Source organism: Elephantulus edwardii, unplaced genomic scaffold (assembly GCF_000299155.1).
Source record: "Elephantulus edwardii isolate Elephantulus edwardi_28Jun2011 unplaced genomic scaffold, EleEdw1.0 scaffold00003, whole genome shotgun sequence".
Classification (NCBI taxonomy): Eukaryota; Metazoa; Chordata; class Mammalia; order Macroscelidea; family Macroscelididae; genus Elephantulus; species Elephantulus edwardii.
Window position 1 is genome coordinate 17,657,941 of NW_006399753.1, and position 71,547 is coordinate 17,729,487.

Below are 71,547 nucleotides of genomic sequence, written 5' to 3' on the forward strand. Positions count from 1 at the left end.
AATTTACAAATCATACGGGTTTTCATTCAATCATTCATCTCTATTTTGTTTATAACATTTATCACAATACCCACAATGCCTGGCCATCCTCTCCTTGGATATTGCCTTTCTCTTCATCCATCTTAATTAGTGTCTGTTACTTATTGATTCACTTTGACTCCCTCTTCCTCCTTTCTCCATCAGTCTCCTGGGTCTGTAAGTCCTTATAGGAGTAGACTGCGCATCTTTCTCCCAAGAAGCACCTGGTGGATTCAAACTACCAACCTTTAGGTTAGCAGCACAGCACTTAACAGACTATGCTTCCAGAGCTCCAAGAGGTGCCTCTAAGTGGACTCAAACTTCCAGCTTTTCAGTGAGTAGCTGAGTGTTTATCTTTTCACACCATTCCTATTAAGCATAGAGTGGTGGTGTTGTTGTTATTCTGTACCATTGAGTCAGGACAGACCCATAGCTGACCCAGCAGGTTTTCAGAGGGAAAAAAAAATCACACCGGAAGAGATTGTTCATCCTTCTCTCAAAGAGCAACGGGTGGGTTCGAACAGTGTGCCTTCAAGTTGCCAGTACAGCTCCCTTAAACATACAGCAATGAGGTGAATGCTTTTATCATTTTCCTTTTTGTGAAAAACGAATAATTAAAACAGGCAGATACAACACAAATCATCCAAGAAGATAAAGATAAGATCATGTTTCTCTACTGTTGTTGCTGTAATCACTGTAAATAATCATCCTTCAATCAATGATGTAAAACATGTGTTAGTCACCTCCACAGCAGATGTGCGTGCAAACTGGAAAACAGAACAAGGAACAGGTCAAATGACTTCTCCAGGACAGGGCAAATCAGAGGCTGACTCATACAAGGAAACACACTTAAGGCGACTCACGAAACACCTCTCCAGTCGTCACCAGGCCAGGTGAGTGCTGACAAGTCAAGACACGCTGCGTTGAGGACAGTTCGTCAAAAACATAACAGCCAGCAGGTCAGCGCTTAACCTGAGGGTCAGAGGAGATTTATAAGCCCACCACGACCTACTGCCACACGGTCAATTCCAGCTGATAACGAATCTCGCAGACAGAGTGGAACTGCTCCTAGGGCTTCTGAGACTGAATCATTATGGAAGCCGTTCCATCTTTCTTGCCTGGAACAGCTGATAGTTCAAAAGGCTGACACTCCATGGGGAGCTCTGGTGGCCTAGTGGCAAGAAGCTGCACTGCAATCCCAGAGGCGCACGGTTCAAATCCACCAGATGCTGTGCCGGGGAAGGAGGGACAATCCCCTCCTGTACCAGTCAGATCTGATTTGACGGTACACTCAAATAATAAAATTTAAAAAAAAAAAAAAAAGTCTGACACTCCATTAGCAGCTAAGCACTTCAGCCACTGCACCACTAGGGCTTCTTACGGGACTAAGAGGCATCTGATTTTCCAGTGTGCTCTTTCTCCAGGATCTGGGCTGCCGTTAAAGGCGTGCCCTCTTGAGTAGCTCAAACACTTGTCACGGTTTATCTTGCACCCTGTGGACCCAGCGCATCGACACATTCCATCACTGAAATGTGTTCATTCAGAGGACTCAGACTTTATTTTACATTTACATTTCTCAGAATCGCTGGTCCTTACAGCATGATTAGACGGACTCTTGCATCACATTACTTTGGTCTTAAGGTGACATTAAAAGAAATAAAAATTCAAGTTTGTTGCCATCAAATCATAACAGACTCATGAATGACCCTCAAGCAGGTTCTTAGAGGTTGTAAACCACACAAGAGAAGATTGTCCATCTTTTGCTTTCAGAGACACTGGTGGATTTGAACTGCCTGCCTTTGAGTCGGCAGCACAACTCCTTACCCACTAGGCTGAGAGCATCTCATTCTTAGGACTATTTTTACATCCCTCAATGAGTCTCTCTTCTTTTTTTTTAAATATTTTTTCCCCTTTGTATACAGTCAAATCAGATCCAACTGGCACAAGAGATTCTTTCCTCCTCCAGGGGAGCATCTGGTGGATTTGAACTGTGCGCCTTCGGATTGCAACACAGCTTCTCACAACTATGCCACCAGTGCTCTGAGTCTCTTCTATGGCATTCTCCTTCTCATGTGTACAATGACGGCATCAGACTAGGTCATCTCTAAGGTTTGTTCTAAATTTCCAGCAGACTTTTAAATTATCGTTGTTTTTGTTGTTGTTGTTAAGTGCCGTCAAATTGTAGACGACTCATAACGACCCAATGAACAAAAGTCTTGAACCCATATAACTTTCATCTTTTCTCTAAGTTCATTGAGTTTCCGGAGGCAAGCTCTTTCAAAAGTGGATGCTACTCCTGCTTCCAAGACTTTTAATTAAGTTGCTAATACATCTGAGCTTCAGTCTTTTTGTCTGTAAAAGGGGAAGAACTTGGAGATACCTGCCTGGCAAGATTGTGTAAACATTTGTGATAATACGTAAGTAAACTGCTAGATACAACATCTAGGTGAATTTTACTTCAAAGCATCTTTGCACATGTGAAATCTTAGTACCACAATTCTCTACCCCACTGTTCCCATCTGAAGGAGTATAGAGAGGACAACCATAATCAATTCAGGCACTGATATGCCACTTACAGTTTTGCATACATAACAAATTTAACGCCCTCATATTTTAAATGTTACTGACCTTGTTGTCACTGTTGAGGATATACACCATACAACATTCACCAATTCCATCATCTGCACTGTACAATTCAGTGGCATTAATTACATTCTTCAATTTGTGCAAACAGGCTCATTCTCCTTGTCCGAGTTGTGCCCCCCTCCGCTGACATAAATTCACTGCCCCTCCAAGTGCTTATCTAATCTTTCAAACTGCTATTATCCACTTAATTTCATGTAGACTAGTTTTAAAAGATTGTAATATGTTTAGTGTTATAGTTCTTCTGCTAATTTTATTGCTAAGTGTTTTAAAAGCTTGCAAGCAGTCATTTAAGGTGCAGCAATGGGTCATTATTTGCCTAAAACAACAGAAGGAAAGTTAGGAATAGGAGAGAATGGGTGTGTGGTTAATTACTCCCAAGAACAGCAGCCTCCTTTTCCATAAAGCCAAAGGCACTGGATGGTGCCCAGCCACCATTTCTGATCATTTTAATCAAAGATCCTATAGAAGAATCCTGATTAAAAGGGGGAGAAATGCAGAACAGACTTTCAGTCCTCCTAGACTTCCTGCAGCAGCAAGCCTGGTGCTCAAAAAACTATCACTACTCTTAACTATTGACAATCTCTGAATGTTAACCCAAAAATACCATCTTAAAGCCAAACTACTCAAGTCAATTTAAACTCACAGGGACCCTGTTACAACAGAATGAGCCACTACCCACTTCCTGTGTCCTCTTCAATCCCTGCTGACCTGGAGCCCACAGTTGCAGCCATCATGCCCATCCAGCCCCTTGACAGTCTTCCTCTTTTTCAGTGACCCCCTATCTTACCAAGCAGGATGTCCCTCTCCAGGGAATGCCCCACCTAATAACATATTCAAAGTACTTGAAGTCTCACTTCTTTTTTTGTATTCATTTTAATGAAAGTTTACAGAGACTTAGGGTTTCCAGTCATTCATTGTTGCACTTTTCTCCCTGCCCACCCATTCTCCCCTCCATTCACTCTTCTCCTTGAAAAGTAAAACTCTTTCCCTCCCCCCACAGTTCGCTCCTTCATAGATCCCTTTTAAAGAGTTCTTCCCTCATCTGTTTCAGTGCAGTATACATCATTCCTCCCCTCCTTCTCTGTCTTCCCTCAATCCTGATGTCAGTCCCATTTTATAACAGTGGCCCTGTGCAATATCTGTCCTTTTGTGACTGAGATATTTCACTCAGCATAATGTCCTCCAGGGTCATCCATTTTGCATAATATTTCATTAGTTCCTTGTTCTTCAATGCTGCATAGTATTCCATTGTGTGAATATATCAGAGTTTCTCTATCCATTCATTTGTTGACGGGAGCTTGGGTTGTTTCTAGCTCTTTGCTATTGCGAACAAAGCTGCAATAAACTTGGGTGTGCATCTATCTGCTTGTGTGGTGGTTATGGTTTCTTTAGGGTATATTCCCAGTAAAGGAATTGCTGAGTCAAATGGCATTTCTATTTGCAACTTATGGGGAAAGCACCATACAGCCTTCCACAGTGGTTACACCATTTTACACTCCCACCAACAGTGAATAAGGGTTCCAGATTCTTCACAACCTCACCAGCATTTGTTGCTTGCTGCTCTGTTAAATTCTGCTGTTCTGACTGGGGTGAGATGATAGATCGAAGTCTCACTTCTAAGGAGCTTTCTGACTTTCTTCCAATCATTTAACTAAATCAGTAAAAATTGTCTACCGTGAGCATTAGCATTCTCCTTTTTAAACCTATGGGGTTTGGTTTGTTTTTTTTAAAACCTATGGTTTTTAAAGGCACTAAAAGTATGAGCTGTTATTTAAATAATGTGGTTTCATTTCTTTCTCCATAGACATGCCAGGTAGAAGTCTTGCATCTAATGTCCTTTCTGCTGCTCCTTGAGACAGGAGAAGAACTTTCATTCCATCCAAGCAATTGCACTAAGAAAGAAGGAGCATTCTAGCAACATGCCCTTGACCTTCTCTGGAAGATGGGAACAGGCCCACATTTGAGGAATGCCAAATGAGTCTCATTAAAGGAATGAGCATATTTGCAGTGACATGTGTCCGACCAACTTTAATTTAGTTGGCAGGACTCGTGGCAGCCTGCGGCCCAAAAATAACCCACAGCTGGCCATTCCTGCTCAAACACACCTCACAGACGAATGTCACACTGTTTTGTGGGTGCCCCACCCTAGACCAACAGGGTGGAAGGTCATATGCAAATTGTGGTGACATTCGACATACCTTCCTGGTGACTTGACCAACAGGTTGAATTTGATCTGCTGAGTTCCTCTAGGGCTTTCTTGGGAAAAATAAGCTCTACTTTGAACTGGTTAAACCGACAGATTGGGTTGATTCCTACCCCAGCCTCGCCCCACACGCTATTTTTAGCTTACAACCAAGACTGATAAGCATTTTTCATAATAAAACACCCTTTCAGAAAGAGAAAACAAAACAGTATTGCATTTCAGTGAGAAGTAGTCAGTCCCTGGGCCAAAGCTATAAAAGAATGCCATTTGAATTTTTTTAGCAGCAATGGAGTGCTTCATTCTAAACCAACTTTTCCATGGTTCCTTCTATAAACAATTTCTCTAAACAGTCGTAGGAGGCCGTGAGTCAGCTAAACGTATGTCAGGTCTACCTTTGAAAAGAGAATCTTCATGAACAGAATAAAGACAGTGCCCATGCATAGCTCAAGTGTAAAGCTGTTGTTGCTGTTGAGTCCACTTCATATAACTGCCCCATGGGGTTTCCTGAGTTATTAAGGAAATTATATCCTGAGTTATATCAGGAAATTGTTGTTGTTAGGTGTTGTTGAGTCAACTAAGACTCCTGTTGGCCCTATGAAAATAGACCAGAACTTGGACCTGCCTGCGCCATCCTCATGACCTCTGGCATGCTGGAGCCCACTGTTAACTGACACTGTATGAGTTCATTCCCGTCAGGCCAGTCCTTTCTCTCACTGATCCTCTGTCTTTGCCAACTTGATGTCTTTTTCCAAGTCCTGACCCCTGCTGACGACATACCCAAAGCATGAGACAAAGTTGCACCATCCTTGCCTCTAAGAAGCATCCCTAGTTGCACTTTCTCCAACACAGATTGGGCTGTTTTGTCGGCAGTCTGTGGTATATCCCGTACTCTCTGCCAACACCACAGTTCAAAGGCTTCCATTCTTCTTTGTTCTTCCTTAACCATTGTCCAACTTTCACATCCCTGTGAAGTTTTTGAAAATACTTGAGTCAGGCTCACCTTAGTCTTTAAACTAACACCCTTGCTCATTAGCACATTAAAGATGTCCTTGACAGAAGATTTGACCAGTACAACACGTCTTTTGATTTCTTGACTGCTGCTACCATCAATGTTGGTTGTGGAGCCAGAAAAAAATGATATCATTGACAAGCTCAACATTTTCTCCATCTATCACAATGTTGTTGCCTATTTTTCCAGTCATGAGAAATTCTGTTTTCCCAATAGTAAGATGTAATTCAATAAATTGTTGTTTAGTGCCATCAAATCAGAACCAACCCATAGCTGAACCATCAGTAGGTTTTTCAGAAGCAGTAAATCTCACAGGAAGAGGATGTCTATCCTTCTCCCATGGAGCAGCTGGTGGATTAGAACAGCTTGCCTTTGGGATTCCAGTGCAGCTTCTTACCACTAGGCCAGCAAACTATCATTTCATCATGGATTTACTTGTTATCAACATTTTTTTTTTTTCATTTCTGGAAACTACAAGAGTGAGCCTTGGTCTTTGCCCTCAGGACATATAATTTAATGGGAAAGATGTAGATGTACTCAACCAAGTAAAAGATAGAAATGCAACTTGTGCGTAGTTATAATAATAATAATCAGCATTGACATTGGCCTTGTACATGCTACACTGTAAATCTGCAAAACACACGCTTCGAGATTGGTTCTGTCATTATTTTACTTTGCCAATGAAGAAAATGTGGCACAGAGAGAGTGAGTAACTTGCCAACTTCACTGAGCTAGTTAACAAGGGAACGTTGATAGGAGCCCAGACAATATGGCTTCAACTGGGGCTAGCAATAGATCCAAGTATCAACCCAGATTTTCTCACTCTCTTGCTGGGCAGACTTAGGCAGGGTGTTTAACTTCACTGAGTCTTAGTGTCTTCATCTCAGAAACAGAAACGACACTGCCTAGCTCCTAAGTGTTAGGAGCACTCTGGTGGTTTGGTTTAAAGGGAGCTGCACTGCTAAGTCAAAGGCCATGCCTCTCTGATGCTTCAAGTTAATCAGCATTTCTGATTTGAAAGATGAGTAATCTTCTCCCATGAGATTTACATCCTTGAGAACCAGCTGGAGGGTCAGCCCAAGATGAGTTGAGTGTATGTATTTAGGTGGTGTATTAAACAGAATTACGTGTGCAAAGTGTTTTCTATAATATCTTCAAATGTTGGCTTTTCCCCCTAGCTACTTCACTAACTGGTAAGACACTGGTACTAGAGATGGGGTTAAATAGAGTGAAGAATAGGGTGCCAACCTCCCACAAATGCACGCACAAACACACAAACACGTCCAAATGTATCCTGTTGTTGTTATGTGCCATCGAGTTGCCTGTGACTCATAGTGACCTTATGTACAATAGCTTTGAACCCTGCGCTGTCCTGAGCCAGCCTCACTGACTATGACACACCTAATCCCATTGCCCCAGTCCCTGTGTCAATCTATTTAATCTGGGGTCTTCCTTTTCTGCACTGTCCCTCCACCCTTCCAAACATGATGTCCTTCTGCAGGGACTAATCCCTCCTGGCCACATACCCAAAGTATATAAGATGGAGCTTCAAAATTCTTACCTCCAAGGAGAAATTTGGTTCCACCCTCTCCAAAAGAGATCTATTTGTTCTCCTGGTGGTCCATAGTACGTTTAATACTGTTCTCCAGCACCACAACTTGAAGGCATCTATTCCTCTTCTGTCATTCTTAGTCATTGGCCAGTTCTCTATGTTTCTCTGAAACATGGCAAGTAACTGTGAAGACCATGGCCTGGATCAGATAAACAACAGACTTCTCCAATGCAATTCATCTTTTGATTTCCTGACACTGGTATCAATAGTGTTGACTGTGGAGCTGAGCAAGCTCAAATTGTTAACAACCTCAGTCTCTTCTCCATCTATCATGGTGCTGCCAATTGGCCCAGTGGTGAGAATCTTTGTATTTTTTATGTTGAGCTTCAATTCATATTGTCAGTAGATGAAGACACGGAAACAACATTCCAAGTCATTCAATAGATACTTTCTGAGCTGCTCATTGAGTAGCTGTCAAATACTATACTCTGGTGGCTCTGTGGGTAAAGTATTAAGTTGCTAACCAAAAGGTCAACATTTTGAACCCATGAGCTGCTCCATGGGAGAAAGAGGTGGCAGTCTGCTTTTGTAAAGATCTCAGCCCTGCAAGTCTATAAAGCCTTCTCCTCTGTCCTTCAGGTCACTGTGCACAATACGGTGGTACATGTGGGTTTTGTTGTGGTCTTTGTTTGGTTTTCCCATGTTGTGTGCTAGGCATTGTGCTAATTAAACTGATCAAAGAGTACCTTAGTGGCATCAGTAATCCAAGTAATGTATCAAGTACTTCGTGAACATAATCCCATCTAACACAAAATCCCATTTAATGTGTAAATCTGTGCACTAGGGATTTTTATTCCCATTTTACAGATGCAGAAACTGAAACTTAGAGGAAGAATGATATTATTTCCAGTGACATATGTCTGACCAGGTTTAATTTCATTGGCAGGACTCTTGGCAGCCAGCAAAGGAGCCCATACCTACCATCAAGGAGCTCACAGCCCCACAAGGGAAATGCACATGTAAAAACATCAAACACCCCCCAACCCTCACCTCCTTGTATCCCCATTATGTTTTTCCCAATAAAATTAAAAAAAAAAACAAAAAACAAACACAGAAACACATCAAACGCCCAATGTGCCATCTGGCAGACAAGTTGCTGGGAGAAGCAGTGGCCATGTGTCCACAAGAACTCATAACCATGGTGTTCACACTAGGTGCACGACTCGAATCACTGGGCTACACTGGACACAAACCAGTCTGAGCCTTGGCGTAGTCTCCGGTTGCTGTGTCATTAGCCTGAAGCTGTCACAGTGATGTTCTGCTTTGGTGATCCTTAAATATACACTCATGATAAGGCCCCCAGTCATGGAGCCTTTGCAATGTCAGGCCAACATCTGATGTGAAAATAAGTACTCTAGACAGAGCGTCGCACATTCTTTATCTGGAGGGGCTGAGCATTCCAAGATTTCACAGTCAAAACCACGTGCTTGAAGAAGTGTCAAGTTCAATTATTAATGGGTGGGAGATATAAAAGCAGCCACTCACACTGCAGGAGACTCTGAACTAAGACGGGAGACACACATTATTTTGTTTTCCTCCGCTGTTTCAAAAGATGAGGTGAAAGACAACAGACACTGACACGTCCCCAAGATTAGCTCTTAGTCAACAAACACCACAACGAAATATCATTCCCTACTGTGTTTGAATTTTACAGCTTACAAAGAATTTTCATAAACTTTCAGTCATTCAACAATGTATAGCAGTAATCAGCTAGTGACAATAATACTGTGTAACAAGTGACCACAAAGAACTCAGTGACATGGTCAGTATTTGGTCTTCGTTAGCGCTTCTGTGACCCAACTGGGCGTCTACTCCACACATCCCACTCAGAGTCCAGGGCTGGAGGGCCAGTGGCTACCCAGAGTGTGTTTTCCCCTGACTTTGGTAGAAACACAAGAGGGTGACCAGGAAAGCATACACACACCACACACACTGCACAAGTCGCCTTCACCAACATCTCACTGACCAAACCCAACATTAAAGATGATGGAAGATAAACATCACCTGCTGGGAAACCAAGGTGAGGATATGAGTATGTAACACTAGCAAAGAAGAATGTTAGGGGAGCTCATGCAGCCTAAAGGTAAGGAGTTGCACTGCCAACTCAAAGGCACGGGTTCAAATCCACCAGCTGCTCTGGCAATCACCCCCTGTGCCATTTACAGCCTCTGAAACCCTGGTGGAGGGTCAGCTATACGTCAGTTCCAACTTTGCAGCACACAACAAGAAGAGAGGGATGAAGAATTGATAGCAGTAACTGTTACATCACACTTTCTAGCAACCCTGAAAAGTAGACATGATTGATTCCATTTTAAAATTTTTTCAGCTGAGAAAACTGAGCCTCAGGAGTTACTGTTGCCTGTTCAAGGCAACACTGGCAGTCTGTTGTTCTGGCAAAATCATAACTCAGCACTCTGGTCTGCTGTGGTTTCTTCAAGGACTTCATTTACTGACATGTAACTAACAGGCATCTTTAGTCATCCCTTCCCTTAGAGATAACAGTTCTCTCCAAGAAAGGCCAGCCCCAGCACTGTCTCACCCTTGCATGATCTCAGTGTTTAACATTTGCTGAGGACTTTCTGCAGTGTCTTTACAAGCCCTCTTTTACTGCCACCACACTAATGAATTATTTATGGTGGGAAATCTGAATCAGAAAAGCCCTGGCTACTTGAAAACAGACATTATCAGCAACATCCCTTTCCCCCTGCACTGAGAAACCTCAGAAAGCCACAGCCACAGCCATGGAGTCTATTCTAACTCACAGCGACCCTGCAGGACAGAGCAGTAAAGACCATAGTGTTCCCAAGGCTGTAAATCTAGACCAACGCAGGCCTCATCTCCTTCCCACTGAGAGACAGGGTGGTGGCTTGGGGCTGCCAACCTTTGGGTTACTGGCCCCGCACAGACAATGCTTTGCCCGCTCTGAGCCTTGAAGATTGCACAAGAGCTGGTAGAATAAAACAACTGGAGGCTTCAGAGGAAAGACTATGGAAGACATGAATTAGATGATAATTCTTTGAGAGGCTGTGCGATCCTTCACTCAGAGTCAGCAAAACCTTCATTCCTACAACAAATAACGATTACAGGCTGGCACTCAGAAGTGAGGGATGGAGGGGGCTACACGTTAAACACTCATGGGATGCATTCTGATGTAAAGACAGCCTATTGTTAACACAGAAACTCGAAACTAACTCCAGAGTTTGTTGTTGTTGTTAGGTGCTGTCTAGGCCACTGTGATTCATGGCGACACTATGAACAGATCTGAACCTTGCCCTCAATGAGCCATCCTCTTGTCTCTGATGGACTCCAACCTACTCTTCTGTACTCACGGTGCCAATCCACCTCACTGATAGTCTTCCTCTCTTTTCCTCCACATTTCCCAGGGGAACATCTTTTTCCAAGGGCTGGGAAAAGAGAACTGTTCAGTATGGTCTTCCTATGTGTAATGTTCATGGAAGTCTATCACCAGGCCTTTTTCTTTTTTTCCACAAAAAACCTTGGCGGTCATTGACATTAATAAAAAAATTAAATTAAATAATTTTTTTTTAAAAAAACCTTGGTGGTTTCCAACTACCAATCTGAGTAGTCTGAGGGATTCACCTTGAAAAGACCGACCACTATACAAAGAGTTAACATTCTGCAGGGAGGGGTAGCTGCTTGGGGGGCAGGGGTGTGAAGGAATGAAAAAGTCAAAGCAAACAGTAGTTTAGCATCCTAAGGATTGTGATGAAACTGGCCTTGAGACCTTTGGTGACTTCATAGCTCACCATTTCTCCAAGCCCAGGGCCCTTTCATCTGGAAAACCGCGTAACCATGCACAGAGCCAGTTAGGGTTAGGGTCATAAACCCAGGTGCACCTCTCTAAGCTGTCCCTTAAGTTTCTTTAATCACCAGCAGTGAGGGAGGCGTGAGGGGGAGCTGCTGTTGGGAGAAGGGTCTCTCCCTTCAAGCTCTTTAAAACTCCTGAGCTGGTCATACTAGAGAGGTTTCTGACAGAGGCGCACGGCTTCTCAAAATAAAAGCCCAACTCCATGAACAGGGGTGATTTGGGCCAAGAGAGGGATAGAGACCTCTGGCCTGCCCCCTGACCTTGTGGACACTGGACTCCCGCAGCGCACTCTCACGATGGGAAAAGGAGACTGTCCCTGCTCTCCAGTGACCCTTGGGGTGGTGGGGGGAGGTGGGGAGAGATGTTCTCCAGTCTCCAGGTTCCCATCCCTTTTCCAGCAGGGGAAGCAGGCCAGAGTGCGGGCTCGCTGAGTGACAGTTCCGTGCATGAGCTTTGCCCCAAACTTCTTCCTGGCTGCGCTGGGTCCTCCTTGCTGACACCTTGCTGGGCTGATGTGACTGCGGGGGTGAGACGGTGACAGCTCAGGGAAAGGGGGGCGGTGCTGTCCTGGTCCCCAGACATCGCTGGGCCTCCTCCACCTCCTCCTCCAGGCCCTCCAGCCTGGTCATCAGGCCTGGTCATCAGGCCGCGGCAGCTGCGCCCCAGGGCGGGGAGGGCGCGCGGAGGTGCCAGGGGCGCCGGGCGCCGGGAGACGGGCTGGCAGCGTGGCTTCAAGTTTCCACTGTGCGCGGTTGTGCAACCGCGAGGAGCAGGAGCCGCGGGCGGCGCGGAAAACAAGCCCATAAACAAAGCCACGTGGCCCCGGGCTGGGGGCCGGGCCAAGAGCAGGCAGCTCTTCCGGCAACAAAGAGCCCGGGCCGGGGCGCCCCATAAATAGCACGGCCGCGCTCGCCGCGCAGCACTGCACAGAGCCGCCTGCGCCCCTCTGGTCCGCGCCTCTCCCGGCCACCGCAGGGGACCCGGCTCTGCACCTCCAAACCACAGCCGCTGCCGGCATCCACTCCCCGCGCGCACCCCCTCGCCGGTCCCCAGCACGCCGAGCTCCCGCCCGGGGCAGCGCGTCTCCGAGACTACCGGGCCCCGTCCACTGGTCAGTCCCATCCGTGAGTCAGTGCGTCCGCTCTCGGGAGCCATGCCGTTCCTCGGACAGGACTGGCGGTCCCCGGGCCAGAGCTGGGTGAAGACTGCGGACGGCTGGAAGCGCTTCCTGGATGAGAAGAGTGGCAGCTTCGTGAGCGACCTGGGCAGGTGAGGGGACCCGGCCCGCCAGGGCTCGTAGAACTGCTGGACCGGGGCACAGAGGGCTGGGACGAGGTGGGAACGGGGGCGCTGGCTGGAGATTGGGGGTGAGTTGTCTGGACTGTTGGCGGGGTGGCCAGAGCGCCAGAGACTGACTGCGACCTCAGTTTCTCTTACTGTTCAAGGTCACACTGTCCACAAGTGGGCGCGACTCCCAGGTGCCTGAGCCGCTCTGAAACATTGACGACCTCAGATTTATTCCCAAACACGCAAACTTAAGTTCATCACTTTACAGGGTCCTCCGCGTCAGGCCCAGCGGGACTGTCATCCAGTTTGCGCGTTGGGGTGCGGGCGAGTGTGTGACACACTTTTCACTGCCAGGGTGCTAGGGGCCTGAGCGCTGGAGACAGGATGGGGACGGTCAGGAGATGGCTTGGGACGCAGGTCGCGCGCCTGGAGCGCCGCCAGCACCTTCCCACGCACAGGCGACCGCAAGGTGGGCAGGAGGATGAGTAATCGGGAAGCGGCGGCGAGGGGACAGGCCAGATGGTCCCTGGGCAGCGGCCGAGCTCGCGCAACCGCGCGGGGGCTGCAGGGGAGCGGAGGCAGCGGCCTCCCACCAGCTCCATGGAGCCCACGCGCCCTCTGCTCCCTGGAGGCTGACGCATTTGCACCTGTTTCTCGGTGGCCCTGCCGCTAGCCTTCTTTCTCTGCAGAACCAGTGCACACTCATTCCAGGTGGTGTCTGTCCACCCTCCTGCCTCCTGTGAGCTCTGGACTCCCGTCTCACCTGGGCTCTGCCAGGCGCCAAGCCAAGGATTCAACTCGTGAAGGTTTAGAAAACAAAATATCAACTAGATGCCATCAAGTCAGAACCGATTCAAAGTTCACCCTCGGGTGGGATTGCTAAGGTTGTCAATCTCACAGGAGGAGATTGCCTTTCTTTTCTCTCGCTGGTAAATTGGAACCGCCAAAAAGATGGGGTCTTTGGTTTAGTGGCACTGCCACTTCGACTAAGCTACAACGCTCTGCCCAATCAAACAAGTGAAGGCTAATAATTCAGGGGGTTTGGAATCTAGCAAAGGCTGACTTTCAGATTTTCACCTATGATCTCCGGAAAGAGAGCGATGAGTGTGGGGTCACACAAGGAGAGGTGCTTCCTGGTCACCCCTGGGTGCCTGCCTATTCCCGTGCATTTATTTGATTACAGTTACTGGCCCTCCCCCCTCCCCGTTCCAGTGGGTAGCCTTATAAAGGAACCTGCTTCGCTTTAACTAAGATTCAGTAGTGGTGGTTTGGATGAACTCTTGACCCTAAATTTTAAGAGAATTATCAAGAAAATGTGGTTATTTTGACAGCTTGACCTCCAGGTCCACCCTCTCCTGTTTGTAATCTGTAAAACATCACACTCCCTTTGTGTCCATTTGAAAAGAAACAGGTGGTTTCATCTTGAGGTGCATGGGGAGAGATATATGGATACTGACCTTTACTGCAGGGACACTTTGAAGGGGTCTCTTGGAGTTTGGGGAGCACCGAAAGTAAATCTGCTCCTGAAAAATCTAATAAGTAATTCAAAAAAGGGGGTGTTTGGGAGGAGCTTAACTGATGTCACCACAGTGTAATCTTCTAAGAACCCAAGCTCCCAATTATGCCAAATAATGCTCTCTCATCACTGTACAGTAGGAACCAACTCAGCTGACCCTCCAGTGGGTTTTCGGAGGCTGTAAATCCCATCAGAGATTCCCATCTTTCTCTTTCAGAGCAGCTGGTAGATTAGAACTACCTACCTTTGGGTTGGCAGCACAACTCCCCCAGAGCTCCTTTATGCCTCAGTTAAATAGGAAAGGATTAATAATAAAAAAAAAAGGAAGAAGCTTCCCTCTCTCCAACTCCACTAAGCAATAGATGCCCTAGCATTTGCATTTTGGTTCTTTAATTTTTGTTAGTTGCTGCCATGTCAAGTCACTTCTGTTTGTGGTGACCATGCATGCGGAGCTGTTCCTACCTGTGAGTTTTTGAGGCTGTAGCTCTCAGAAGCAACTCGGGCCTGCTTGCTTCTCTTTGGTGCCTTTTGTTCCTATCTAACTTCTAGTAAGAACTGAACCACAGCTGAGCCTCCAGCAGGCTTTCAGAGACAGTAAATCTGTCGGGAGGAGACTATTCGTCCTTCTCCTGAGGAGCAGCTTGTAGATTCGAACCGTGTGCCTTCGGGATTGCAGTGGAGTCAGATTGCCAACCTTCCAGCTAGCACTGCAGTGCTCAGCCATTTGTATCACACAGGAGCTCTTTGAGACTTTATATAAAACTTGCAATTTCTTTAGAGAGGTGCAGCAATGGGCTTGCCCTCAACTGTGATTGTGGGGTGCTCCTCTGTGGGGAGCAGCAGACTGTTGGTTACTGGAGGAGAAGAGTTCAAAGGCAGCTTTTCTGGCTGGTATGAATATTGGACTCACAGAGTTCTGGCCCCAGGAGATAAGCTGGTATGACTCTCCTTAGAAGTAAACAGTTGTGTCTCTCTCTTCAGCAGTGAAAGGCCTGGTTTTAACTTACCCTAGAAGTTAAGACTAGACCAGGATCAAGTGGCTCCACACCCCTTTGTCCAGGACAGACCTTCTTTTCTACTCTGTCATCCCATGCCCTTGAGCAGGGGCTGTGACTTGCACTGTTGTTATGGTGACCCATCCACCTGTGGTCATTATTTGATGAGTCAGAGTTGAACAGTCACTGGTTCAGCCAGTCAGCTGGCTGTTTGCATGGTTTTTTAATTGTGTTGATTTGGTTTATCCTCGCTCCCCCCCTCCCCAGCCTAGCAATTGTAAACAATCCCTCTCTACATAACAGGAGAAGTGGGCCAACTTCTTAACAGCACTTGGCCTTCTGAGGCCTGGGTTTGTCGTCTCAAATATCCCCACTGTTTTCGTGGAGTGATGTTGCCCTGTGACGTCAGGTTTGGGCTGAGTGCCTGGCTGCAGGTATGCTGAATACCTCTCCTGTTTGAGAAGACAAAAAGCATGGAGCAGCAGAGGACAGAGGGAGGGCGCCCTGGGGAAAAAAGAACTCCAGAGGCCCGGCATTGTCTATAATCCCAATTCCTGGAAGAAGGTGCATTGGGTGGTTTCCACTCTAAGACTAGTGGTGAGTTTTGCCACACCTTTGTGGACCCCATGGTCACTGTCTCCATGGGCCAGGCCCCTGTCCTCCTTCAATAGTACAGTAGTACAGAGCCCATCACAGCTAAGTGCCCAGAACTGAAATAACACCGAGTTTGAGATACGCTTTGAGCAGGCCTCCTTTTCTCAAAAGGTTAAAAACCCATCACGTAGAAGAGGAATTTGTTTTACCAATTGCTAATGAGTCAACCTCAATTTATGGTGACCCAGCTCATAATCCCAGCTCCTGGTGACACCAGGCGTGTCGGAGTAGAGGGGTGCTCCGCAAGCTTTGCAGTGACTGGGTAGATGCACTGGGCTGAACCACCAGATCCCCAGTTTTCTTTGAGGAGTCTCTGGGGAGACTTGAACTAACAACCTGTTGGGGGGCATCACCCAGGAACTCCAAAAGGGGAATAGTCAGTGTTAACTTTGGTGAGGCAGGTTAAAAATTGAAGAGAAAGAGCCCAGCATGGGGCGGTCCGAGGATGCCTCAAGGAAGTGGTGAGTGAGGCCCCACCACCACTACCCAGGCACCTCATATGCCCTCAGCCTGGCTCCCATCCCACCCCCAAGATGAATAATCGGTGATATTTGACTCACTCTCCTCCAGCATCTCATGGCTGCAGTTGAAAATTTGATGTTGATTTACTGTCAAGCTAAAGGCTGAACCAGGAAGCAAAATGTTGCCCTTGGGGCCCTGGATGAATCGTGTGTATGAAATAAAAATAAGAGTTAAATTACAGTTTCAACAAATTTAAAAGGGAAGACCCTCTATGAGGTGCATTGATTCAGTGACTGGGGTAATCGGGATGGGTGTGTCGGAGACAGTGCGATTGGCACAGGACAGAGCAGAGTTTAGGGCTGTTGTACATGGGGTCGCTACTGGACGGCACATAAGAACAACAACAAAAAAATAAAAATAAAAATAAGGTTTTATTAAGTGCTTACTATATGCCAAGCACTGTTCTAAGAGCTTTAGACACCAGTTTGATTTTGTCACCAGAGAAACCCAGGGACTAGTCGTGTGAGTGTGGCAATGTGGGCAAGAAGTGGAGCAAGTGAGCCCAGGAATCTCACTGGCCTTGACTGAGGCTCAGTAAGCGCAGAGGTGCCAGTAAGCACAGGGCTTGGGAGGATGCCACAGATCAGGCGGGTCGTGTTATGCTGTGTGTCGAGGCACTGTGACTCAGAGCTGACTCAGTGCACCAAACAATAACAACAGAAAGTTTTCTGGTGGAGCAACCATTAAGCACTTGCCTGCTAGCTGAAAAGTCAATAGTTCGAACTCACCCAGCTGCTCCAAGGGAGAAAGACTTGTAGCTCTCCCATAACGATTCACTCACCCTCCTGATTAAGTTAAACCAACTCATAGCTGACCCTCCCTTGGGTTGCCAAGGCTATAAATATGAGGAGATTGCTGGGGGGTGGGGCTGCTGATAGATTCTAACTGGCAGAGGGGACTGGCCTTTGGGTTAACAGCCGGACTCTTCAAGGATTAAGTCACCAGCTCGCTCTCTCTCTGGTAGAGAGTACAGCCTAGAAAACCCAACGAGGCAGTTCTGCCTGGGCACAGGGGATGAGCCAAAATCAGCTTGATGGCATCTACCAACTACCCCCTTTGGGGCAGACCGCAGCTTTCTAAATGGCCCATGATTGTTGCAAGTGAAATGACAAATAGGACTCTTTCCTTCTTTTCTCTCTCTCCATTGCCAAAATGGCCTTATTTTGAAAATCTTATAACCTTTTTTTTACAAGTGTCTTACAGTAGCCTGTAGTAGAAGAGAGAGAGAGAGTGTGTGAATGTGTGTGAGAGAGAGAGAGTGTGTGTGTGTGTGTGTGTGTGTGTGTGTGTAGTATAGGATGGAGAGGTCTTCTTATTCCAGATTTGTGACTATAAAAACTAGGATTAGTAAGAATTGACTACAACAACGTAGCAAGTTGCTGGCTATTATTGAATTTCACGGGGCTGAGGGTAGAAAGCCTCTTTATGATGGCTATGCTGGCTTCTTATTTTAAAAAGTAAATAAATAACAGCCGTGGTTTCTAAACGATGGTGGCTTTTCTTAAGATTTTCAGTAGTAATTTTCCATGGGCTTTGCATTTCCTTGAATTGGACATAATTGAATCCTCCAAAGAGCCTCACACCGACTATGTTAGTGCTTAAAAGAAAACATATAAGCAGGCAACACAAATAAACCCCGCAGCCCTGCCTCTGCAGTCCAAAACCCAACACGGAGCTGAAAGTTCAGGGCTGCTCTTTGGTGAAAAGTTATCCATTCTACAGAGGGGGGGCATCATCAGTTATGGAAAGCTATTCTTAAAGTGGCTTTGGAAATGAGTCACTGCGGCTTTAAGCAGGTTATTGTCGTCTCCTGTGAGGCAAGGGAGTGCTCAAATTCCTGGGAGGAATGTTTCCAATTAGAAAAGAATAAGAGGGAATATAAATATTTAAAGCATCTAAGACACGGACACAATCTATGGTGCAGACTCTAACTTCGCTGAACCTTAGATGCTTGCTGGAGAAGGAGACAGCTTCATTGTAAGCTTTTCTGGCTGAGGGGTATCTACTGTAGGGCCGTGTTGCTCAAGGTGGTGTTGTTTTTATTAAAAGGAGCTCTGGAGTGGTGTTTTTGCAGGCAGAATGTCCCAGCTTTGCCTCTGAAAGCTGCTCTCAGCTTTGGTACATCGTGGACCTTCCATCTTGTCTCCCTTGTTCTCAACTTGGATTGCAGTTTCTCGAGTTAGACTCTGGGACTAAGCATTCTGTCCATATTTTCCTGCTGACCTTGGAGCAGCCAGTGGACTGGTCAGTGTTTGGGTACCATATGGTTATGCAAGCAGGCCAGCACACACTCATGTGTGATACCAGGCCTGGCCCCAGACTTTCACCTCTGGCTGCTGAGAGATGAAAACTTCTGCGGTAATCCATCTGAAACCTAAAAATACCCTCTGCTTCCCTGAATGAAAAAGAGAAGGCTAAGGACGTTAGGAAATACAATCAAAGCTCCCAAGCATACTCTTACGTGGGAAGATTAACTAGTTGGTTGATTACCCATCAAGCCTTCTGGATACAGAAATGCAATGATAAGTGTATTTTTGGTGATATCATGTGTAAGCTGTATACCACTGTATTGTTGAACTAATTGGCAAGTAACTTAAGAGACTATTGTAAATAAGGATGCTGAAAATTAGCTCAGGCTCGCTTTACTTTGCACCATTACACAATGCCAGTGGAATGGAGAGGTACAAGTATACCTCCTTTTAGCCAACAGATGGGAGGGTGAGAAAGATAGACATCAGATGACATTTTTAATTCAGCAGGGAAACTCAGAAAATCAAACGTTGGAGGTTGCTGTGAGTCAGAGCTGCCTCAACAGCACTTAACAACAATGACAGTATGCTGTTGTATAACACAAACCCTAGTATAAATTTTACTAGTTGACATTCTAAGTCTTGCTTTGAACGTACATATCCCATGAGATTGGGAAGCTGAGAAGCTATCTTTTTATCACACCCCAGTATTCCTCCTGCATCCTTTCTGTGGAATCTGTTCAAATGTTGACCTTGGCGTTACATAGTCTAGTGGATAGAGCTCTGTCATCCCCCATAAGTAATAGCTCTTCCAGCTGAGGGGAATATGGACTTGACCCAAGTCAAGCTTGCCCATCCTTCAGTGATCTGTGAACTTAGTGGCATACTCTATGCTTTGTGTCTAAATGATGACTTTAAGTTGCTTTAGTTAGGACGCAGGTTCGAGCCTCCAAACACATGGTACTTCATGTTAGTCAAGGAGTAACATGAAGCTGAAACAAGTTGCACCACACACAAACTAACTCTTGGAAATGACCTTCACCGGTAGAATTTTGTAAATGGGACCATGTATTAAAGACCCGATAAGAACACATTAGTTAAATGTGGCTTGGGTCCAGTGGGTAAACTGGATAGCCTGTAAATTATATCTCTATAAAGCTATTACAAAGACAAAAGAGAAAGCTTGAGGTGGAGCGAAAGGCCTCACTGTACAGTCCGACAAGGCCAGCAGCCACCCTTCCCCACGAGGTCATTTTTACTTAAAGTGACATTGTAGTAGGTTGCCTGGCTCCTAATTAAAGAGTGCAGTGCTGTGTGTGGAATACAATGGCAGGCACTGTTGGGGAATTCAAAAGAAATGGAAGCCCCCATCCCTGCCTTCCACACAGATGTGATGATACTCCGTCCCAGAGAAGTCTATGGTGTATGGATCTACTGAGTGATCCTTTTATTGTTTTATTTTGTTTGAGAATGCGGGGCGGGGGTGGGGGGTGTATATGCTTATAACACATTTGAGTTAGTTATAGAAATTGTGTTCCTTTGCCCTCGGGTGGATTCCAGCTCATAGTAACCCTGTAGGCAGAGTGTACCTGCCCCCACAGAGTTCCCAAGCCTGTAATTTTTATGGAAGGGGACTGCCACAACTTCCTCCCGCAGAGTGGCAGATAGGTTCGAACCACTGACCTTTTGGTTACCCCCACCAGAGCTCCTTATTTCTAGAGACCACTCATAATGAAGTATAGCTCTTCTACTTATCATCTCTTCTTTGCTGTCCTTTGTAGTTACTGCAACAAGGAGGTCTACAATAAGGAGAATCTTTTCAACAGCCTCAACTATGACGTCGCAGCCAAGAAGAGGAAGAAGGACATAATGAACTGTAAAACCAAGACTCACTGTAAGCCCTTTGGTGGGAACTTAAAAAAGCTGTGTGAAGATCTCTGTGGCTGGGGGGAGCAGGGGATTCGGCTCACAGCTCGTGTGTTAAACGTCTTAGTGTTTAATGTTTATGGCGCCCGTGACAGAGGTGACCGGGATCTTTGCACCGAAACCTGGCAGCATGTTTTTCCACGGAGATTAATGCCCTCTTTATAGTCTTGTTTACAAGTTATTTGCCAGGTGGCTTCTCCTTCCTGCTTGTCACTGGTATTTGATAGAGTTCTTTCCCGGTGATCTGGTTAGATGAATCATTTCTACCCAAAGGCTTTTATTTTGAATGGTGTTTTGAGGCTTTGAGCAAAAGATTTTGTTTCTCCGCTCTCCTTGTATAAACATGATTAGCATTTCTAGAAGCTGTGTGTCGGTATGAGTGGAGAATATATAAGCATGAATCACAGCTGTCCCGTTCCATCCATCTGAATGCACCGTTTCTTCAAGTTATCTGGGCCTTTTTTCAACTTTTTTATGGTCTCCTGTAAGTTGTAGGTTCGGTGCTTACATTGAACTCTACCCTTCTTCTTTTTTTTTTTTTTCCTTTCCTCCTGCTGTTTTTTTAGTTCACTGCTTTGGTACACTAAATCTGGCTCTCAAAGATTTGGAGGGCTTCAGACAAAGTCCCTTCTCGCTCCAGTACTGATCCTGTGCTTCAGAAAGTCAGTGTTTGAGGCTTTCTGGATTGTCAGCAAAGGCTTTGCCTTGTTTGTTAAAACTTTAAAAACTTTAGAGGAAATGAAAAAGAAGTGGTTTAAATTTGAGGCCATAATAAAAGCCTTGTCTTTTTCTTTTTTTCCTTCCTCTTGCTCTGCTTAGATTTCCACCAAGAAAAATGGATCTATGTTCACAAAGGAAGCACAAAAGAGGTAAGCCTTCACCATCACCCATCGTCAGAGTGAGCCTCAGTAGAATACTGCTCACGGCAGGGCAGGGGCCGGTGAGGAACAGCTTGATTGCAAAGCATCTTCCCACTGCTGCCTTCTTGGGTGTGGGCAGTAGTGGCTAGCAGTCCAGTACCTAGCCAGCCATCAGAGTTCAGTGAGAGAAAAAGACAGAGAAAATCAGCAGGAAACCACAGGGACCCCCTCAGCACTCAGTCAACTAATGTGTATAGAAGTGCTTTCTAAGGATGAAGGCGCCCTCCTCAAATGTGTTCCCGTAAAGCCCTGGGCCTTGTCTCCGTTTTGCTCTAAGATTACCTCAGACTTCAACCCGGTTAAGTTTTAACCCTGGAAAGGCCGCTCTCTAAATAGAGCAGGTTCCCACTGTCAGTTCAGTGTGAGGCTCAGATACAGGGCAGACAGCCGTCCAGTGACTCCGTTTGTATTTGTGTGACACTTCATAAAAGCCCCCTGTGACCCTCTCTTTGCACCTGGCACAGCCATTTGCTCAGATAACTGAGACACTAGGCATGGGGATAGAATGACAGAATTTCTATCAACGACAGAGACCAGGGGAGCATCTCCTTCCCTCACTGATCTGAGGCCCAGAGAAGGTCAATAGTACACCCGAGATTTCCAGATACTCGAGCAGAGCTGGCCGTGTTTGCCAGGCCTCTGCTCTCTCAATTCCCTGTGCATTCGTAGAGTAGAGGTCAGAACGGTGTTTGCTTCCTCACGAAGCCTCATGAGTATGGAGACTGCCAAGTGCTAGGCACCGAGTTGATGCAGGTCTGTCTAATTCTCCTCCTGGGGGAATGTTATGGTCACTAGTCATCTGTAGACTGATGTAAATTGTAAACCCAATTCCCAGCCTTTCCTTGATAAGCAACTCCTTAAGATTCTTCCAGGCCAATGCGTGCAGAGAGCAAGACCACAAATGGACAAGTCATGAAAATGGGCAGTGAGTCACTGGCCAAGGCAACCATCAGTTGCATTAGCCATCTTTGTGGCTCATGGGGATTCCCAGAAAAATGGTACGGTGGAGGAAGCAAATAGCACTAGGTCTACTAAGCAAGCTTGTCCAGTATAGGTCTGATACGATGGATAAGCCCTCAGCTGCTAACCAAAAGGTTGACAGTTCAAGTCAAACCAGAAGCACCACCGAAAAGAGAACTGACCCTGTGCTTCAGAAAACCCAGGGTGGGGCAGTTCTATTCTGTAAGTGAAAAGTCGACTTGGTAGCACCTAGCAACAATAGCAGGTTACTGTGGAGAATGAGTTCTGTCACCAGACTGACCTTCGGTTTTCTTGTTCAGCGCCATGGATATTGCACTTTGGGGGAAGCTTTCAACCGGCTGGATTTCTCCACGGCCATCCTGGATTCCAGAAGATTCAACTACGTAGTTCGGGTAAGTCTCAGGATCCCAAAGGCTCTTTGGGTTGTCTTGAACTCCTTTTCCTTGGAATAACCTTTTACAGGATCCGGGGAACATTGTGGAAAGGGGAAAGTAACATATTCTCAGGGCTTGTTGTTGCTATTGTTACTGTTACTGTTACCGTTATTGTTAGGTGCCGTTGAGTCCACTCTGACTTAGTGACTCTGTGTACAACAGAGCAAAGCTCTGCCCCAGCCTGTGCAACCCTCATAAAGTGTACATACTTTATCATTCTTGTGGGGATCCTGTAAGATATGCCAGCTGTTGGCTCCAACAGGCAAAGGACACCATTATCGCTCTTTAAGTCTTTCCCAGTGAAATTTCCTTGGGTTAAGGATCCTTGCTAGCATAGTGGTTAAGTGCTCATGAGCTAACTGCAAGGTTGGTGGTTCAAACTGACCTGCGACTCCAGGAGATTTTTGTTTCTGTAGAGATTACAGCCTTGGAAACTCAGTGGGGTAGTTCTGCCATGTCCTAACCAAAAGGTTGGTGGTTCAGACTCACCCAGAAGCTCTGAGGAAGAAAGGCCTGTCAGTCTGTTTCCATAGATTACAGACTAGAAAACCCATTTGGGCAGTTCTGCTGTGTCACATTGGGTCCATATGAATTGAAAATTGACCCTACAGCAACCAGGAACAGCAGGTTGTTGTGGGGAATGAGCTCTGTCCCAGGACTGAGCTTTGGTTTTCACATGCCATCGCCCATGACTCAGAATTGACTCGCAGCAGTGGGTTTTTTCTTTTGTTGGGGTCCCTCCTCGAGCTGACTCTGGAGAAATGGGAACGTGGTGCCGACACAGGCTGTGGCAAGAAGGAATTCAGCAGCCAGGAAGCCATATAGCACTCTGGCGTGTTTAAACCTCATGCACCTGGGGTTCTTCTCACTGTCCATCCCCTTGTCTTGCTTCAGCTGGCTCCAGACATGGCCCACAAAGCTGTGTGATTGGCAAGCTCTGGTGGCCTAGTGGCAGGAAACTGTACTGCAATCCCAGAGGTACACAGTTCAAATCCACCAGATTCTCTGCTGAAGGAAGAACAATAGCAATCAAGCAATAAAAATTATTTTTTAAAAAAGCTGTGAGTGCAGAGGTAGCCAGCTCCTCTCTCCCCCAGTTCCCGTCCCCAGCCCCTTGCACCTCTCTCCCATATAACAACAGCACTCAGACCAGGTTTGCTTAGAGCTTTAGGCCAGCTATCTCTTTGGGTCAGCTTCTTTCCCTTTTAAATCATACTTGCGGGGGCGGGGGGGGGGAATTTCTAATTTTAAATGAGCTTTTGCAAAGTGTTCGTGATAAAGGCAGGCCAGCAAATCACCTTAAGCATGACTTTCAACCTGGCGATTTTTTTTAAAAGTGGCTTCTTGTTGTTTTTTTCCTGCTGTAAGCTGTCTCGTGCATTTCTGTCCAGAGCTGGGTCTAAGAGCAGCCCCTGTTGGGGGTCTGAGTTCTGAAGTCGGAAGGGATTTCCCCCTCTAAGTGTGGCTCTGGGTCTGGGTTGTGTTGTGTCTGAATACCTTGTCATCAAGTCACATGATGCCAGAGGCCGAGCCAGAGGATGACATTCAGACCCCCCGAGTCTGGGAAGGCTTCCTATCACCTGGGTACTGCAAGAACTTTCTTATCTCCATTTAAAGAATTGAGGCCTAAATGACTTGTCCAAGGTTGGGACGCTTCACCAGTGAAGAAATAGACTTGGAAGTTGTTGATAGGGTCTCTATGAGTCATACACAAATGAAGAGCACTTAACAACAACACAGTTCACACTTTCTCCGTGACAGGAAGGTCTATGTAGACAGAGGTGGTTTTTTTCTTTTCATTTTTGAGTGAAAGTTTATAAATCATACTGGTTTTCATTTATTCATAAATATTTTGTTTTATAACATTAATTACAGTTGATTATTTCTGACAATATCTCATCAAGTCCTTATTGTACTGTACTTTCTCTTCACTCAATTTATCCATTTATTCATTTTGCTCCCCTCGCCCTCCCTTCTCATCCCTATTAAGGTAAGATGGCCTGAGGTCAAACGTCAGTTTCAGTCTCTCTAAGACTCAGCTTCCCACTGTGTCAGGGACTAGAATAAGCTCAGCTTTGTGGGTAGCTGTAAATCTCACCAGTGTGCGTGGAAATGCCCTGCAGACTAGAACCAGTGACAGCCCCTGATGTTTAGTATTACTCGTTTATCATAGTTCTCACAGGGGAAAGAAAGGGCAGCCTGCTCCCTGAAAGGTTCACTCACTCATTGCTGCTACCAGTCGGAGCCAACTCAGAGCTGGCCCTCCAGCAATTTTTCTGAGACTGCAAATTACACTGGAGTGGATTACTCATCTTTCTCCTGTGGAGCTGCTGGTGGATTCAAACCAGTGGCCCTTAGGTGAGCAGCACAACTTCATAGACTCTGCCAGCAGAGCTCCCTCCCAGACAGAGTATACTTTGGAATCTCTGGGGCGTTTCTACTCTGTCCTACAGATTCACTATGACTTGGAATCAACTCAGTGGTACCTAAAACATTATTCATGATTTCCCCCAAATGATGTGCCTTTCTGTTTAATTGGTGGAAATAAATTGCTTTTATTATTTAACAAAATAATAATTAACCAGGGACTCATGGACTTGATTGTGGTTCCGTGCAGAGAACGTGTGTCTGATACTACCTAATTGTAAAGTACACCATGGATACTTTCCTTTAAATAATCGTAAAATTAGAGAAACTGCCGAGTGCTTTCAAAATTGTTCCATCCAGAAATAGTGGAAGAATACTCCTATTTTGGAAAGAACAACCTTCCCCCTCCTTTTACTGTTCGAGCCCTCTGTAATTTGAGAAATAACATGTTATTTTTACAAAGAGCTTAAAGCATTTTAATTATAGGCCCTGCGTTTTGAGGTTAGTTTTTCTTTCTTCTAAGGGACTGAATACACTTCTCATATATTCTCTTTATCCTTAAACCAACTCTCCAAAGGAACTTGCCGGTGTGTAAGCCCCACTTTACTACTTTGACCTAATGCATTTTTAATACTTTGCTGGCTCCTTGGTTCTAATAAGGAGCTATTTTAAAATATATTTTTTTTCTGCATCTTTTTAAGGCCAAGTTACATTTTTTAAAAATTGATAGTGTTCATACTGACTCTCACCTTCAAAAGGAGAGACCTTCACAAGGTCACCATTTCTGTCTTTAAATGTTATAAATTTTTTTTTTAGTGGTCATGAACATTTTTAAATTTTTGGAATTAGGAAAAAATGTGGTATGAATTGGTGGGATTTTTATATCATCATTTGTGTTTTAATTGGCTTCAGCTATATTCTTGGTCCCTGCCCCCTTTCTTAATGACTTAAATATAGTTTTAACTGTGGGTCTGAAAGATGACTTCAAATCTTTAAAAGCAGCAACTTACTCATTTGTGGAAGGCCAGTTAAAAAAATGGTCCAACACACCCCTCACCCCACCTCAAGACCAACGTATCTGGATGTTCCCCTAGGGAGCTCTGTTGGGCCTAGTGGTAAGAAACTGCACTACAATTCCAAAAGCACACAGTTCGACTCCACCAGCTGCTCTCTAGGAGAAGGATGGACAGTCTCCACCCATGTGATTAACAGCCTCTGAAAACCCCGTTGAGGGTCAGCTGTGAGTCATTTCTGACTCGATGGTACGCCACAACTGGAGAGCTGGAGAGGCCTCCAGGGCTGGACTGTTGGTGGGGCTGGAACTTCAGAACCCATGGAACAGGAGTTAATTAACGCAGGGCACAGAGAGGCCAGAGAGAGAGAGATCTGTAGGAGAAACTGGGAGAGGGTTAGAGGCCAAGCACCGACTCACACTGGGGCCCAGACACCACACCTTAGAATCACCTGCAAGTTTGTGGAATGTAGAAGTCAGGTCTTATCTCTAGAACAGCCGGTTTCCTTAATGTGTTGGGGTCCCAGGCACTGGGGTATCGTAGAGATCTCAAGAAGCATCTTAAGCATCATGACTTTTTAAATAAGACACAATGAGGTACTCACTGGCTTCTCAACATGACTTTTTGGGGCGTTATCAGTGGTGGAAAAGGATATCCCCTCCAACCACCCAGAATTTAAACTTTAATTGAGTCATTCCAACTAAATGTTCAGATGATAAAGCTTCGTCTCGTACTTTGGGCATGTCGCTAGGAGAGGTTATTCCTTAGGGAGGGTCATCATGCTTGGGAAGGTAGAAGGACAGCAGAAGAGAGGAAGACTCTGAACCGGGTGGATTGACACAGTGGCTGCAGCAGTGGGCTCAAGTGTGTCCAAGATGATGAGGATGCCAGAAGCTAGGACAGGGTTCAGAGTCGTCGTCGTTCACGGGGTCGTTAAGAGTACTAGCCTGGACCTCGGCTCCCATAAAGATTACAACTCAAGCTCATGCAGTCATCTCATAGCTGACACGTCATTGGATCTCCAAGGCTGTAAACCTCTCAAGAGGAGATTGCCTGTCTTTCTCCTGTGGAGCTGCTGGTGGATTCTAACCATCACAGAGAACTAACTCGTAACTCACCCTCCAGGGGTTTTTGAAGGCTGTAAATTGCATGGGAGAAGACTGCCCAGCTCTCTGCCACGGAGCAGCTGGTAGATTCGCACCAACTGCCTTTAATTTAGCGGAGAAACTTCTCACAGGCTGTGTAACCCGGAGCTCCCAGATTACAGCTCCCTATCAATATTGTAAGGGAGCTCTGGTGGCCTCGTGGGTAAGGAGTTGCATTGCCAACCCAAAGACACGTGCTACACATCCACCAGCTGCTGCATGAAGAAAGTTGGGCAATCTTCTCCCATGCAATTTGTTGTTGTTGTTGTTGTTGTGTATCATAGAGTTGGAACCTACCCATAGCTGACCCTCCAGAGGATTTTCAGCAGCCATTAATCGCACGGGAGGAGATTGCCCAGAGCAGCTGGTGGCCTCAAACTGTATTCCTTTGGGATTGCAGCACAGCTTCTTGCCACAGGGCCATCAAAGCTCCCACGCAGTTTACATCCTCCAGAACTCACCAGAGTGTCAGCTTTGAGTTGGTTACAACTCAGTGACACATAATAACAATAGCAACGTAAAGATTATAACACCAGCTAACAGCAACAGCTCATGGTAGCCATAGCTGCCACCATCAGGTCAAGAAAGGCCAAGGAGAACCTTGAGGATCGATTTCTTGACTAGAGGAGAATGACCTGTATGTGCTCATGAGCCAGGAAAGAGAAGCAGGAACTCACAGCCTCACTCCCCTGCCTCTTTGCAGCAAAGATGAAAGTTGTTTTGTGCTGTCGAGCAACAACCTAAATCAAGACACAGCCCTACTTATTGCCACCCTCGTCCGTTTGAATGCTTCCAGCAAGTTCCTGCATTCCTACCACCCCTGAAAGCCGTTTCCAAAAACATGGTTTCATTTAAGTTGACTAGTGGCTTGGCGCACGAAAGCCTGAAATCTGGGTCTGTGAGTCAAATTTAAACCTAATGCCTTAAATGAGGGGTGCACTGCTGCCAAGCCCCGGTGGCCCGGGGTTTGCGGGAGCGCCTGGCCCTTCCTCGGCTCTGCCGCTGGGTCTTTGCGTGAATTTGGCACTGCACACCCTCACTGGCCTTTTTCTAATGGAGGGTGACCTTTGCCACCTGGGTCTTAAAATTAATACTATCTTTCCCCACTGGGACAGAAAAGCTGAGACAGGAGAGGAGGAGGAGGCCAACCACGGCAGCAGGGAGGTGGGGAAATGAAAAAGAACAAAGCTGTGAATTCACCTGAGACAGACAGGAATGATTTCGAGTTGAGACCTGGCGGAATGTGGAGGGCATGGTGCAGGACCTCTGATGGGTACTGACTGGGCTGTTAATGATTTTTGAGGAGTAACTGTAAATGTCTCCGCAGTCTCGGTCATGACAGGCATGTAAGCAAGCAGGGTGAAGGCGCGGGTGTCAGCAGGAGTGGGGACACACTCACAGATGCAGAGGCATGACCACAGAAGTGGGGGGATGCTCCCACGAGTGTCCGATCATGTTGGAGCAGAGCCCTGTGTGACCCGTGTTAACATAACTCGTTACATCTGCCAAAATGCTATCTTCAAATAAAATCCCCTTCACGTGGGACACAGAGGCTGGGACTTCAACCTCTTTTTAGGGGACACAGATCAACTCATGGAGGTACTGTCTAGGAGAACAGATAGGAGAGCACTGAGGACAGGGTCTTGGAACAAGAATACCTATCATGAAGGGTGCCTGGGGTTTGGTTTGGCAGAGTCAGATGGAAAGCTTTTCAAGGGCAAATGGTATGAGCAGAAGCTTGAATAATGGGCAAGGAGAGGCTTGATGGTGAGCCCAGGGCTGACAGTGATGTGACATTCAAACTCCCAATATTGCAGGGTGGAGATGGGGTTGCTGGGGTAGAGCGGAGCCCCTGCTGAACAGAACCAAGGGTCAAACAGCTCAGACTGATGCATCAGGAAGTAGAGCACCATTGTAAGCACCAGAGATCTGGGATGGATGGAACACAGGCAAGTTTCTCGTGGCTGAGAGAGAATATAATTCGTTTGTGTAAACTTGGCTATCCTTCGGATTTTAACTCCCTGAGTTAGTGAGATGTTTCACTTGCAAATAATATTTACCCAATCTTGACATGCCTGTGGATTATTAATGTGGTTGAAAATGTTCCCCCGTCCAACTTGTCAGTGTTCAAGCTCAAAGTCAGGACAAAACCTTCCAGGTTTCTAATCTGTGTTACCACTGAATAAATAAGGGCCTTGGAAACACATGCGCTCGGTGCAGGCCAAGGCGCTGCTAAATGTAACTGAAGGTTTTGCTGCAAAAGACAGTCTTCCTGTGGAAACCTAATTTGAGTACTGAGCTTATGAGAAATGGTAGGGGTCTAGGGCCCCAGGGGATGGTCTCCAGTCAGCTGAAGACTTTGGGCTGTGGAGCCCAGTGATATAGGAGATGGAGGAATTTGACAGTATTCTCTGTGAGACAGAGGAAGTGCCTTAATGAGTTGCCTGTTGACCTGTTGACCTGCTAACTCAAGGTCCTGGATTAAATCCACCCATCACCCTGCAGAACAGAGATTAAGCCATTTGCTCCCATCAAGATTTACAGCCTAGAAAACCTAGTGGACACCTAGTGCAGGGTGTCAAAGAGTTAGGAACAACTGGAAGCAAGGAGTTGGGTGATAATTTCTAAGTAAGAGGGCAAGGAGCCACCGTGGGGTAGTGTGCTGCATGTCAGGCTGCAAACTGAAAGGTAAGCAGTTCAAATCCACCAGACTGTGTGAGAGAAAGAAATCTCGTCCTGTAAAGATTCCCAGCCTCAGACACTTGATGGAAGGTCACTATGAGTTAATCCATTTGAAAGCAGTAAAAAAAAAGGGTATAAAAATAGATAAAACAAAGCCACTTGGGGTTTTAAGCAGAGAGATACAATTTGTTGTTGTTGTTGTTGTTGTTGTTACATGCTGTTGAGTCAGAAGTGGCCATAGTTGACCTTCCTGCAGGTTTTCAGAGGCTGTAAATCACACAGGAGACTGCCCATCTTTCTCCTGTGGAGCAGCTGGTAGATTTGAACCACCCACCTTTAAATTAGCAGCACAGCTCTTTACCCACCAGGCCACCAGAAGTGTGACAGATGGTTAAATGCTTGATGACTGGCTCAAACAGTGGTGGTTTGAAGCCACCTGGAAAGCTCCTTGGAAGACAAGCCAGGCAATCTCCTTCCAAAAGGCCTTGCGGCCTACAAAGCACTGCTAGCCTGCACACGTGGGATCGCTGTTGGTCCAAAGCAGCTCACTGGCAGCTAACAACTCCAGTGAAGTGAACGGATGTATTTTTTAAAATGTAAAAGCTAGGACGAAGAGAAGAGAAGTGAGAAACCCTGCTTCTTTTATCCAGGTATAGTGAGATAGGAGGAAATCTCTTCCTGTTTTCTTTCGTCTTCCATCTTCCACTCAGACTGTGGTTGATATTCTTTCCAAGACTTGCTAGAGAACAGTGCTTGCAATGAGATTTTTCTCCTCCTCAAAATCAAAAGCTAACACGAGGCAGAACTGAAGGCAGGATGTGGCTTCAGCCTGCGGTGACCACTGTCCCTTCCTCCGGGTGCCGAGAGGGACTCCAGTTACAGTGCAGGCTAACAGTACCACGTGTGGCACCGGATCCCACAGAATCCAGAAGGAACTGCGAGCTTTCCTCCCTCGCCCCCTCCACCTCCGGCCCCTCCTTCAGCACACCACAGATTACTGGCACCTGAGCTAAAATTTGCTCAGCAGAAAACAGCCATTTCCAAACAAGACATTTTCCTCCGCTCTCCTTTTTTCGCTGTGGCTAGGTGTAAAGAATCCAGTTGGCGGTCTTCTTAGTAAACACATTGCTAGAGACAAGGCCTGTTTCAGCAGACACACAGCTCTCTTAACACAGAAGTAAAACACGTACAGTCTGCCCTCTTCACGACTCTTCCACACAGTCCAACGTCCTGGTCCTGCTGTCAAGTACCATCATGTCCACTACGACTCAGAGTGACCCTGTGAATAGCAGATGGAAACCTTACCCTTTCCCGAGCCATCCTCATAATCTCCGCTGTCACTCTGTCAGTCCGTCTTGTTTAAGCAGGGGTCTTCCTCTCTTTCTCTAACCCTCCATCTTTCCAGCGTGATGTCTTTTTCTAAGGACTGGCCTTGTCTGACAACATGTTCTAAGTTTGTGTAACTGTAGAGCTCTATTGATATGAAAATTAGACTTAAATGGTTTACCAAATCCCTTTATTGTTGTTTTTGTGGGTTTTGAAGAGGTTTTTTTGTATTGTTTGTCTCAGACTAAACATGCTACCAGCACATTCTGCATCTGATTCTCTCATAATGTTAAAAACTGATTCCCTATCACAGGGTAATAGTCATGTAAACATTTCCAGGCTCTGTTTCCCCAGAGCCTAAACAGTACATGGTCTTGCTGCGTTTTTATAGAGCAAGCATTTTTATAAAATTGGACTTCATGGGAGAGGTAACTATACCAAGACATAAACCATACCAACATTAACTCTTATCAAGTTATAGACGGCTATTAGTTATATGACAAATGTAATAAAAATGACACAGAGGAGTACTAAAGTCTGAAATCATGTAAGTGCTTGGTTGAGGATGCATAAAATTGAAATACAGTGGCTCTAAAAAGCAGCTTGGGAAAGGAGGGAGAAGGGAGTAAAAATGAATCGTTTCTACAGATTTATTTCCAAAAAGAAAAAGGCCTCCTGGTGGCAAAATGGTTAAGGCATTTGACTACAAGCTGAAAGGTTGGCGGTTCAAAGCTGCCAGTCACTCAGTGGGGGAAAGATGTGGCAGACTGCGTCTGTAAAGATTACAGTCTAGAAAATCCTGTGGCATCGTCCTACTCTGTTCTTCAGGGTCTCTGTCAAATGAGATCAATTCAGTGGCCATGGGCTTGATTTGGGTTATTTTTGTTTGGGAAGATTTTTAAAGTAGCTGGTAATTTACCATTCCGTCTATGATGATCATCTTACCAAAGAGCATTCTCTCTACTACAGTATGTTGTGTTGTTTGATGCCGTCGAGCCGTAGATGACTCATAGCAACCCTATGAACAAACGGCCTGAGCATTGTTCATACATAGAGTTTCCGGAGGCAAGCCGTTTTGGAAGTGGATGCCGCTCCTGCTTCCAGGTTTGTTTTAGTCAGGAAGCTCCAGCCAACACTGTCCACCATGGGTACCCATTACCACGATTGGCATATCACTGTCACAGTCTTCAGCATCACAAGAGTTACCTCTGTACAGCAACACACAGACCAGTGCTATACCACCTAGAAGAATGTTTGACATTCTTTAGAGAGGGAATATTTTACCTCGCCAGCCAGCAACAGAAGGGGAGAACTCCCTGTCATTGGAGGCAATCAAGCAGAGGCTGTCTGAGCTAGACCCACCTGTGGAAGGGGAGCACTAAGGTTTGAGATTCACTGAGCGTGCAGAAGGTTCAAAGACATAGGCTTGAGCAGGGTATCGATAAATGGATGCTTTTCTGCATAAGGGCAGAAAGAACAGCTCCCAGAACCAGAACAAGACAAGCAAAGTAAACTGAGGAAATCAACTCTTACCCAAGGGCAGAGGTTATGTCCTGGAAATATCTCTCAGCCAGAGAGGGGCCGGAGATCACAGGTCCCCTTTCTCCCAGGCCTCTGGCCCCACTTTCTGAGCCTGCTCCCCGTCAGGGCCAGTATAGTTCACGATAATAATTTCTTGAGCATATTCTTTGTGCCAGGCACCTCCTGAGTGCATTCCAACACCTCCAGCACTCAGCAACTCTAAAGTAAGTACTATTCTGCATATTTGACAGATGGAATAACTGAGACAGGCAGTCTAGCTCTGGAACCCACTCACTCTTGGATAATACAGGCCAGAGGTTAGCAAACTATGGCCCAAAGGCCAAATCGGATTCTCCATCTGTTTTTGTACATAAAGTTTAATTGTAACACAGCCATGCCCACTTATTTACTTCTTGTCTCTTTTTGCTGTTGTACTACAGAGGCAAAACTGAAAGCTGAAACAAACGATTGTATGGTTCACAACAGCATTACTATCTAATCTTTTACAGAAAAAGCTTACTGACTCCTGGTAAACTCCACTGAGAGACTGGGGGTTGGAATACCACTAGTTGTTGTTGAGTTGATTCCAGTTCATGCCAACAGCATGTGCATCAAAGGGGAGCTGTGCTCCCTGGGATTTTCAATGGCTGGTTTCTCAGAAGTAGCTCTCTGTCCTTTCTAGTTGGTGTTTACCGTCGATCCTCAAATATTTGTCATTTAACTCTCATCACAACCCTGTGAAGTATGTTGTCTTTTCACTTTAGAAGTGAAGAGACTGAGATTTCAAAAAGGTCACACGTACACCAGAGACTAAGCTGCAAACTCTGTGAGTCTGGGGACCCAGTGTCCTCATCACCTGTCACAAGCCAGGACAGTGGGGACACTCAGTGACCATCTCTAAATGAATGACAGTTGGAAAGGTCACCCGGCTGGAGAATCCACGTCTCCTCCTCTTCTGGCTCTTTCTCCTGACCCCACAGTTGCCTGGCAGTGAGAAGAGGGGCTGTTCCTCGTGATGCAGTTACGCACACTGAGATGGCCTGACGTGTCATTGGATTGACAAATTGTTGCTGCATTTTTCCCCCCTGCCTCTTCCTCCTTCTTAGTCACAGCAAAAATTTCAGTTCAGACCCAAGGACTTTGGTGACCCCCTCAAATGCACAGTCACAGCCAAGTGTTCTCTAGCCCTTGTGATTGGTGCATTTTTAGACCAGATGAAAACAGACACCCTCATGTGATGGTGGTCACATGGGACCTGGTTTGGGGATGGGTTTCATGCTCCCTCCTCCCAGGCCTTTGAGCCTCCTCCCACCCGCTGGTGAGTCACCATGCAGAGCTCAGAGCCGCTGGAGGCTTTGTTTTCTTTCATCCCGCTTTGTGAGAGGCTTGGAGTATTAATAGCTCCTGGCCTTGGCCTCCTGACTCTCTCGCTGTTGATCAGGGAGATAGATGGATGGTTTGGCAAAGCCCTTTCGGCTGTTTCTCTCTGCTCTCCTGACTGTCATGTGCTGGTTGGTGGCGGAGCTGATCCAGAGAGGCAGGGGCGGCATCCTGTGAGGTCATCACCTGTGAGCGTACCCTCAGCCTCTCAGGCACCCAGCCTAGCTGACTCCTAACCTTGGGCCCTAGAACAAATGGTGACTAGTGAGGCTTAGCTTTTTCTCACTTCCTCCCATTCAGACAACCATGTCTCTCTCTGCTTGTGTGAGAGATGCTTAAACCACACAGGAAATGGTTCTGAATTGGTTTTGTTTTCTAATGTCAAGTCACATTTTTTTTTTCCCCCTGTGTCTGAAACTGTTGAGGCTGGATGAACCCCTGACACTATTGTTCTGAGCTAATCTTTAAACCTTAAACTAAAACTACTGTTTGCCAAACAATAGTTTCATTTAAATAAGGTAATAGTTTAATCTAAGCAGTAAAGAGTATTGTGCCGTGAGCATTGTGCTTTTTAGAAGATCTACCCCCCAAAAAAACCCTCCTTGTCATGCAGCAAATTTCAACCCAAGGTAACGCTCCATCAAATTTCCAAGACAGTAAATCTTTAAGGGAAGAGGTTTACCCTTCTTTCTCCCATGCAGCGCCTGGCAGATTCGAACAGTTGACCCTGCAGTTAACAGCCTATCAAATGAAAAACAGGAACCTGAAGAGTCAGATAGAAGTCCTGATGGGCAGCAGGTTTATGTTAATGAGGGATGAACAGGTTGGAAAAGGAGAGTGAGAAGGTAGCAAAACTTGAAGAGTGTAAACCAAAATCACGGAATTGTACGTACAGACATTGTTCAATTGGTGTTTCGCTATGTATATATTCAACAGTAAAAAAAAAAGTCCAAGAAGTTCTAAATCTATAAGAGGTTTACAGCCTCCTAGAGGGCTCCACGGGAAGAGCCTTTTTAAACTTATGCCTTGGAAACAGACGTTCTGAATTGCAGGGGCTTTGATGCAGCAATTCCTAGACTCCACATCTCAACTTTTTACCATTTCATTTCACTGATTTACTTGGGGGTTTTGGTCATGGGCCAGTACCCAGTACAATGCCATATGGAAACTCAGTGGATTGTTTTGAGTCAGAACTGACTCCATGACAGTGGATGGGGTTGAGTTTGATAAGACATGAAGTGTCCCCATTTTCTTTCCTGTGTTGAGGACATTGTTGGATCCCTTTTCAAGTGTTGGATAGTTGGTAATGTTGTAGCCTTTGGGGCCTCTTTTTGCTCATCTGTAAAGTGGGTAGAATAAGATGGTCTCTAAAATCGAAAGCTTTCTTTTTCAACAGCATATTCTTCAGTTGTTTTGTTGGGTTTTTTTAATCTTGCCACATAACAGAATGGAAGAAAGATTAGCTTAAGAAGACACCAACCTAATTTATTATCGTTATTTCTTTTCATTTGGGAATGGGGAAGGGTAGTAGGTGAGAGATAGGCTGCTTTAAATAAACAAAACTCAAACTCATTACTGTTAAGTCAAGACCAACTCAGAGCTGACCCTCCAGCAAGTTTTCAGAGGCTGCAAATTGTACAAGAGAGAAGACTGCCTCTCCTTCTCCCAAGGACCAACTGGTGGATTCGAACCACCTGCGGCACAACTCCTTACCCATTAAGCCACTAGAGCTCCCTTCTTAAACTGATCTTTAGACAGCACCTGATTCATTGAAGCACTGTGTTCCTGGTGTGTGTGCATCCCATCAACGTTCACAACAGCCTTGGGTACTTGCAGTGTAAATACAAAGAGACTGGGGCATAAGCAATGGAGTTTTCCATAGCCACAAAACCAGTAAGTGGTTAAATCAGACTTGCATTTAAGCCAAAGAGCTACAAGAACCTGAACCCTTAGCCACCGTGATTCTTTAAGAGGTGAGGATGACGAAGTTTCATCTCACATACTTGCATCATGTTAGGAGGGGCCAGTCCTTGGGGGGGGGGGAAAGACCTCATGCTTGGAAAGGTGGAAGGTCAGCAAAAGAGAAGGTGACCTTCAGTGAGATGGGCTGACACAGTGGGCTCCAGTATATCAAACATGATGAGGGTGGTCCAGGATAGACCAGAGTTCTTAGGGTCGCTATGAGTCGACTCAGTGACACTTAACAACAGTGACAACTAGAAATATGTACATACACTCAACTCACTGCTATTGAGTCTGAACCAAATCATAGCTGCCCCTCCATTGGATTTCCTAAGCTGTAAATTACATGGGAAGAGATGCCCATCTATCTCCCTTGGAGCTGCAAACCAGTTGACATCAAGTTGACCGGTTCCAACTCCTGACAAAGCACCATATGTCCTAGCAGAGCAGTATTCCATAGGATTTCCAGTGGTTTTTCCAAAATCACCAGACCTTTATTCCAGGGTGCTTCTGGATAGACTCAAACCTCCAACCTTTTAAACACTTGTAGCGTCCAATGACTCCAGATATACTGTATGCTTCCTTGAATGGCCTCTCTCTCTCTGCAATTGGATTTTTCTCCAGAAAGTGCAGAAAAGGGAGTCTAATTATTAGACATATTTACTGAATGTAGTACGTGAACGTTCTGTGGATAAGCCTGGCACTTCACTGCCGAGTTTGAGCTGGTTGGTGCCTTGGGAGCAGGCAGTGCCAAAGGTAAAGAGGTTCATGTGGGGGCAGAGGACTCACTGCTGGGGGTGATTATGCAGAAGTCAAACATTTCCCAGGTCATCTGAGGTTCTCTTCCCTTCAGAGTATGTCAGTCCCCCTTGCCTAAAGTAGGACAAGTGGAATATTTAACTGAAGCCAGACTCTTTATGTTGCAAGGGGGGGGTGGGGGGAGCACGAAACAGCCTGCTTCCTGGGTTTTGAATTATGCTCATTCACCCCTTCAAGTTGAGCACCTGCTTTTTCTTGCTCTGGGGTTCTGCTTGCCTTTATCTCCCCCCACCACCACCTGCCAACACCCCTCCCAGCCTGTATCTACAGGTCATGTGACGCACAAGTGAAGATTAGAAGGGAGAAATGTCTCTGTATTCTAAACCTGGAAACTTCTATTTTTATCCACAGCTGTTAGAACTGATAGCGAAGTCTCAGCTCACCTCCCTGAGTGGCATCGCCCAAAAGAACTTCATGAACATTTTGGAAAAAGTGGTATTAAAAGGTGAACCTTATCTCTTGCTCTTTCACCCCTTTTTCTAGGCAGACGGACGGGATTCCAGTCATCCAATAGTGTGGACATGGCATTTGGTTAAAAAGCATGGGAGTGGGTGGGATGGAATAACTCCAGATGCATTTCAGGGGTGCCAGATCCCAATTCAGAACGTGGTGCCCAGAGCATGGGACTGTCCCCCTCTTGTTCCTGCACTGGGGTCGGTCACCTGCCCTGCTGTGAGTCTCCCAAGCTTCACACTATAGGAGCATCCACCAGCCTTGGTTTCTGAGCCTCGAGATTTCAAATTCCAAGAAACTCAAGCTGTGTAGAAGGCAGGAGAGATTCTCAGACTCTTCAAACTAGAAAGAACCTTGTGTCTCTGGTTCAACCGAGTCATTATACCAAGGGGAAACCGAGGCTCATGATAGAAAGAGGTCTGCCCATGATCTCATAGAATCAGGCCAACTGGACTAGAACCCTGTCTCCAGGCCCCAGTTGCAGGTCCCCCCCCCCCAGCTTGCAGCATTCAGATCAGGTGAGCCACCAGTGCTGGTGGAACAATGACACAGACTGAGGCTCTAGAGAAAGTGGGGAGAGAGAACAAAGAGGGACCCAGATAATGGACACTCCAGCCATGGACAAGTGCAGGAGCTCAGCCAACTCTCTAATAAATATCTGAGAGAAAGAGAACCATGTCCCCAGAGTCAGAGCCCAGGGCACACACACAGAATGGAAATGAAGAAAAGCCCACCTGAAAACTGCAGTGTCTTCCAGCATCTCGACATTCTTTTGTTTTGTTTGTTTTGTTTTCCTTGCTCACCCTAGTCCTTGAAGACCAGCAAAACATCCGGCTCATAAGAGAACTACTGCAGACTCTCTACACGTCTCTCTGCACGCTGGTCCAGAGAGTTGGCAAGTCTGTGCTGGTTGGGAACATCAACATGTGGGTGTATCGGATGGAGACGATTCTCCACTGGCAGCAGCAGCTGAACAACATCCAGATCACACGGGTGAGCGGCCTCCAAGTCTCCTTCCAAAGGGACACGATCCATCCAGTCCCCAGAGAGGAGCCGGCACTTCCCCAGAGCTTTAATGTCCCTGGAATGATGAGAAACCAGGACTGTTCTGGTCTGATGATGCTCTGTTTGGGTGGTCAGAGTGGTGTGGGACGCTTCCAGATAAAGAAAGGATGCAAAAGAAAAGTAGGATCAAAGTATATATAGGGTTGGGACATCATGGGAGTGTTGAAACCTTAGCATTTGGGACCATGCTGACTGTACTACTAAATTTTTTTTTCCTGGGTTTTTTTCTTTCCTTTACTCAAACCAAATCAAACCCATTGCCATCAAGTCAGCTGTGACTCCTAGCAACCGTGCAAGGGAACTCTGGCGACTCAGTGGTCAGGAGTTGCACTGCTAATCCAGAGGCTTACAATTCAAACTGACCAGCCGCTTCATGAGAGGAAAATGGTCACTCTCCTCCCATGTGATTTACTGTCCTGATGACCCCCTGGAGGTCAACAGTGATTCTGTTCCAGTAGGACAGAGTCAAACTGTCATATAGGGTTTCCAAGGCTGTGGATCTTTCCAGAAGAATACTGCCACATCTTTCTCCCTCTGAGTGGCTGCTGGTGAGCTCGAACCACCCAGCAGTTGAGTACCTTAACCACTGCACCACCAGGGAACCTCACAGCAATCCTATGGAATGAGTGGAATTGCCTCTTCATTTTCTAGGCTCATCTTTATAGGACTAAGCAACAGGCCAGGACTTTTCTCCTGGAGAGCACTGGTGGGTTTGAACCACTGACTTTTAGGTTACTTCACCATTACACTAGCAGAGACCCTTTCTACCTTCAGCAGGCTGTCTCAAATACAATACAGCTGGCGTGGTCATGGCTTAGAGAACTGGTACCAGCATATCCAGATTCTAGTTCTACTTTCTGGTCCTTGTGACAGAGGGAACCTTTGACTAACAAGCCTGTGAATGCATATGGAGGAAAGAGATAAGCAGGTCAGACTCAAAGCAAAATCAAGGAAACAGCACAACCCAGGATTCTCAGCTAAGCAACACTGTCTCTATCAGCACTGTTGGGCTTCCTGCACACGCTGTTGTCTTAGGGAGCAGGGAAAGGAAGGCCAACCAAAAAAAAATTGAGAAAGATTCTGGTGCAGTCGCGACAGGCTCACTGACAGACAGCTGCTCTTGGACGGCTCACTTAGCACCTGCCTCCCGTATCTAATCTCCAGTGGTTTCCAGACGGGCTGATAATACCCAGGCAGAGGCCACTAGAAGTCCTTTGACCGCTTTTAAATCCTTTTTCTTTTACTAGATAGACTTCAAAATGAGTGTCCTGAAGTTTCAGATTAGTAACGTCTCTTGTGCCTTTGTTTTTTAAACCTCGAATCAGAGGAAACAGTGGACTTTCTTGCAGTCACGGGGCCTACGTTCGGGTCCCCTTCTTCCTATTAACTGCTCCGCATGCATGCACCCACACACGCGCGCGCACACACACACCCCCAGCAGGCTCTGAAGGTGTGCCCTGGTGATTCAGTTTATTTGAAGAGAATGAGTGTTGGCAGTGAACACTTGTCTGATTTACCCATACAATGCACTCAGTTCCATCTTTCATGTGTGGGCATAGTTTATACATGTGAATTTGAGACCCAGGTTCCCAGTTTATCTCTCATGAAAAGTCCGCTGACACTTCCTACAAGATTTCAGCCTTTCCCTGATTTTTATATTTACCGTCTTCCTCAAGGCCAACAAAGAAGCAGCCAGTCAGCGATAGAAACAGTCAAGCCCCATTTGTTCCAAAGCCACCCTCCTTTTAGCCTCTTGGCATATGCATTTAGATGGTCAGACTTCCCTCCGCTCTCCTCTCTGGCCCCCTGGTCACACCTGCCCCCAAATCTTGAACTTGCACACTGTCCCCGTTAGCTGGTCCACAAACACTGTTAACAAGTGGCCACTATCGAGGTTGTTCCCCTATAATGCTGTGGGACTAGGTTGGGGGCACACACCACAAAGACTGTCCTAGTATTTAGGGCCAGAAGCATTAGACTCCTTCTTCCTAAAATGGCAAGGCTTTCTTAACTTCAGTGGCTTCCAGATTTTTTTTTAAATCCAGATGTCTTCCAACTTTTCATCCTGTGATCCAGCATTTTCTAAACCCTTTTAATCCAATAAAATCCCATGCAATAAGGATTCGACACTGAAGCCGTCCCAGGCCCTGGCTCGCAGCTCCCCCTCCAAGCTGGCCTTTGCTGCGTGTGCTCTAAGCTCCCAGAGTTCTCCTGCCTTGGGGCCGTTAGGCTTGCTGTTCCCTCTGCTCACCCTGCAAACATCTCTCCACTCACGTGTGCACTGTTGGCTGCTTCACTCCGAGACACCACCCAAATGACACCTCCCCACAGCCTCCCTCACCATCCAGTCTCATGTCTCATGAAGTCATTATCACAGCACCTGCAGAGCACCTGGTATGATCTGAAGTCGCCTCTGAGGTGTAGTCACTTCACTGTAACCATCCCACTGGCTTATTCAATCTTTAAGGACAAGGAGGCTACCCATCGCACGCCCTGCTCTGTCCCCAGAACCTAGTACAGAATACTAGTCAGCCTTGCGTTTTACTTTAATGAATGTTTGAAGGTGAGCCCACTCACACTGCGCACCTAAAGTACTTGTTTCATGTCCAGAGGCTCACAATTGGCAAGTATTGCCCTGACTTATGGATGGCCAGAATCTGGTCATGGCTAAGTGCTGGACTGCTAGCCAAAGGGTCGGCAGTCTCCTCTCGTGCAACGTCCGTGGAAGGCGGCTCCGAGTCAGAAGCTGAATTGCGGCATACGTGTTTTAGAGGCTAAGTACTGAGGAGCTTTGGTAGCACTGTGGTTAAAACTCCAGGGTGCTAAGTGAGAGGCTGGCAGTTCAAACACCTATGGTTGTATGGTGTAGTGCATTACATTGTGCTGCTAACAGAAAGGTTGTTGGTTCAAGCCCACGAGGCACTCTGAGGGAAGAAGATGCTCCAATTAAGATTTCCAGCCACAAAGCCAAGGCCATGAGTTGGTAGCAGTGGGGGGTGGGCTGGTGGCCTGTGAGTTGTAGTTCAGGGATTAATCTCAGGTCTGTGTCCATGGGCTTTTGACTATGACGAATGACTCCTTGAACTGTTCTCCCTCCCAGCACTCCTCAGCTCTGGGCTATATTCTTTTGAGAGCAGCATAGGCATTCAGTGAGCCTTTTACACAAAGGTTCACCCTTCCCAAGGAAAGAAGGAACCAGAGAGAGGACTCAGTTACTTCACTCTTATCATATATTAAAACTTATCTTTAAAAAAAAAGCCAGATGCTCTGCTGAAGAAGGAGGGACAATCTCCTCCTGAACCTGTCAGATCTACTTTGACAGCACACCACAAAAAATTATAAATAACAATTTTTTTTAAAAAGCAACAAACTTACTCTTTAGCAGTTTGATCAAATGGGGGAAAAATTTTAAAAAGGATATATGGCATGGAAATATTGACATTTATAGCATGTGCCTGGGTTCTAGCAAAATCTTAAAAGATCATTGTATGTCCCTTCAAAATGTCCCTATCTAATTCCATAGAGGCAATTTTTATTAGCATGAATGATTAGTATAGTAAAGGATGGGGCTGTTGCTGTTACGTGCTGTCAAGTCTGGACCAACTCCAGCTGAACCGGCAGTGGTTTTGCAGAGGCTTTATAATCACACACGAGGACATTGCCCACCTTTTTTCCTCGGAGCAGCTCGTGGATTCCAACTGCCTGCCTTTGGGTTTGCAGCACAACTCCATACCCACTCAGCCACCAGAGCCTAGTAGAAAAACTCAAGCATTTGTAGAAAAGAACACTAGATGTACATCCCAGCACTGGGTGGGAGGTAGCATTTGGAAGTGCGTTGAAGAGTATGGGGACATCGCTGGATTTTACTCGAATGCTCATTTAGAGGAGGAATAAGGATGGTCTCTTCTTTTACTTTTTTTTATTAGTATTTTTATCATTTGTATACACTGTGTTTCATTCATTCATGGTGTTCCACACAGTCTTTCATTTGCATTTTACTCATTTATCTTGCAGGGAGTGTTTCCCCCTTACAGTCAACCCACCAGCAACTACATTTGTGAAAATATATAAACCAGCTACTTCATGTCTCCTGCCCTGTTATCCCCCCTTTTAGATTGCCAGTTGTTGGCTTGCCTACTCCTATGAGACCGGTATCCTGAGGGTTTAAACAAGCATGTCCTTTTTTTTTTAAGGATCCTCTCTGTTTGACTTGAACAGAGCACTCAGGCAGTTAACTGTTGTTCTGGAGGCCAGGCTCAGCATGGGGTCTGGGCGAGGAGTTTGGAAAAGTTCAGGTTTGTGAATTTGACAGCGCTGGTCTCCGCCAAGCGGGCCTGCCTTTAATGGGAGTTAATAGAATAATCGGCCTGAGAGTTTTAACCAAAAAAGTAGATGCTTTGAAGTGCTTGAAACAAAAAAGAGAAATCTCATGGCAGTTTTATTAGCTCGGATGACCGGCAGCAGATAATAAACGACAAAGAAGTCTCGGGCCTGCGGCCGTCTGGCAGACTCTGGAATTGAAAGTCCAGGATCGAAAGTCCAGCCAGATGGCCTGAGGTGGAAGCGTTGTTGTTGCTTATGGGGGCTGTTGAGTCAATTCCCACTCACAGGGACCCCATGGGACAGGGCAGTACTAGCCCTGGGAGGTTTATGGTTATCGTCTTTGCAGGAGCAAATCACCAGTCATTCTCTCAAGGAGCCGCTGGGTGGGGAACAGCTGATTGTTCACTGTTGCCGCCCACCCCCCAGCGCTCCTTACAGTATGCAATTCACTGCCGTCTAGTCAACTCACAGCGACCCTCCAACAGGTTTTTGAGGCTATAAATCACACCACTGGTGGCCTAGTGGTAAGGAACGGAACTGCAACCCAAAAGCCTGCAGTTCAAGTTCACCAGCTGCTTTGTGAGAGAAAGATGGGCAGTCTCCTCCTATGCGACTTTGTTGTTGTTGTGTTGTGAAGTGCCGTCGAGTTATAGACGACTCACAGTGACCCTATGAACAAAAGACCTGAACACTTGAATAACTTTGGTCGTTTCTCCACGTTCATAGAGTTTCCGGAGGCAAGCCATTTCGGAAGTGGATGCCACTCCTGCTTCCAAATTCTATGCCATTATACTGCCTCTGAAATCCCGCTGGAAGGGCAGCTGTGAGTCAGTGCTGATGCAGTAGTTTACAGCAGCAAGAAGAAATCATCTGTCATTCTGCCTTGGAGCCGCTGGTGGATTTGAACCACCGGAGAGGCACCATCTTTGGTTAGCAGTGAACTCCCTATGGACCGGCCCCCAGGGCACTCTTCAAGGCAGCATCAACTGTCTGGTCAGACGCTGGTGGTGAAGTAGGAACTCAGGCCTCTCCAAGTTCAGTCATTACAGCAGGGAGGGAGGGAGGGATCTTAAGTCTTCTGAAACTGCTCATTTTGCACAAGGAGAAACTGAGTCCCAGCCTTGTGTTGCTTGCCCTTCCACATCGCCTCCAGTGGAAAGGGAGGGTGCAGCCATATCTCGGGGGTGGTCTCTCCAGGTGAATGGCTCTTACTTCTGCACACCCCTCAACTCCTCCCCTTCCTTCTCTTGTAGCCTGCCTTCAAAGGCCTCACCTTCACCGACCTGCCCTTGTGTTTACAACTGAACATCATGCAGAGGCTCAGTGACGGCCGGGATCTGGTGAGCCTGGGCCAGGCGGCCCCGGACCTGCACACGCTCAGCGAGGACCGGCAGCTGTGGAAGAGGCTGTGCCAGTACCACTTCTCCGAGCGGCAGGTGGGTGGGCAGTGCCCTCCGTGCCCGCTCCCCTCCCCGCCTTAACCTGCAAGCTTCCTGAGCGTCCTTCCAGAACAAGTGAAGTGGGTACCTGCTCTGCTGGTTTAACTGACAAATGACAGTCCACAGAGTTCCTAAATAATCAAAGAGGGTAGTGTGTGGGGGATTTTATAAAATAAAAAAAAAACCCAAACCAAAAATAGAACACAACCATATTCACATTTCATAACTTGAAAAAAAAAATACATTGGCACCAGGCCCTTTTCCCTGTAACAAAATCGCTTACTCTTTATGGAACTTTGCAGTGAAAGTACTTCTGCAGACCCTGCTTCCCTTTATTCTGACAGCCGAGTGACAGGAGAAGCCGCCATGTCCACGTTAACCAGATGAAGAGACCACAGATGGCTGAGATACATCCAAACTGTCAAGCTGCTCTCAGGGCAAGGGAACTAACCTTGACATTGAACTTGGCCCTTGTGACACCAACCTTAGGCTTGTTTCCATTTATCATGATGCCTCAGAGGTGGTTTTGGTTTGAGCTGGGTTTCTCCCCCCTCCCCAGCCTCTTTATTTAGATATGTTACTTCCACAAGTTGTTTTCATGAAGCTGCTAATAGTTAGACATAAACTAGAACCACAGTGCCAAGCAGTGACTCCCTCTCTTTGGAAATACTCTTGTCTATAGCAGAGAAAAGACTGAAATTGCTAACTGAGGTCATCTCACCCTTCAAGGAGTAGGCGTCACTAATAAGATGTCACCAGCTACCTCTTACTTTTAAAGACTGGTTTCAAACTACTGATTAACTGGAGAGAACCAAGAAGGTAGTTCTGTATGTCTTGACTGGGTTTTTTTCCCCTGCTATAGAGGGACCTGATTGTCAGTTGGGGCATCAGAGTCAATGAGACAGGCTCAGGAGAGGGCCAGGTTCAGAGCTATTGTATATATGGTTGCTAACGAGTTGCAGGCAACTCAATGGCACATAACAGTCATAGAGGGACCACTCCTTGGAAAAAGACATCAAAGGAAGAGAGGAGGATGCTCAATGAGACGTATTGACACAAGACATTACAAATAGGTTTGAGAATGTCAGTGACGGTAAAGATGGCGCTGGGTGGGGCAGGATTCAGATCTGTTGTTCATCGCTGTCTATGAGACGGCACCTAACAACAACAACACTTATAAGGCAGAGATAAAATAGAAGCAGGGTCAGAACATTTCAGAACCAGAAAACCATACACTACCTCGTTGGTGAACTCTACCCTAAGCCTTTCTATTCATTTGCTGTTTAGATTCGCAAGCGACTAATCTTGTCTGACAAAGGGCAGCTGGACTGGAAGAAGATGTATTTTAAACTTATCCGGTGTTATCCAAGGAAGGAGCAGTACGGGGACACCCTTCAACTCTGCAGACATTGCCACATCCTTTCCTGGAAGGTGTGTATGTGTCTCTGAGGAGGCTGCCTCCTGCCCTGCTGGCCACCAAGGCTTAAGATGCAGCACCAGATTCTTTCCCATAAATCTTTCTCATCGTCTCAACTCATCCAGAGGCTGAGAGACACTTTCGAACACCTGAATCTGTTTCTTATTACAAAATTCATTTCTACATGCAACTCATTGTTGCTGATGGCTAACTGTGCATCGGCCCTCAATTCATGGTGACCTGTTGTGGACCAGACCACTGTACCCATAAGGTTCTCAGTGCCTGATTTGGGGCAGTGAGCCTCCAGGCCTTTCATCCTAGCCTGTCTCAGTCTAGAAGCTCTACTGAAACTGTAGCATCGCAGCCACACTCGGGCTTCCACTGAGACATGGACAGTGGTTACACTTCAGGTGCGCTGGCCAGAAATCAAACCTCCCATATGGGAGGCAAAAATTCTTTTCCTCCAGTGCCTCGCCCACTCCCAGCTTCTTTTCCCATGTTCACAGGTGTGTATGCACACACACATAAACACACAAAGCTGTTTTGTTTTCCAGCCCTGCCACATTCTTGGCCCAGGAATGTTGTATTAACATTGGATAATGCCTTGGGGTGCTAAAAATCAGGGGACAGGGGAGTGGGTCTCTGAGAACTCAAACCTAACGTCTCTGTTCCTTTCCAGGGCACCGACCATCCATGCACGGCCAATAACCCTGAGAGCTGCTCCGTCTCGCTCTCACCCCAGGACTTTATCAACTTGTTCAAGTTCTGACTCCAGAAGGTTCCTTGCTGATTGGATAGTTGGAAGTCCGGAGTTCGGATGCTTCGTTTGTAAATAGTGTACATTTCTACAAAGCAAAGCCAAAACTACAGCTGTCAAATCAAATTCTGATTAAGAGCAGTCCTGGATGTTAGACCTGCCCCATAGGGTTCCAAGAAACCCTGTGCATCTTTACAGAAGCAGACTGTTGCATCTTTCTCCCCAGGAGTGGCTGGTGGGTTCGAACTGCTGACCTTTCAGTTAACAGCCAAGCTTAACCTTTGTGCCAGCAGGATTCTTCCATCCATTTCTACATTAGCTCAAAGCTCCTCAGATAGGTGGATGAGAAGACTTTGGAGGACAGAGATGAAGTTGCTGATTGATTGGACGACTAAATGTTTGAGAATATGGACTGCTCAGTAGAATTGGCATGGAAAAGCAGAAATACTGTAAATAAACTTTTTTTTTTCCCTAATGGTTAGCTAGCCAGACTATAAGGGCAGGCATTTTATTTCAGCAGTGAAAATGGAATTCTCTGTGTGTCCACTGAAAACTCCTTTATCATTTCCCTAGAGATGTGGAAGAAAGAAGCTAAACTCCAATACAGGACATAGAAAGCTTTGTTTACAATGTGAATATTTGTATATATTTTAAAAAGAAAAAGGAAAGACAAGAACTACAACTAGTATGGAAATTCCTGGGCTTTCGGTTCTGATTTTATGTTCGTTTTGAAAAAGCAAAACTAGCACCCCTGTTGTAAACCTGCCTGGCATTTAGGGCCTTATCTCAAAGATACCACACAATAGTCTACCTCGGAAAACACGCAGCGCTCTCTGTGACAAAGCACCTTGTCTAGTAGGCAGCGTCCGCTCTGCTTGTACGTTTCATCGCTATAAAAAGTGATTTAAAGTGGAAAGAGACGTTAGAAGCAATCCTCATAGAACTTGGCTTTTAGGGAAACAGGCCCCTCTTGGGAGTTCTCTCTTTCATAGAACAGCCCCAAAGCCATGACCTTTTCGTCTTCTGAGGAGCTCATCTGGGGAAACCAAGAGACAATTAAAGACAGTCCCAAAGACATCCTCGTTTCAGAAAAGAGAATTAGGGATCTGCAAAGCTGTGAAGACTTCCCTGTTCCCACTCCTCCTGCTTCTCTGAGCTCCTTAGGTATCTTCTGAAGTTGGTGCCTTTCAGCTCATGGGTTGGAAAGAACGTGCTTTTCTTTATGTCCAGCATCAAAATTTAGTCAACTTGAGTCAGGGCTTCTTTGGAAGGTGGTAAAATAAAGCCAGCAGCCCAGCCACACAGGGAGAGAAGGTTCCTGAGCTCCCTTGTGGGTTGGGTCGTTAAGTATCCCTCTGGGGACGTTGGGAGGGGACAGACTGAAATCTCCAAGCTAGTGAGGTAATTGTCAGGTATTTCTGGGAAGGTGAGGGATGGGTTTGTTTCTGTCTTTTTCACTTTTCATCGAGCACTGCTTTTCTACAACAATGTACATACTTTTGCAGTTGTTTTTTTTTTTTTTAAGTTGGAAGGTGGGGGGAAATAAATTGCCACCGTGCATGCCCTTCATAAACACTAGAAACAGAAATGGGATTTTTATCCTTTTCATGCTGGGAAACAGTGTGTCTAGACAGCTTGAACCTTGAAGATACGTGATCAAGAAGAGGAGGGGGATGGCAGAGCCCCTGCAAAGCAAGGGGCCAGTTCAGGATGCGGTCAGGATGATACTAGTTATCTTCACACCCTTGTGCTGTATCATGAACCGCCCAGGTCCCAGCATTCAGAGGCCACATGAATCCCAAGTCAGCTCGCTGGACTTGGTGATGTTAGTACCTAGGTCATTGGTGGTGTTCAATCTTCCTTTTTGCTGTCAGTCCTTTAGAAGAAAATGAAATGGAAATTAAGTTCTTTCTAATAAGATGCATAAAATATTAAGGATTTTGCCAGGTAGGGCTGCATTTTGGAGAGCCAGAACCCATCATGATAACTGGGGTTTGTTTTTCATGGGGTTTTTGTTTGCTGTGGGTTTTTTGGATTTTTTTTGTTTTGTTTTTTATTTGGGGGTTTTTGTCTCTGCAAGAGCCAACCTCACACTGAGAAAGCAGGACTGTGATGAGAAGCTAATTCCTCTCTGGTTCAGTCAGTTTTTCCCAAGCGTTCCCAGCTTCCTTACGGGAGTGTGTGGGGTGGAGTCAGGTCTGTCCTGGGTTCTGATGACACTGAGGGCATTTTTAGGCTTAGGCATTCATGCCTCCATGCCTCCCACCAACCATAAACCTCTGCCCCTTGTGCAGAGTTGGTGGAAGCCCCTAGCATCTTCAGGTTTGCAGTCCCTGAAATGTGCCTGGTATGGATGGTCAGATCAGAATTACCAGCAAATTGAGCTCTATGTTCAAGTACCCATGTGACAGCAGTTACCATCAAGTCAGTTCCGACTCGGGGACCCTGTGGGTTTCAGAGTAGAACTACCCTCTATAGGTTTTTATGACTGTGGCCTTTCAGAAGTAGATCACCAGGCCTTTCTTCCAAGGTGCCTTTGAGGGTTCTCAAACCACCAGCCTTTCAGGTGTTAGACAAATGCTTAACTGTTTTCACCACCCTAGTGATTCCCACTCCAAGTATAAGGGTTACAGGTTTCTAAAGCCTTTACCAGGATGGTGCCCAGCTGCTTTGGGGTCCGTGGAGGAGTTACAGGACACAGTAAAGGAAGAGGTTTAAGGGAAAAGGAAGCCAACATTGTGCTCCTCTTTGATTAGAGGGAGAAAATAAAGAAGGAAATGGCAGGTGGAGAAGGAGAGAGAAAGGACTAGACATGGAAAGTCTCTGTTGTTGTGGGTTGTGTGGGGACAACGGGAAGGTCCCCATCGACACAGCTGTGCTAGCACCACATGGTGTCTGGTAAACATGGCTAGAGCCTCACATAGTAGAATGACTAAAAGGGCAAAATTCCTGCCTCCTGGGCACTTGTCTCCAGAACTCTGCTGGCTAGTCCTCGGAGGACAGCCTGACCTAAAATACAGAAACCCCTGTCTGAGAGCCAGGGTCCACAAACCAGCAGTCATTCGTAGAGAAGAAAGACCCCCCATCTTCTCCTGTTCCAGACCTTAGAAATTAGAACTTGAAAGATTGTCAAAGTGAAGTAATTCAGACTTCCAGGGGAGGACAGAGTTCTGTCCAGGGCAGGCTGGGCAGATCCTCAGAGAACTTACAGTCTGATCGCCTCCAGGATTGTGAGCAGTGAACCTTGAGTCTCACTTCTTGAGAAAAAGGCATGGCCTTTGGGGAAAGAATAACATGAAGTTCAGGAATGCTCATTGTAAAGCCAGATCTTGGAACAAGGTGCAATGATAAAAAAACTGTCACAGTGTTGCTCACAATATTGAGGAGATGCATCAGATGAATAATGAGAAAAGTAGCAGAAGTGACAAGGTTTCTGCAGCAAGGCTTGAGCAAGATGGAGATTGTGATGATGGTGCAGGGTAGGGCAGGACTCTGATCTGTTGTTCATAGGGTCTCTAAGAGTTGGCAATAAGTTAGATGATAGAATAGATAGATGATAGATAGATAGATAGATAGATAGATAGATAGATAGATAATCTCCTGGTTCTACCCCTTCTTAGTTCACATTTGTTCAGTGATGATCAATTTTTAACTGACATGGCTTGGTGTCCAGAAGAGATCTTTTAGATGGACTGAGTCTACCCTGTAAAACTCAACACAAGAGTGGGCTCTATGAGAGAAGGGAGCTGGTGTGTGTCGTTACTGTCACAGTCTGCATCTTTGTGGATCCACAAACTGTATCCTGAGGAACTTGCTATAGCAGAAGCTCCTTGTTTCTGGTGTTTTTCATGTGGGAGAAGAAAAAGAACTTGGAATTTCACTTGTCTAAGCAAGTGGCATGATTTATAAGGAAGTAAATCACTTCCTGGGATGTTCCACAGTATATCGTTCTTAGTGACTCTCAATTATCATGTTTATTATATAATATGCACCTGAGTTTATATTTCTCTGCCAGGCTGTAGGGCAGTAATGCCTTGCTATACAAACAACCTCTTTCATGTGTGAATTTTTCTGACTGTACTTATAGGTGTGATTTTTTTTTTCCGAAACTAAACTGCATCATTATTTTATATGTCGACATCTGTTGGTTTGGGGTTTTGTGTGTTTTTTTAAATCTGCTTCCAAGTATCTGTGTCTGTGAACCATCTCTTCTGCCTGGATGCTGGCCTAAAATTCTATTAGTGTTTAAACAGACCTCAGAAACACTCTGAACCTCCAGGCAAGTGTAGAGAGGTGGCTCTCTAATAGGTCTTGGATCATTAGTGTCTTTTAACAAACAGGATCACAGTTCTTTTAAATGTAAGTTTTCAGTAGATGTTTTTATTCTCTCTTAAGGAGAGTAGACGCCATGATATTCTAAAGGACTTTCCTACCCTAGACTTTCCACCTGGAAGGAATGTTAGAGATGGAGCAATCTGACACACTGCTGTCTTTCAGCGTGAGCAAATGTATCTGGAATGCTTAGGGCCTTGCCTCGGCCCACCTGGTACTCGTGGCTAAGGGTTAACCTTGAGCATCCCCCAGCATGTTGCCATGGTGGAGACACGTGAAGCTTGGATGTGACTATCCACACACACCCCCACCCCAGAGGATTTATTGGATTTATTACTCGTATAATAAGACTTTCTGGGGAAAACCTGAATGTGATTCTTTACATTTTAATTACAGAGGTAACTCTGATAACAAGAAGGGTTGAGCAGCCAGCTTTGTTGAAACTGATGTTCTGGGTGCAGCCAGGCAGGTGTCTCCTCTCCCTGGAGGCTAAGAAGTACATCTCTTCCCCACTTTCTGGCTCCCCGTTCTCTGCAACCAGCCATGAGTACTAGTGAGCTTCCATGTCAGCGGATGTTCACTCTCAGCCAAACTGCCTTCACTTAGCAAAGGGGTATCGTTCCAGGAGGCAGCAAAGGGCAGAAGACCACACTATCCATGACTGTCCACTGGGCGTGTTTCAAAGTGTCCTTGAAGTCACTCAGCAAACAGCTGCTTGAAAGATCTCTCACAACCTCTGCCTTGTTCCCTCTGCCCAGAAACGCATGGCTTCTCAGAAACGATGAACCGCCGCCTTAAAACCCCGACTGTGAGACGCTACTTTTGGATAGAGTCTGAGTAGGGCTTTTTCTGTCTCTGAGCATTGCTGTGTTTGCTGAATTAGCGACGCACAAGTTCGTCAGACTTGGAGCAGTGACTGCTCTGCACGTGGGAACCTTGGCATTATTTTTTTCTTCTACAAAGTGTCAGTCACCCTGGCTAATGGTCTTACAGTTCGAGTCCTAACTTTAGACGCTTTTGTGTTCTTTTGTTAATGAAAAATAGTATAGGGAGTTGAACATTGTAACTAAAATTATAAAGGTAGACCAATTATATGCAACAATGTTTATTTAATATTGAGTGAGCTGAGTCCTTCTGTATAAATTATTTGCACACTTTTCTTGCATGATGAACTGATTTTTTTATATAGTTGTTTGTACCAGACTCTGGCATATTTTTGTAAAAACTTTTTGACACTGAACTCTTGCAATAAATGTGTTTCCGACAACATGCACAGGTGTGTTTTTATGTGTGACTTTTTATAAGATGACCTTTTTATACGTTCAAGTTGGCTTTTTATCACACTGGGTATGTTTAGTAGAATATATATTACTTCTTTCAGAAACTTGTTATCACTATTTGGAATTTTCCAGTAATGCATGGTGGCAGAAAACTTATTACTGGGTGTGAACCTGAGCTATGTAGCCTGTTGTTAAGGAGCATCAAGTCAGAACCGACCTATCACTGACCCTGTGGAAGATTTAAAGATGCCGTTAATAACATGGGAGGAGACTGCCCAGCTCTGTCCCATAGAGCAGCTGGTGAATATGAACTCTGTACCTGTGGGTTGTCAGTATAATTCCTTACCCACAAAGCCACCAGAGCTCTCTAAGTAGTGGTAAGGAATTTCCCTGTCAACCCAAAGGCATGTGGTTCAAATCCACCAGCTACTTCCTAGGAGAAAGTTGGGCAGTCAACTTCTGTGGAATTCACTGAAAATCCACTGGAGGGTCAACTTGAGGTATACAACAACAATAATACGTTCAATGTGTTTAAATGAGGGAACTCTTAATGCCGAGTGGAGAGATGTGCTGCCAATACAGAGGCAGATAGTTCGAATCCACCAGCTGCTCTTCTGGGGAAAACTGTACAATCTCCTTCCATGTGTTTTACAGCCTCTAAGAAACCAGCTGGAGGGTCAGCTATAAATCAGAGGATCCATAACAACAACATGCTTAAATAGGATGTCTCTGTATATTATTTGCACAGTATGATTATTGTTGTTGGGTGCAATCAGGTCAACAACAACTCAGCAACTCTTATAAACAATAACTGTGAACCCTGTCCTATCTTGAGCCGACCTCACCATCTCTGACACACCTTCCCCAGTGCCCCATACACTGTCAATCCATCTCATCCAGGGTCTTCCTCTCCGGCACTGATCCTCTACCCTTCCAAGCATGATGTCCTTCTCCAAGGACAGGGCCTTCCTGGCAATATTCCTAAAGTCTATGAGATGGAGTTTCAAACAGTTCCAAGAAGCAGTCCAGCTTCACCCTCTCCAGAAGAGAACTGTTCGTTCTCTTGGCAGTCCAAGAGAACTTATTTTTACTTATGTTTACTAATCGTGTCTAATACCACAACTCAAAGGAATCAGCCCTCCTCCTGTCATCCTTAATCATTGTCCCACTCTCAGATGCATAGCAAGAAAATGAGAAGACCATGGACTGGATCTGATACACCTTAGTCTTGAGGCTGGCATCATTGTTCTTTAGCACTCTTGAGAGGTCCTAGATGTAAGCTTTCTCTCAATGCTTTCAGGCCTCCTCTCCTAAAGGGCCATATTCATCAGCAATGTGTGCCAATAGATAACAGAAGAAAGAAGACAGCTGGCCAGAAGACATGTAGGCCCTACGGCCAGAAGAAGGGCCAGCCTAAGTAACATATAGCCACTGGATTAAATGACATGTTCCATTGATGAGAGATTATAAATACTCCTGCCCTGCCCTTTCATGGTACTGAGGCCATTTTCTGCCTCAGTCCACCTGTACAAACAGTGTGTTACTACACAACAACCTCCAGTGTTGCCTGTTGGCACGTTCTCTGGGTTTGAACTACTTGAGGGATTCATCTGGTGCTGAAACCCAGGATCATACCTTTCATTTGACAGCAGACCTTCCTAAAGCAAATCCTCTTTTGATTTCCTGACTGCTGATGCCAAGAATGCCGATTGTGGATCCAAGCAAAATGAAATTGTTAACAACTTAAAACTTTTCTCCATCTATCATGATGCTGCCCGCTGGCCTGGTGGTGAGAATCTTTGTTTTTCTGATGTTGAGATAGAATCCATGTTGATTAGGAAAGTAAATAATGAATGTTGAAGTCAGTAACCATTTATTCATACAGTTAGTCCAAAAGACTAGTGGAACATGAGAACCTCGATTACCATGAACCTGAGACTAGAGGAACTATGATGGCCAGCTACCACTACTGACTAAAAGGGGTCACAGCAGAAGAAATAGTCCAAACTATAGAACTCCAGACTGACTAGTTCCACAGAGACCAGTGTGATTCCTGAGACTGTGACCCTTAGTTTCCTTCAAGGCTGGAACAAAATGTACCCATTTGCTCAACTTGCAGCCAAATAGCTTATTATAGTTGTTGTTAGGTGCAGTCAACTGGATTACAACTCATAGTGGCCAGTGACCCTCTGAAAAATAGATCTGAACCTGGCCCTTTCCTGTACCATTCAAACAATAGACAGGCCTATGAGTTGAGCAGTAATACCAGGAAGACACTGCTCCTTAGAATAACCTACCATTTAAGGTCATCAAAAGGCAGCATTTAGGGAGCTGTGGTGGCCTGGTGGCAAGAAGCTGCACTGCAATCCCAGAAGTACGCAGTTCGAATCCACCAGAGGCTCTGCTGGAGAAGGAGGGGTAATCTTCTCCTGTACCAGTCAGATCTGATTTGACAGTACACACCAAAAAAAATAATAAAATAATTTTTTTAAAAAAAAGGCAGCATTTTTCCTAAGGACGGAGCCCAGAAGGCAATAGGGACAAGATGGAAGGGTTAATGAGAAAACAAAATTTGTGTGAAGGTTGAATGGAAAACGAATTTACTTAGTAAATTTTCCACTCAAATCACTATATCGTGAATATTTATTGAACAGCTACTATCTGTCAGTCCTTGTGGTTGCAGGGTCCCTGGGTGGCACAAATGGTTAAGTGTTCAATTACTAAAATAAGTTGGCCGTTTGAATTCCCCTAGAAGTGCCTCAGAATAAAGGCCTGGCTATCTTCCCAAAATGTCACTAAAGTCTTGGGGTCACCACAGGTTGGCATCATTAACTGGATGGCAATTGTTTTGGTTTCATTATGCAAGATCTGGGGTACAGAGTGATGAACAAAGCGCACACAATTTAGATTCCATTCTGGTGGCCTAATGGCAAGAAGGTGCACTGAAGTCTCAAAGGCAAGCAGTTTGAGGTCAGCAGCTGCTCCACAGGATAGGCAATCTCCTCCTGTGCAAATAACTCCCTCAGAAAATCTGCTGAAGGGTCAGGGGTGAGTTGCTTCCAACTGGATGGTACACAACGGTATACAACAACAACAAAGAAGACCAAAAATTAAGTAGGAGAAATATTTTTAATTTGTATTCAGTACTATGAATGGTCTAAAAGAGCGGAGATGCTGAGTAGTAAGGGGGACTTCCTTCAGATAGGCTGGGTGTTGGAGAAAGTCATGTTTAAACTGAGACCTGAAAGGTGAGACCGAATCAGCCTCAAAAGAGGGACAGAGGGAGCCTTCCAGGAAAAGGAAACAGAAGGAAGAACTCTGTGCAAGGTTCAAATCACAGTCACGCCACTTCTCTGTCACCTTACTTAATCCCTGCCACCCTAATATGGTCATGGTAATTGTTAGGATAAGAGAACAAAGGAAATACAGTGATGGAGGTCTCAGGGAGAAACTGAGTGGAATCCAAGCAGATGCCAACGATTGACTCTTCCGACAATGACCAATAAAGTTCTACCAAAGGCCTATCGCTACAAAAAGCAAAAATGTCCTAATGACTATATTTTTGTTGTGTACCATCGAGTCAGAATGGACCATAGTTGACCCTTAGATGGGTTTTCAGAGGTAATAAGTTGCACAGGAGATTACCCATCTTTCTCCCACAGAGAAGGTGGAGGACTCAAACCACATACCTTTGGGATTACAACTCTGGTTTTTACCATTAGGCCACCAGAGTTCCTTAATATAAACAGAAGACAAAGAAAAAAGGGGATGTTAGTTCTCTCTCACCTCTCTCTCTCTCTTTCTCACAGACCCACCCTCCTCTATTAAGAGTGTATCTTTCTTACATGATAAAGTTTACTATAATGAGGGTGAATGAAGAGCAAAGGCAGATGTGGAGCTTCTAGCTGATGCATGTTAAAAGCTCTCAGAAAACTCAAACGTTCTGCTATGGAGTCAGAACTGACTCACAGCGAACCCTCTAGCTAGTTTCCAAGGCAGTAAACTGCACAGGAGGAGATGCCCATCTTTATCTTTTGGAGTCGATGATGGATTTGAACTGCCAGAGGAGCGCAGCATTTGGATTAGCAGTGCTATCCCCTAGACCACACCACCAGGGCTCCCAACAACTTAGTAACCCTTAGTAACCCTAACTCTTCCTTGTGGAAGAGCTGCTAACTGAAAGGTTTGAATCCCAGCAGAATGGAAGAAAGGCGAACAGTTTCCTCTCATTAAGATTTGTTGTTGTTGAGGAGACTAGAGCGAGGGCTGCATGGTGGAGGGGACCTGGGGGAGGGTTTGTAAAACAATGAAAGAATCTTTTCTTTTACTTTTCCATAATTTTTGGACTCATGTACTTATAACTTGTTAGTCAAATATGTGTCTTCTAGGTTGCAACACCCCCATGATACATCTTGAAGGATATGTACATGTACAGCCAAGCACAATCAATAAGAGTGCATCCGAATTCCAAAATCAATCTCCATAATAGTCTATGTGTTTCCTACTGCCAAAGGGGCCCTTTAGAGTAGTGAGAGAAGATCTTCACCCTGAAACCCACAGCGTCCCTTTTCAGCAGGAAGTAGCTAAGAGAATACGCCGTCCCCTTTTCCTTATGACTCAGGGTGAAGTTTCTCTCAGGGAGGAGTGATAGGGAATGGCAAAGGATACACTGACAAAGAAGATTAATCAGAACTGGCTTTGACAAGCACTGTGGCATTTGGACAAGAACAAACTGGGAGGAGGGTAGAGAGAATAGTGCAACAATGAATGAGTGGAAGCCCAAAATCTCTGTAAATGTTTATGAAAATTAATAAAATATAATTATAGAAAAAAAAAAGATTTGTTGTTGTTGTTTGCCATCAAGTTGAGTACAATTCATAACAACCCTATGAACAAAAGAACTGAACCTAGTCCTGTCCTGTGCCATCCTCACACTTCCTGACACACAAGAACCCATTGAAGCAGTCACCTTATCAATCCAACCGGTAGAGGGTCCTCTTCTCCTTCACTGACCATCCATCCTTCCCAGCATCATGTCCCTTTCCAAGGAATAGCACCTACTAGCAATATGTCCAAAGTATGTTAGGCAAAGCCTCATAGTTCTTGCCTCCAAAGAGCACTCTAGCTGCACACTCTCCAAGACACATCTATTTGTTTTCTTGGCCGTCAGTGGCATGTTCAGTGCTCTTCTCCAGCACCACAGCTCAAAGGCATTAATTATTTTACTGTCATCCTTATTCATTGTCCAGGTCTCAGATGCATAGCTAGTAACCTGAAAGACCATGGCCTGAATCAGATGCACCTTAGTCCTCAAACTGACATCACTACTCCTGAATAATTTGGAAAGGTCCCTAAGTGAGATTTTCCCAGTGCAATGCATCCCCTTATTTCCTGACTGCTCGTACCACAGGTGTTAATTGTGGATCCAAGCAAGATAAAGCTGTTGACAGTTTCAATCACCTCTCCATCCATCATAACACTGCCTATCGGTCCAGTGGGCCAATAAAGATTGTGCTGGAACATCGAGAAGCCAAATCTAAAGGAAAACATGTCAGAGTGAAAGAGCTGAACAGACAGCTTCAAAGGCAGCTCAGGAAGACAAAGCATTATAATGGAATGTGCAGAGAGCTGGAATTAGAGAGAAAAAAGGGATGAACTCGCTCTGCATTTTTCAAGCTGAAAGAACTGAAAAATAAATTTAAGCCTCGTGTCGCAATGTTGAAAGATGTACGCAATATATTGACCGACCCAGGAAGCATCAAAAGAAGATGGAGAGACTGCACAGAGTCACTGTACCAGAAAGAATGGACTGACACTGAAAAATTTCAGGAAGTACCATATGAACAGGAGCCAAGGGTAATGAAAGAAGAAGTGGAGGCTGCTTTGAAGGGATTGGCAAAAAAATAAAGCCCCAGGAATCGATGGGATACCAATTGACTTGTTTCAGATACAGCCTTGTATGCATTAAGATTTACAGCCGGATATCCAGTGGAGGACAACCGTGAGTTGGAATCAACTTAACGGCAATGATGGTGCGCTGATGGCTAATGGCAAAGCCTCTCTAGGAGTTCAAGTCCACTATCAGCTCTGCAGGAGAAGATGGGCATTTTCCTCTATGTGATTTACAATCTCACAAACTTGTTTGTGAGTCAGCTATGAGTCAATTCTAACTCAATGACAATGAATTTGAGTTTTGACGTTTTTCTTATGCCAGTTAGTTAAATGTTAATTATTATTCTTATTCTCTCCTATGGACTGAATTGTGCCTCTCAAAAGGATACATTGTAAATCCTAACTCCAGAACTGTGGTAAAAAATCTGATCTGATAATTGGTTTCCTTTGTCACACTAATTAGCCTTATTACTGTAGGGTAAATCAATCTCTTTTGAGACATAAAAAGAGTGGGTTAGGCCAAGAGAAGCAAACAGCTGGGGGAGCAGAGATGCCAAACCACATGAAGACCTCCCAGTAACAAAGCTGAAGAGACGTCCCTCCCGTAGAGCTGAGAGGGAATGCTTTCCTCAAGAGCTAGCCTTCCTTTCTAAACTGTGAAGGCTCAAGTTGTCAGCAATTTCATTTTACTTGGATCCACACTCAACATTCCTGCTAACAGTAGTCAAGAAATCAAAAGGCATGTTGCATTGGAAAATCTGCTGTCAAGGATCTCTGCAGAGTGCTAAGGAGTAAGGATGTCATTTTAAAGACTAGGGTGCACCTGATCCAACCCATGATATTTTCAATTACTTCCTATGCATTTGGAAGTTGGGCAATCAACAAGGATGACAACAAGGAAGAGGAATCTATGCCTCTGAGTTGTAATGTTGGAGAAGAGAAGGAAGTGCAAGCTTAGGGACAAGGAGGGTGACACTTTGTCTCACATACTTTGGGCACGTTGTCAGGATGGGTCAGTCCTTGGAAAATGACACCATGCTGGGAAAGGTGGAGGGTCAGAGAAAGAAGGAAGGTCCTCACAAGAGAGATGAACACAGAGACTGGAACAACGGGCTTGAGCATATCAGAAACGGTGGGCGTGGCTCAGTACAAGCCAGAGTTAAGATCTGCTGTTCTTGGGCTCACGATGAGTTGAAATCGGTCCAGAGCCCCTGACAACAAGCTGTGAGGAGCCCTGGTGGCATAGTCCACCGTCAGCTGCGCTGTTAACCCAAAGCTGACACCTCTCTGGAGGTTCAAGTCCTCTCCGAAGAAAGATGGTATCTCCTTCCGTGTAATTTACAGCCTCCAAAACCCTGCTGGAGGGTCAGCTGAGTCAATTTCAACTCAATGAGTTAATTTCGACTCAAGAACAATACTTTTGACCTATTTTTTTGAATCTGTGAGAAAATAAACATGGGTTAAAACCACCCATTCATAGGTAAGGTCCCATCTGTGATGCAAGGGAACACTCATCCAGGAGGCAGAAAGCAGACCCGGAAATGACACAGGGAAGCAGGAAATGCAAAAGCCCTTAGTCATCTCAACATTCAAAGAAAAGCTGCTACCAGTTTATCTTTGCGTCATCAAGCATCAGGGTTAAAGATTCATTCCATTCACCAAGACCTTGGCAGATACACCCAAGGGTGCTTCAGAGACTATACATGTCAGGCAAAGCCCCTGCCCCTCAGGTGTTTGTAGAAGCTGTGAAAGCTTGAGGCTCTGTTTTTGCAAGTCTCAAAGGTTTCCCGCCTTTTTCTATTGCTCTCTGGTAGAGATCCTGGGTGTAAATGCAGCAGAGACTGGGAGGACCTGGTAGAGATCCTGGGTGTAAATGCAGCGGAGACCGTGAGGACGGCGTAGGAGCAGGAAGGGGTTGTTCTGTTGTGCACAGGGCACTGATGAACCAGAGCTCACTCAACATCTCCTAACAGCACTCACCCTCCAAAAGCCCCACCCACCTCACAAACATGCAAAGTGCTCCTTCTCCCTGTTATCAACTTGGAAAACAAACCAAGCCATTTTATTATTTGCATGTTTATGCACAGGCATGTACATACACTATTTGCACAGGATATGGTTACAATTCACTTTTTAATAAAAATCTATAATGTGAGGGGGGGAAATTCATCTATTGGTATATCTGGTATACCAATATACTGGGGAGCTAAGACATGATCTGAGGAAGAGGAGTGAGAACGGGGTTAGGAACTGGGCTGCATTTCCAGGTAGAAACGGTTGACCGGCTGATCCCTTCCATTCTGGAATGTCACCCGATCCGGACGCCAGATACTCATCAGAAAATGGCATACAGGGCACATGGAGATAATTTCACCAGTTGCCACGGCGTTGACTCCAACTCATGGCAGCCTCACATGTGTCAGAGCGGAGCTGTGTTGCACTGGGTTTTCCGTGGCAGATGTTTCTAGATTGCCAGATCTTTCTTCTTTCAGTTTGAGGCACCTCTAACTGTCATTCATCCAGTTAACAACCCAAACACATTAACCATTTGAACCATCCAGGGACTCCAAAGAGTGATTAGAGATGTGTTTTTTTTTAATTCCACCAGAATCACAAAATTTCATCATTCTCTAAATATTCTATGTATTTATTCTGTCTACTTAAGACATCTTGGGGCGGTGATGGTTGAAGCACACAGCTGTTAAGTGAAAGGCCTGCAGTTAGTTCCTAGCCATCCCTCATGGGGAGGGAGACAGATTTGACATTCTGCTTCTGTGAAGATTTATAACCATGGAAATCCCAAGGACGCGTTCTATCACGTCCAATAAGGTCCCTATAAATTGGAGTTGGCTTGATGGCAGTGGCCACCCGTTCTGTCTTTCTCCACCCTCTGGTCAGCACCTGTGGCTCTGTAAGACCACTCCTCCAAGTATGTAAACCTCCCTCACCTTTCATAGCCCTCTTTTGCATCTGGACTTAGTTACATCGCAGTCTTATTTGAGACTCTATCACCATTACCTAACACAGTCCCAGAGCCAAATTAAAACGAATGTTTAAGAACACTCGTGCAAAATATGTTTTTTGAAAGTCTTGCCAAAGTTCACATACTCACGCTTGATTAGAACCAGAACCAAGCAGAGTTTATGTTCATTGATAGAATTACAGTTTCATGCTTTCAAAGTAATGTCGGTTGGTAACAAGTGTAGAGATGCCTTGCTTTAATTAAACCTTTACAATCCACAGATTGTAAGTTGAGCAGATGTTCAATTAAAAAGCTTAGTAAATTTTCATTCAAACCAGGAGGATATTTATTCAAGTTTGATAAAATCAAATTAAACACATGAAAGTAAACATTCTCACAACTGAACCAAAATTACATCATGACAAGTGGAGAAAAGGTTGACGTTGTCAAGGATTTAACTTTACTTGGATCCACAATCAACACCTACAACAGCAGCAGTCAGGAAGTCAAATTATCTATTTCACTGGGCAAATCTGCTGCTAAGGACCTCTCTGAAGTTTCAAAGAGCGAAGATACCAGCTTAAAGACTACAGTTCATCTGCCCAGGCCAGGATATTTTTATTCTACCAGTTGCTCTGAGGGAGAAGGATGGGCAATCTACTCTCATGCGATTTACTGTCTTTGAAAACCTGCTGGAGAGTCAGTCAGCTGTGGGTAACTTGATGGCACACAACCACACATGCCTAGGAAAGCTAGGCAAGGAATAAGGAAGACCAAAAAGAACTGGTGCCTGTCAACTGTGGTATTCGAGAATGTTGAACCATATACTGCCCAAAGAACAAACGCATCTGTCTGGGGAGAATGCTCCTTAGAAGCAAGCATGGTGGGACTTAGAAGGCACCATGCTTAGACAACTGGAGGATCAGTGAAAGACCTTTAATGAGAAAGAATGACACAGAGACTGCAGCAATGGGCACCAACGCGAAGATGGCACAGGATCAGACAGGATTTTGTCCTCGATTTTGACAGTTGGGGTCACTATGAATCAACGTGACTTGAAGGCATTTAGCAACAATAATATCCCCTTTAAAAAATAACTTCCTTTTAGAAATGTAATAAGAATTATTTTATGAGATCAGAAAAACAAGATGCTGCCCAAATCCCACCGTTAGAACTGAAGAAATATGTGACATGAAAAATCAAAAGCATAACTATGACCAAGGTTACCAGCCTCTGTCAGAAACGACTACCCGTAGCCATTTTTTAAATCTGGAACAAATTGACTCTAGTTCATTTTGCAGTCCAGCAATGGACAGGCCAGGGAGATGGACAACAATGCCCAGCAGGCACTCAGTCCTTTGAACAATCAACCACCTATACTCCACAGGGCAACCTCTGTCATGAGATACAGCCCAGCGGGCAGGATGGGGTTGGAGAGAGGGAGTAATCAAAACTAGAACCAGCAGATGTGAGAAGAGTGTAGTTACACTGTGTGTGTGTTTTAATTAATGTCATAAAACAAAACGTGCATGAACGGCTAAAAGGAAACCCAACTAACTTTGAAAAGATCACAAATCCCAATTTTAAAAAATATAAAATGCACTTTAATTTTCCTTTATTTCTTGATGCTTGAAACATGAAAAAAAATCCTTCAAGCATTTTAAAATGCAACTATAAATCTAATGCTTTTGGGTTTTTGAAATTTTTTTTTAACATTTGCTTTACGTTGTTACTGTTGTCACTCAGACTACTACAACACAGCAGGAAACATACTATTGTGGCAGTTTCCACATGCCCAATTCAGTGCCACTGACTCCAGTCTCTGACTTGTGAAATTATTCCCACCCTCCTTTTCTAAGTTGTTCTCCCCCCATTAACATAAACTCATTGCTCCCTCAATACCCACCCCCACCCCTAAGGTCCCTATCTAATCTTCCAAATTGCTGCCCTCAATTGGATCCCAAATAGGACCCATAATGCTCAAGGCAGACATTTTTCACCAGTTAAGATAAGCTAAACTATTTCCTGTTAAGTACTCTAAATACCTGATCAGATAAGCTTACAGCTCTGCTAAGCAAAGCACTCTCAAGTAAATTAATAACTCAGAAACTTGATGAGTTGAATATAGATTGCATCTTAAATTCTCTTTTAAAATCTAACATTCCTCTAATTAGTCAAACTACTGTTATCTTTCCACTAAACAAAGCATGTCTTAACACTGATTGTGTATTTCAACTGGAAATACACTGTTGTGGCAAATAGATTAATGGCCCCTCAAAGATGTACACATCTTAATCTCAGAACATATGAGTATGTTTTATGGCAAAAGGAGACATTATAAATGTGATTTAATGACTTTGAGATGTACAGAATTTCCCAGGTAGTCCCAAAAGTAATGATAGTCACGTGCACGCAACCTGTCAAGTCAATTCTGATTCATGGCGCCCCCGTGTGTTTCAGAGAGGAACTGTGCCCTTTAGGGCTTCCCCACATCTCCATATCTTTCCCTTCCTTTGCAATATTGGGTTTAATCACCTCTTATTTTTTATGACCCATAAAGTTTTCAGTGACTACTCTTCTGAATTAAATTGCCAGGCCTTTCTTCCAAAGTACCTCTGTAAGGGCTCAAACCTCTTTATTTCAGTTAGCAGCCAAGAGCACTAATCATTTGTTCTAGCCAAACTCACTCGTTTCCATTGCGCCAGACTGACTCAGGTGACCCTCCAGTGCGTTTCTGAGGCAATAAATTTCACAAGAAAAAATTACTCATCTTTCTGCTGTGAAATAGATAGCAGATGGAGTCTATCCCTGTTGTTGCTATTGGTAGGTGTTGTTCAGTCTCAGATGCGTAGCAAGTGACTGGAAAGACTGCAACCTGAATCAGGTGAACCATAATATTTCAACTGACATCATTGCTCTTCAGGACTTTGGAAAGGTCTCTGACATCAGCCTTTCCCAATGTTATACATCCCCTGGATTTCCAGACTACTGGTACCAAGAGTGTTGACTGTGAATCCAAGTAAGATGAAATCATTAACAACTTCAATCTTCTCTCCACCTTGGATGATGTTGCCTACTGGTCCAGTGGTGAGGATTTTTGTTTTCTTGATGTTGAGATGTAATCCATATCGAAGGCTGCTGTCTTTGATCCTCTGCAGAAAGTGCTTTAGAGCCCATTTCCATTTCTGTTAGGATGCAATTTGAAGAGACTTCAACTGTGTAGGAAGGCACTGTGGAGTGGTGAGAGAGGCAGATGTTAGCCATACCCAGATGCAGAATCTCAGAGGTGATGGGGAAATGGGAGAGTGTTTAGTGCATATTAGTCAGTAAGCAGCACATGTAATCAGTGCTGACCTTACAGCCTGGTGTACACCACACTTCAGGTGGCAATCACACTTCGGTCCAAGAGTAGCCTGAAATGTGTCCCCAAAATACACATTCAAGTCCTAACCCTTGGTCCTGGTGAAGGTGACCTTTCAGATAAGCATTAAGGATGTGGTTGGTTACCGTGAGGACTAGGTGGATCCTAGTCCCATCTGAGTGGTGTCTTTATAAAGGAGAAGAGACACTGACAGAGGGAGAAGATGGCTGCATACCTGGAGGCAGAGATGGCTCTGGGTGGCCTCTGTGAGAGATGTTAAAGATCTCCCTCTTAAGACTTCAGACCCTGGCTCAGCTGATAGCCAGACTGACACTGGTAGCTTCCAGAACTGTGAAATAATAAAATCTTATTTGGTACCTTATTAGTACCTGGTTACAGCAGCCTTGGGCAAGCCATGTGTCAAAGGTCAGCTTTCCAACTGCTCTCCAGAAGAGAAGCAGATGCATGCTGGGCACAGTGTGGCCGCTCTGATAGTGAACAGCCTGTGCTCAAGGAACTGAGGACCTGGGGGGAGTGGAACACAATGGGGCGAGAAAGTGGACACCAGCTGCCACAAGATCCAAGTGCCCAATGCCAAGTACCAAGTCCTCTTGGAGTTCAGATGGAAGAGTCATGCAGACAGCAACAAAGCCCACAGCATGCTCCTCCTGATTCTGGGTAAACAAGAAAGATGTGGAAAGTTGAGACCATATTGGTGGAAAACCAGAGACCAAGACTTCCCACCCAAGCCAATTTGCTGATGTTTCTTGATAGATGTCTTTGAGAGAAATAGAAAACCACGACGTGGAGGCAGATGTCCCATGTGAAGGAACAAAAATATTCTGTAGCCTGGGATTCTAGTGTTTGAGCCTCCTCAACTTTCTAGAAACGTATCAGAAGCCCCGAGAATAACCAGGTCGCTTCAAGAAACTTCTAGAAAGAGAAAGAGGGCAGAGCCTATCAGAGGAGGGCTGCAAAACACAGAGAAAAGGAGAAGAAAGCTGAGGCTCAGCTGTAATCAGGGCTGCGAGGGGCAGTTAGCCAACTACCACATCCTGAGAAATCATATTTGGCAGATGCCAAAGAGGGCGACAAAATAGTGGCTCCTAACCCACTTGAAAGGGTTTGTGTGGCTCCCCTTTCTCTGTATTTTTTAAATCTGTATTCAATTATTTTCATCATATTTTACTACTGTAGTTTTTTGTGAGTCCCCCCTGTCCAATTACTACTATTTCAAAGGCACTAATTTTTCTCAAAGAGGCAGCCTGGTATAATGATCAAGAGCCCTGATGGGCTTAAATCCAGCTCTGCCACTTTTTGACTGGATCGGGCTGTGTGCAAAATACTCATATGTCTCAGTCCTCTCATCTGATGACAGTACCTACGTCATGGGATCATTGTAGCGTTATTGATTTGAGGCATTGGACGTCATTAGGTGCACATGATACAGCTCAAGCAATGCCTAACACATATTCAAAAAAAAAACACCACAAAGTAAGCGTCATATTCTACTGTTTCAGTTTTCTGATTTTGCTTCCTGTGATTGTCAGGGTTTCATTTCGCTTAGATTCACAACCAACATCCAAGGAAGCAGCAATCGAGAAAATAGACTTCCTGTGTTCTGTTGCCACTGAGGGTAGAGGGTAAATTCAGTGAGCAGAACGCGTAGCTGGACTTCTCGAATTCTTCAGTTCAAGACGCTGCCTAAAGAGACCAAATAAATGCAATGGCTGGGATCTTACACTCAATACTTCAAAGAACCACAGGCAATCCATTGACTGTGACAAAAGGTATGGAGTCCCTCATCTGTACAGATTGGATTCGTCACAAATTTACCAGGTCAAGAATTCCAGATAAAGTATTCCAGCCTTCTCCTGAAGATCATGAAAAATATGGTGGAGATCCACAAAACCCTCATAAACTGCATATTGTTACCGGAATAAAAAGTGCAAGAAGGCGTCCATACTGGGGAAAAAATATAATAAAGATGCTTGGATTAGAAAAAGCACATACTCCTCAAGTTCACAAGAATATCCCTTCAGTGAATGCAAAGCTGAAAGTGGTTAAACATTTGATAAGGATACAGCCACTGAAGTTGCCACAAGGACTTCCCACAGAAGAGAACATGGCTAATACCTGCCTCAAGAGCAATGGAGAATTAAGAGTACACTGGAATCTAAAACCTTTGGAGAAGGAAGGAATTACATCCTAATGCAAGTGCAGTCTCAAATTTGAAAAATTATAAATAACTTTTATTTAAAGATGATGACAAGATATTATCATTAAAATATACTTTAAATAAAAAAAAATTTAAATAAATAAACAATGTCCTGTATTGGGCTAAGCTAATGTAAAGACCTCTTTGAAATGTCAGAAATTAGAAGAAGGGAAGGGAAATGTGCACCAATGAATGAGTTAAAACCCAATTTTTGTGTAAACATATATTAAAATCACAATCAAAAAAGAAAACACTAGAGAGCCATGGTGTCACCTTTAGGACTAAGGTGCAGTGGATTTAAGCCAGAGTATTTTCCATCTACTAATAAGAATGAAAAAGCTATGCACACCCATGTTTATTGCAGCTTTGTTCACGATATCAAAGAGTTGGAGGAAACCAAAATGCCCATCAACAAACAAATGGAGAGAGAAGCTGTGGTATATTCACACAATGGAATAATATGCTGCATTGAAAAACAAAGAACTCATGCAATATTATTCAAAATTGGTGACCCTGGAGGACACTATGCTGAGTGAAATATCTCAATCACAAAAGGACAAATATTGCCTAGTGCCACTGTTGTAAAACGGGACTGACATCTGGGTTGAAGGGAGTCTGAGAAAGATGGGATAAATAATGTATACATTGAAACAGATGAGGGAGAGAACTGTTTAAAAGCGATATATTATTAAGTATTATTATCATGACAGGAGTTCATAATGAAGGTTGCATAGTGGAGTGGACTTGGGGAGAGGGATTATACAACAATGAAAGAATTTTTCTTTTACTTTTCAAGGAGAAGGGTAAATTGGGTGGGGAGCGGTGGGCAGGGAGAAAAGTGCAACAATGAATGAATGGAAATCCAAAATCTCTGTAAACGTTCATTAAAATTAAAAAATAAATGTAAAAAATTATAAAAAAAGAATTCAAAAGCTAAATAATAAATAAGGAAAATTGAAGAAGAATTTATGTATTTGTTGGCAAAGCTGCTGGTATCCTCATGCATGATGGCAGAAATGCCCAGGGTTCTAACTCCAAGATAGAATGACTAAGGATCAGATCTTTATGATGCACAAAGGTTTTACCGGCTGATTTTCAGGAAAAGATAGCCAGGCCTTACATTCTGTCTACCTTGGTCTGGAAGCTCTGCTAAAACCTGTTCAACATCACAACCAAACATAAGTCTCCATTGACAGATATATAATAGCTAGCTGCACATGCAGTGCACTAGCTGGGACTTGAACTCCGATCTCCAAAGTAGAAAGCAAGAACTCTGACTCTGAGCCACAAATGCTCCCTAAAACACTCTAGACTTTGCTTATTGTTTAAATGAGTGGTTTCCAACATCCCCTCCATAAACATTTTTAACCACATAAAATCAACGTAAGTGTCCATGTTCATTTGTTTCTCTTTGAAGTATATGCAGACGTTATTATCATTCATTAATATTTCAAAGCATAACATTCTCTTAGGAGGAGTCATCATTAGCGACTGTTGTTGTTGCTTTTAGGTGCTGTCGAGTCAGTTCTGACGCACAGCAGCTCTGTACAACAGAGCAGAACCTGAGCAGCCCTCTGCCGTCCTCACACCATTGCCCTGGCCGAGCCATTCTCCCGGCCTTGGTGCCAGTGTGTCTCTCCGCGGTCTTCCTTTGTGTGATGGTGGGCAAAAATCCATCCTTCACATTGTCATGATGATTTTGTATTTGGCGGCCAATTATTTTCTGCTCAGAGTTCATTAGCAATGTTAGTGCTGACATCTTTGTTCCTCTGTGCCTGGAACAGTAGTCTCTTCAATCTGGTGTTTCCTCCCAAGAGGAAAAGCCCTGTTCATTTTGTGACATGAGTTTCATTAAACTAGATTATGTAATCCATATGTCCATTTGGCAAACACACACCCACTGCAATCTGTCACAATACACAGAAAACAAACGATCAATCGAAGGTGTCACTGGCCTGATGTCAAGGTGCCCATGACGCCTGAGTGAACTGACATAATGATACCTGGTGTGTGGTGGGTAGACTGAGGTGGTCACTGTCCATCCACATATTATATATTTGTAAATCTCCTAGGTAAGGAGGAATATGAAAGTCCAGATGAGGCAGCATCAGTAATACATCGAACTCTCTTTGCGAAGGGATTTGCAATGCCTTCTGCTTAACTCTCCAAGCAACCCTATAAAGTAGATACTAGTAGCAGCTCCATTTTGACAAACGCTGCACTGGAAGGAGCTCAGGGGGGTCACCAACTTGCCTGAGCTCCACCTTCCCCCTCAGCGAAGTGCCAAAGCTGGCTCAGCTTATCTGCGCATGTCTTGCCTAGTCCAAACTCAGTAACGTCACAGGGAAGCTTAAATCAACCCTAGTGGGAGTGTTTGCACCACAGACAGCTTGAAGGACCAAGGATCAGAGTTCTGGTGGTGGTTTTGTTGGCTTGTGTTTTTGTTTTGTTTTGTGAGCTGGTTTTTAAACACACCCTGATCACACAGCTACTAAATCACAGAACTGGAGTTCAAGTTCAAATCCATCTTGCCCTAAATCCAGTGTTCTTTCCATGACATCACACTTGCTTTTCCCACTTCACACTGAACAAACACAAAGCAACATTACAAACGTCTGTATGACATACATATTGCCAATAACTGGCAAATTGTTTTCATGAAATAACATGTTTCCTGTACCAGAAGTGGGGAGGTCTCAAGAATAAAGCTCTGTTAGTATTGACCTGGTGGCACAGTGAACTCAGCTCTGCCCTAAAGGTTGGTGTTAGTGATCAGTGTTGGAGGTGTTATTAATACTTTTATGTTGATTTCTCAGGCATTGTTCTAAGCATGTTTGAGATATTAGTGAATTTTATTACCTCAATAGCTCTACAAACGAGGTACCACTCACTCCTCATCCCATTTTACTGAGGTAGAAGCTGAGGCACAAGAAATATAAGCGACTTGCTCAAGGACACAGAGAAACAGGGGTTCACACGCAGGCTGTCTCAATCCAGAGGCCAAGCTACGGAGAGGTTAAGAGTGGCTGACTGTGCTGCTGGGCACTTCTGGGAAATGCAAAGGCAAAATTCTTTTTCCAAAACAACCACCAGTAAAATGTTGTCCTAAAATAACTTGCAACTGAAAAGTCTGGCTCTGGACTTTCTGAAAACATTCACATGCCTTTCAATCCGATTTCAGTTCACGAGAGAGACAGATTCATCGCGGGGTCCTGGGCAGGAGGGCGTGAGCGTGCTCGTAGGTGTGATGGGTGGGATGTGATGGGTGGGACCAGGTGATGTGTGGGCATGGTAAGCCTTGAACCCTGGGTCCAGCTCTTGTGCAGAAAGTGGGAGTCCGGCCTGCTCGGCCTGGTGCTTGGTTTGGTTTGGATACCACACCCTGTGCGGGAGGAATTTCAGGTTCTCTGCGTGGCCCTCGTGTTTATATAACCGTCCCAACTTCCCAACAAGGGCTGGGATGACAGGCTCGCAGTGCGCCTGCCGCCCGGCAGGAAAACCATGGTCAACAGCGCCCTCTGCCTGCGGACCCCTGCTCTCTCCAGAAGCCCCGCAGAGCTCCTGGGAAAGGAAGCCGAGAGGGCCCCCAGCACCGCTGCTCAAAGCATCCATCTTTATTAAATAAACAGCATCTGGCTGCCCCCAAACTAAGTGTGACCATGGCCTTGTAAATGACATCATCACATCTGGAGAGCATTTGGTTCAGCTGAGAGCGCCTATATAAAGTTTCCAACCGCACAAATCCCTGAAGACCTGTTCACTTAATCAAGAACAGCAAAGCATTCCTACTTGAGAGGCCTGAAAATGACAACGCACTCGCTGCTGGGAGCAACCTCGCTCCTCCTTTACACGTGATTAGGACTTCATTATGGGTTGAAGCACAACATCAAGAAAACAAAGGTTCTCACTACTGCGCCAACTGGCAGCACCATGATAGATGGAGAAGACATTGAGGTTAAACAACTACAGCTTGCTCGGCTCCACAACCAACACTCTTGGCACCAGCGGTCCGGAAATCAAGACAAATTGCATTGAGAAAATTTGTTGTCAGAGACCTCCAGAGTACTGAAAAGCAACAATGTCAGTCTAGAGACTAAGGTGCGCCTGATCCAGGCCAAGGTCTTCATAATTACCTGCTATGTATCAGAGAGCTGGGCAATGACTAAGGATGAGAGAAGAAGAATTAATGCCTTCAAGTTGTGATGCTGGAGAAGGGTCCTGAACACACCATGGACCACCAAGAAAACAAATAGGTCTGTCTTAGAGAGGGTGAAAACAAGTTTCTCCTTGGAGGCTAGGATTTTGAAGCTCTGTCTCACATACTTTGGGCATGTGGCCAGGAGGGACCAGTCCTTGAAGAAGGACATCATGCTCAAAAGGGCGGAGGGACCGCGCAGGAGAGGAAGACCTCACATGACATGGATTGATACAGCAACTAGGACAATGTGGGTAGGTGTGTCAGAGTCAGTGAGACTGGCTCAGAACAAGGCAGGCTTCAGAGCTGCTGCTGGACAGAGGGTCACTAAGAGTCACAGGTGACTCGACAGCACATAACAACAATTGTGAGTACATGCCCAAGGTTCTCATAGAGGTGAGCACTCCCAAGTTCAATTCCACTTCATTTTATCCATTTTAAGGTGACTATTCCCCTCATTTTTAACCTATGTGAATTCAAGCTATATTATGCAATCTTGGGTGTCTCAGATTCAGTGAGACACACACCTGAGACAGGTACTAGTATTCATTCTGCTCTTAAATCTCTCCTTGATCAACCAGCCCTCCCTTCACCCTGTCCACTGCCTCTACCTTCACTAAAACACTCTGCTTCTCTTGCCTGAAAGTTTGTAATAGATGCTTAGCCTTTCTCCCCACATCCTGGCTGAACCCCTGTAATGCGTCTGGTTTGCTGCTGTAGAGTTCTTTCTAGAACATATACCTAATCATATCACTTCCCTGAGCTCTAATCATATCACCATATGGTGATGGGTAAAGGAAAGTTCTTTTTTACTGTTTTCTATTTTCTGGGTTTGAG

At 45.2% G+C, this 71,547-nt stretch overlaps 1 protein-coding gene and 1 pseudogene across 3 annotated transcripts; both read left to right on the forward strand.

Annotated features, from left to right (window-relative positions):
- The first annotated feature begins 12,346 nt into the window (after nt 1-12,346).
- FBXO32 (F-box protein 32) lies at nt 12,347-46,558 on the forward strand. 3 transcript variants are annotated; one of them, XM_006879310.1, is made up of 11 exons: nt 12,471-12,543; nt 13,576-13,621; nt 14,903-14,939; nt 20,353-20,434; nt 21,286-21,335; nt 22,667-22,759; nt 37,368-37,461; nt 38,278-38,462; nt 44,111-44,293; nt 45,584-45,727; nt 46,393-46,482. In XM_006879310.1, the coding sequence occupies exons 1-11, from the start codon at nt 12,471-12,473 to the stop codon at nt 46,480-46,482; spliced, it is 1,077 nt and encodes a 358-aa protein (XP_006879372.1). The 3 variants fall into 3 exon arrangements, with proteins under 3 accessions (XP_006879371.1, XP_006879372.1, XP_006879373.1); XM_006879309.1 differs by lacking the exons at nt 13,576-13,621; nt 14,903-14,939 and having other exon boundaries at nt 12,347-12,586; nt 20,322-20,434; nt 46,393-46,558; XM_006879311.1 differs by lacking the exons at nt 13,576-13,621; nt 14,903-14,939; nt 37,368-37,461; nt 38,278-38,462 and having other exon boundaries at nt 12,471-12,586; nt 20,322-20,434.
- Nucleotides 46,559-66,023: 19,465 nt separating this feature from the next.
- On the forward strand, nt 66,024-66,509 carry LOC102871804 (annotated as a pseudogene).
- Nucleotides 66,510-71,547: the final 5,038 nt, after the last annotated feature.

Excerpts from the sequence above, each read along its gene's own strand:
- FBXO32 (XM_006879310.1), top strand. The coding sequence starts at position 12,471 with ATGCCGTTCCTCGGACAGGACTGGCGGTCCCCGGGCCAGAGCTGGGTG. Across the intron at positions 12,544-13,575 it reads TGCGGACGGCTGGAAGCGCT|GCACTGCCACTTCGACTAAG; the intron begins TCCTGGATGAGA and ends TTTGGTTTAGTG. Across the intron at positions 22,760-37,367 it reads GATTCAACTACGTAGTTCGG|CTGTTAGAACTGATAGCGAA; the intron begins GTAAGTCTCAGG and ends TTTTATCCACAG.